The sequence below is a fragment of the Zea mays genome, chromosome 5, assembly GCF_902167145.1.
Source record: "Zea mays cultivar B73 chromosome 5, Zm-B73-REFERENCE-NAM-5.0, whole genome shotgun sequence".
NCBI lineage: Eukaryota > Viridiplantae > Streptophyta > Magnoliopsida > Poales > Poaceae > Zea > Zea mays.
This window is the reverse complement of record NC_050100.1, coordinates 220,537,619-220,607,773: the sequence shown is the minus strand read 5'-3', so window position 1 is coordinate 220,607,773 and position 70,155 is coordinate 220,537,619. Positions and strand designations below refer to the sequence as shown.

At 47.2% G+C, this 70,155-nt stretch overlaps 4 protein-coding genes and 1 long non-coding RNA gene across 9 annotated transcripts; 3 read left to right on the top strand and 2 right to left on the bottom strand.

The window, feature by feature from the left end:
- Nucleotides 1–16,231: 16,231 nt before the first annotated feature.
- LOC103627824 (uncharacterized) lies at nt 16,232–19,839 on the bottom strand. 2 transcript variants are annotated; one of them, XM_008648136.3, is made up of 4 exons: nt 19,251–19,839; nt 17,127–18,540; nt 16,728–16,817; nt 16,232–16,566 (listed from the first exon to the last, which is right to left on the bottom strand). In XM_008648136.3, exons 1-4 carry the CDS (start codon nt 19,635–19,637, stop codon nt 16,517–16,519), a joined length of 1,941 nt encoding a protein of 646 aa, XP_008646358.1. In that variant the 5' UTR covers nt 19,638–19,839; the 3' UTR covers nt 16,232–16,516. The 2 variants fall into 2 exon arrangements, with proteins under 2 accessions (XP_008646358.1, XP_008646359.1); XM_008648137.4 differs by having other exon boundaries at nt 16,728–16,814.
- Nucleotides 19,840–24,298: 4,459 nt separating this feature from the next.
- Nucleotides 24,299–44,528, top strand: LOC103627823 (uncharacterized). The gene is made up of 8 exons (NM_001357003.1): nt 24,299–24,693; nt 42,179–42,326; nt 42,409–42,559; nt 42,869–42,994; nt 43,065–43,145; nt 43,231–43,429; nt 43,525–43,807; nt 43,894–44,528. The coding sequence occupies exons 1-8, from the start codon at nt 24,448–24,450 to the stop codon at nt 44,133–44,135; spliced, it is 1,476 nt and encodes a 491-aa protein (NP_001343932.1). The 5' UTR covers nt 24,299–24,447; the 3' UTR covers nt 44,136–44,528.
- Nucleotides 44,529–44,787: 259 nt separating this feature from the next.
- Nucleotides 44,788–49,242, top strand: LOC103627822 (MADS box interactor-like). Its single transcript, XM_008648134.4, has 6 exons — nt 44,788–45,448; nt 47,073–47,163; nt 47,331–47,503; nt 47,818–47,845; nt 47,933–48,041; nt 48,774–49,242. Exons 1-6 carry the CDS (start codon nt 45,155–45,157, stop codon nt 48,853–48,855), a joined length of 777 nt encoding a protein of 258 aa, XP_008646356.1. The 5' UTR covers nt 44,788–45,154; the 3' UTR covers nt 48,856–49,242.
- A 75-nt stretch (nt 49,243–49,317) lies between these two features.
- On the bottom strand, nt 49,318–59,533 carry LOC103627820 (GPI ethanolamine phosphate transferase 2). 4 transcript variants are annotated; one of them, XM_008648130.3, is made up of 17 exons: nt 58,954–59,533; nt 58,759–58,855; nt 58,483–58,527; nt 58,191–58,358; nt 58,038–58,122; nt 57,779–57,885; nt 57,234–57,314; nt 53,596–53,648; nt 53,427–53,520; nt 52,961–53,104; nt 52,650–52,746; nt 52,216–52,435; nt 52,049–52,142; nt 50,912–51,952; nt 50,687–50,779; nt 50,327–50,610; nt 49,318–49,764 (listed from the first exon to the last, which is right to left on the bottom strand). In XM_008648130.3, the coding sequence occupies exons 1-17, from the start codon at nt 59,064–59,066 to the stop codon at nt 49,638–49,640; spliced, it is 2,943 nt and encodes a 980-aa protein (XP_008646352.1). In that variant the 5' UTR covers nt 59,067–59,533; the 3' UTR covers nt 49,318–49,637. The 4 variants fall into 4 exon arrangements, 3 of the variants coding, with proteins under 3 accessions (XP_008646352.1, XP_008646354.1, XP_008646353.1); XM_008648132.3 differs by having other exon boundaries at nt 49,350–49,764; nt 58,191–58,377; nt 58,954–59,224; XM_008648131.4 differs by having other exon boundaries at nt 49,387–49,764; nt 50,430–50,610; nt 58,954–59,245.
- On the top strand, nt 59,156–61,548 carry LOC103627821 (uncharacterized; the record flags this gene model as incomplete). The annotated part of the gene is made up of 2 exons (XR_004849297.1): nt 59,156–59,495; nt 60,772–61,548. It is a non-coding gene; the product is annotated as an uncharacterized lncRNA (long non-coding RNA).
- Between the last annotated feature and the right edge of the window lie 8,607 nt (nt 61,549–70,155).

The window sequence follows — 70,155 nt, the reverse complement described above, 5'->3', positions numbered from 1 at the left end:
CTAGAGGCCAGCCGCGACATCGCAGGGAAGAGCACGACTGTGTGGCGAGCGGGGCATCTCTCCACGGCCATGGAGATTGGAGGCAAGAAGGGAGGGGGCGACAGAACCGGTAGCGTCACACGGGGGAGAGGGTGTGGCTAGCAGTGGCGCATGAAGGAAGAGGGTTGGCGAGCGGCGAAGGCGCGATGATGCAGACGGTGGTGGACGGGCCGTGCGACAGACATGGGCGTGGAGAGGCCGATACTTGAGTGAGTTAACATGATGGCATCCAACCCAATGATTACTCCTCTATCTGCAAGTGAAAAACTTTTCCAAGTAGAAGGTAAACCATTGAACTTGGAAGATTTCAAAAATATAGAATCATAGTATGGGTCATACAATACCGTACCTCACTTTAACTCGACCGAACATTTTGTTCTCCATTTGTAGAGTTTGTTAGTTTATGTATTGTACTACCGTAAACAATAGCGAAGTGCAAACTAAATTTTGAGATACACAAGATGTAATTTGGATATTTGAATAAAGAGCATCAAACCATTCTTTATGTTTCCTAATGCCTTTCTAGATGTAGATTGGACGTGTTGTGTGGATGATAGAAAAACTATAAAAGGATTTGATAGTTTCTTAAGAGTCAAACCTTATTTCTCGAAGCGCTAAAAAATAATCACCTATCTCTAGATCTGGTACAGAAGCATAATATAAATCATAGTAAATGCATTTGCAGAATTGATGTGGGATTCAAAAGCTACTAGATCAACTCAAGATTCCTCATCCTACAACACCTACACTATGGTGTGACAACGAAGAAAGAAGGTAATTATTGACAAACTTGGTGTTTCATGCTGGTAGAAAACATATTGAGAGTATCACTTTGTGAAAGAATATGTGACACAAAAACTACTTGATATTCGATTTACTCCATTGGATAATCAAGTAGCTGATGGGTTTACTAAAGCTTTGCCCCTGCAAATTAAAACTGAAGCTTTTAAACATAATCTCACTTTAGTGGATAGTTGTGATTAACGAAATGTGATAAGGAATATGTATGATTGTGTATGACCAAACCTATGTAGATTTACTTAATTGTTCTGTTTCATATTATTCTTTCTATTACTAGCTGAGTGCCCGTGCGTTGCAACGGGAATATATAATATCAGTATACTACGATAACTTATATACAAAATGTGTGTTATACTGTTATGAGAAAATGTTTCATAATTCATTTGTGATTCTAGCCATACATAAATTTTGTTATTTTAATCTAGTTGTTTCACCACTACATTGCAACCATCAGTATCATGCAGACTTCGTATATACCACGATTTGTATGGTCTCATCATTGGAGAGCACGTTCCACACATGCCAGAAGAAATTCCCCCGTACATCGTTAGTCACCAGACACGCACCACCATACGCTCTTGCTTAAACAAAAAGACAAGTGTGTGTGTTTGCGAAGAGAATTAAAGGCAGGCCGGCACAAAAGCTACCCTGACGGTGGTGAGGATGACGAACTGGTCACTGCTGTCGATCCTCCTCTGTGTCACCTCCGACGCCAAGATGACGCCACAATACTTGATATAATAGTTGTCGAACGCGCGCGACATGACGAGTACCGATGACTCTTGGTTGGGCTGCCAAACGAAGTGCACCCCGGGCTCATCAGCGAGGTAGTACTCCTGGCCGTTGCACCACGGGATGCGCTACTCCACCACATACATCATGTTCGAGGACACTCACACAACGTCAACAACGTCCATCGTCCCAGCGCACAAGAATTCATGTCCGGTTAGTAGCGACTTACGTGGCAGGTTGGGCTTCAGGTGGGCGATGAGTTGGACGACGTGATGACGTCGTCGTCGGATGCGGTGTCCAGAACAACCCGAGAGTCGTCGACGTCTGCGACAACCATGAGCACCCCTGCTTAATGATGGACAGCGCGGTGCAACTGCTCTAGACCGCGTCCAAGCGGTGGCTTCGCGGGAGTTTGTCGTACACAGCGGCGCATGCGACCACGTAGTACTGCTTTTAGAGATCGAACTGACAGTCGCCAAGCTTCTTCTCGAATCGATGAGCGACGCCAACGTGTGCCTCCTGCTCATGGTGTTTGTTCGGGGTTTCAAGTAAGAAACATGAATTCATGCTTGTCGTTGGTTTATGAAAATGACTTACAAGTCTGATTCATGGAAAAAATATTACGAAGAATAAATGTCACACATGCAAAAAAAGAGAATTTAAGTATAAAACATTATTCAAAAAAGAAATTGCATACAAAACTTTTTTTTAAATAATATTAACTCCATTCAAAAATATAATTCAAGAATCCTGGTGATACTTATCTACTACTACACATTGTGCAGGTGTAGTAAGTGAGCTTGGTGAGAGATATAGTAGATGTGTTTCTTGTCATAAATATAGATATAAATATCTATGTAGTATAGTGGTAGCTACTCTTGTCCTTTGTTTGACAGGTCATGGATTCAAATCCCATTGAGAACATGTATTTTTTTTTAATTTTAGCTAGACGTGTGGCAGAACACGAAATGTATATAAGTAGTAGAGATACCGCCCGTCGCCGCTGCCCCGCGCGCGCATGCTCTGTCCCCGGCCACCGCCTCCGAGGCTCCGACAACCTTGCCCGCCGCCGCGCTGTCCGGCATGCGCTCGCGTGCTCGCCCGCTCCCGCTCCCACATGGATCGGATGCATGCGCCGCCGCGATCTCAGCTGCTAGCTCATCGTCTCCGTCGTCTGAATTGATTCCTACTATGACTATGAAGCAGTATATATATAATCAATTCAGATCTCACTTAGAACATGCGGTGCACTGTGCACAGCGACACACGGGGCCACTGGCGGTAACGACGCGAGGGGCAGACGCGCGTGCCCTCTGTCTCTCATCAGCTGGTTAAATTAGCTACCATTTGCGCCGCCGTCGATCGTCGTGAAATTAAAGAAGCGGACGAGAAGTTTCAAACTTAAAGAATGCAGCTGGGACAGCGACTGCAATCCGGGAGGGAGAGGGGAGATCTATGGAGGGCGCGGATGGACGGAGATCCCAGGTTTCGTTTTCAATTCGTACGGTGGTCTTCCACTGGCCCACTGCGTTTCGTCGTCTGTCGTCTCGAGTCTCAGCAAAGGCATCCGAGGCGGGCGGCGGCAGCCAGCCAGCAGGTCCGGGTCCGAGCCCGGCCTCCATTTCTTCACCCAAAAGCTTGGTGCTTTCGAGCTAGATATCCGCGGGCACACACACCACTACGACCAAGCTTGCTGCCTATATATACACACACTACACGCCTGCGGCCTGCCAGAGACTCGGAGTGCCAGCGCCAGTGCGCCACGCTGCCCTGCCCATGGTCGATCGTCTAGCTCATCGGCCAGGCAGTTCCTTTTTTTGTGTGTGTGTGTGTGTGTGTGACTGTGTGTGCCTCAGCGTCAGCGAGCTTCGCGTGCAGTGGCTCCATCGTGCATGCGGAGGGGGCGAGCAGACCGTGCTGGAGAAGCAGGGCACGTGCTCGTCGACCCGGCCCGTCGGCGTGGCGCCTCAGGCCGCCGCCGGCCGCTGGTCTGGGCCTCTGGGGTCTGCTAGCTGGCTGCATGCGCGCGGTCGATCGTCGCATGCAGCACGTGCGCTCCTTCTCCAGCATGTCTTCTCGCCCCCATCATCGTCGTCAGTTCGCCGGCCGGCCGGCCGTACGTGCAGTGCAGTCGTGCACTACAAGTCTACAACACCGCCTCGTCATGGAAGGGAGTGGAGGAGGGCTCATCGGTAGCGGTAGCCGGTAGGTCACCGACCGGCGGCGTACGTGCGGAGGGTGAGCTGCAGGTAAGAAAGAAATTAAATAAAACACGCTGGCTACCTGTGCTTCCCTCTACCAATTAATTTCTCGGTTAGGCAGGAATTTTATTTCCAGACGATAGCTATAGCAGCTAGCCAGCTGGAAACTGAAGCTTGGTCAGTAGCAGTGTATGTCTACTATACTGTCAAAGGATGGTGCCATGGGCGGACCTAGCCCAAAGGTCGAGTTGGGGGCCTAAACGATGGCCCAATGACTACTAAACCTTTGTAGCTGCAATAACTAAGACAAAATGTCCACTAAAACAAGGAAATTGAGTAGGTCCGCCCCGGGATGGTGCTCGAGTCTTTGACCTATATAATACTAGGTAAACGCCCGTGCGTTGCTACGGAATAAACATATTATGATAAGATATATTAACCTCACTCCACTCCCAGCACCTGCAGATTCAGGCTTTGGCTGGCCCAAAATTCGGCGAACCGGGAGCACAAAACCTTCACCAGCAATTTGCTTGACGCCAGGCGACTTGCAACTGCTATTGCTAGCTAGTAGCCATCCGCTACCACGGCAGTACTCCTACAAGGGTGGCGAAAAGAATAGCAAAAGTTGGACGCAACGCAAGCTCAGCAGCACAACAACTAAGGCCCGCCAGGGAGTGCTCTCTCTTCTCTGTGCTCTTCTCTCTTCTCTGCGCTGGAATGCAGTCGCACCTGTGAGTGCTCAGTGCTCTGGTCTGGTCCCAGCAAGTAGCCCCCGCCGCATCTCACCTTATCACTTTTCCCTCCTCCTACGTCTGTCTCTCTGGCTTTTGTTCGCTTGCCTAGGAGTATTTTTCTTTCTTTTAGATGCCATGTCTGATGTATGCAGCCACGCCACTTCGCAACTACAACTGGCAGAGCTTACACCATTCTACTACGGTTTAGTTTAATCACCTGTATCATCATCACAACAGTGAGAGATCCATCCATGCCACAAACGAGCATAGGAGAGAGCTGGAGTGTGCCTTTTCATCACCTTCTTGACGCTGGCAGCAGCTACTAATAAACGACTACTAATTAACTACTACTACTACTACTATTATTTATGCCTACTACTCACTCACACTTACTATCATATACTTATCATAGGCCTAAGAGCTAAAAAAACAACCTGTACTTGTTTCTTCTCTGTTGTTGTCTTCACTGTCCCCTCCTCCTTCTCCCACTCTGAAGAAGATTACACCTCTCCAAAGGTATTTCTTTTTTCTTTGTCAAAGCTTCTCTACGCTCAGTTGATGGGGTCGGCCATCATGTAGCCATATTAGTAGTTCCCTGCGCAAAACAGCCCGTCAACACACAGATTATGACCATCATGATTCAGGATCTATGCTGGCATATACATGCATCATGGTCATGGGAGCAGCAGCTAGCTTATTATTAATGGTTACAACACTATCAGAAAGACAGGCACAAGGAGGGCTCTTGTTGACACTTACTCCCATATTAGAGGAATGGAGGGCCCCCTCCCCCTTTTTTTGCTCTGTGCACCTCACACATCACAGCCCAATGGCTTCATGCCCAGGAGAAAACCTGGACAAATTCTGAACAGATGTAACAACAAAAAAAACAATAGTCTTAGATTTCTTTTGCTCACCCCACACGAATTGCTTGCAATAAGAGAAACAACACGTAGGAAAGATTTAAGCTAGCTGCTGAGAACGTTTACCTGGGCACCTGAAAGTAGGAGGAGCTGTAGGGGGCAGGTCGAGGGTGGTGGAAGACGTGGGTGCAACGGGACGATTAAGCCACACGACGAGGGCTGCTCCTGCTACCGTTCCGAGCGGCTGCAGCGGTGACAGCATCAGCGTATGAGGCCTCCTCCTTGGTGGGGGACACGAAGGGGCTGTTAGGCAAGACGAGCTCCACCTCCACCACACCATAGTTGCTGCAGTTCAAACGAGCAAAGAAAGAAACACGTCAGCCAATCCTGGACCGAAAAAAGATCAAGGAGATGGCAACTTGCACCAAGATACTGCTTAACAATGGCCAAGTATCTTTTCTCTGTTCCCCTACCAAATTCCCTTTGACAGTGCACTCCTTTTCCCACCCCTTTTGTTGCTTTCAATCAGCACCGCCTATGATATGATCGGCGCAGCCTATACACCTCCCTTTTTACAAATTGCTTTTTAGAGGCATATTAGCTCGTGTGGCAGAGAATAAATAGAGCATGTAGGCAAAAGGTGTGCTTTCATTCCAATCACAGATTGGCACCCCTCTTTGTCAAACAAACTATATATATAGGCCGCCTGTTTGGTTTCCTGAGTAACTTGTCATATTTTGTCTAACTTTTTAGTTATTCAATTCGAGAGACTAAGCAAAGTGTGGCACAGTTAGAGGGCAATAACAGCCTAGGTAAAGCAGCAATTTGTTCTATACTAATACTCGCAGAAGCATCTCTCATCTCTAAGCAAGAAACCGTGGCATGCCAAAGAAAACGGAAGCCAAGGCAGCACTCTGCTTTGTTCCTCCATGCTGCCTCTTTTTTCCCCATTCCTTTCCCCAAAAGAAAGAAATAGCCTAGTGCCCCCATTCTGTAAATATTTTAGTACTCCGCAACAACAACAACGATCCTACCTTTCTTGGAATCCACAAGCAGCATTGGGCGTCGCTGTCACAGGACCAGATTCCACCACCTCCTCTTCCCCAGGGTTGACTGCCTGCTTGGGGCTGCTGCTGCTGCCATCACAGCCACCACCGCCCTCTCCCAGCTGCTCCTCGTGCTCGCCTTCAGCATCAGCAGCAGGAGGAGGAGCACTCATTGCAAGGCTGCTCGTCATCCTCTTATCTGCAATCAGAGAGGATGGATGACGGTTGGATCCAAAAGTCACGACCATGGGGACTTGTCAGGGTCGAGGAGTGCAGACCTTGGATGATGTTGATGGCATCCTCCAAATGGGACACGTTGTCGTTCCCGTTGCTGCCGCTGCCTTTGCCATCGGTGGCTTGCCGCAGAGGCATGGGCGCGCCTGAACCGAGATGGTGGCGGCCCCTGCTCTTGAGGTTGAGGAGCTGCAGCCCCATGAAGCGGCACCCCTCCAGCTCTATGGCTTGCTGCAGCTCGGCTGCCTGCTCCTCCTCCAGCTTCCTCCTCAGGAACGCCTCGTGCTGGTTAGCCATGTTCCCGTACATCATCCTTGGTCCTAATTTAAACAACCCCAAAACCCAGCATGTTAATTCTTAAATCAGGCAAACGGTTAATACTAAGACAGCTATAAACATACTCCACTCGATAACATAACATCATACTTGACAGCAGGCAACCTTGAGCACAGTTAGGATAGAATAAAGGTCTAGAACACGCTTCTCCACATCAAGTAGAAGCACACGACCAATTTTTAAAATATGATGTTTAAGACAGGTAATTAGTTCCTTTGTTAACTATTTAACCTGTCCAGATGTCATACATTTAAAAAAACAAAAACATAGGGAGTATTTAATAGATAAAGAAACAGACAATAGAAAAGGATACATAAGCATGCCTCACTGGTGAATGGAAGATAATTTTATCTCCTCCATTCAAGGTAACCTTGGCAGCCTTGTCCAAAGATTTCCCATTGACATAGACAACTTTGGATTCAAAGACTTCAAGGAGTGCACCTCGCTAGAACAAAATGTCAGAATAAAAGGGGAATAGACCTTGAGCACAGTTAGGATAGAATAAAGGTGTAGAACACGATTCTCCACATCAAGTAGAAGCACACGACCAATTTTTAAAATATGATGTTTAAGACAGGTAATTAGTTCCTTTGTTAACTATTTAACCTGTCCAGATGTCATACATTTAAAAAAACAAAAACATAGGGAGTATTTAATAGATAAAGAAATAGACAATAGAAAAGGATACATAAGCATGCCTCACTGGTGAACGGAAGATAATTTTATCTCCTCCATTCAAGGTAACCTTGGCAACCTTGTCCAAAGATTTCCCATTGACACAGACAACTTTGGATTCAAAGACTTCAAGGAGTGCACCTCGCTAAAACAAAATGGCAGAATAAAAGGGGAACAGATGCAGGGAAAAAACAAAAAATAAATTCATAGTACCTTAGCCTGCTTCAGTCTACAAACATGTGAGACAGTGGATGATACGCCCAGTCTGAAATCATGATGTGCTCCATGACCGATAATGAAAAGCGCACCGTAAATAGAAAGGGTAGGGTGCTGTTGAAAAAAAATACAGCAGATGACAATCCATTGGTATATGATAAAAAGTTCAATCATTTTAGTTGCTCCAAAGAGCAATAATGAAGTTCGTTAACTCATTGAAAGGCACCTTAAATCCTAAATCTTATACAATATCATATGCACACAAGCACTAACAATGGGACATTGAAGTTTCTCAATAAATGCAGCCAAATGTCACATCACATACAGCCTATCCAATAAAGCAAAAATGAAGCACAAAACATCTTAATAACCTTGGCACTGAGATAGAACTATGTATGAAATAATTTTTCCACAAACAGAAAGTAAACAGAAAGCGTATCTGTGTATATTGCAACTGAATGGGGTTGGATGGTGCTTTCTTTAAAGTTACAACTTACAAGACTCGGAGCAGAGAGAGAACAGGTAAGGTTCAAGGTAGTATTGCATATTCCTAAGTTCTGATATGAGGTTTTATATGGTATTTCTATAGCAATTACAAAGAACGATTAACATGTGCCATGTAGTTCTTGGTAATTAAGGTCTCATCCAAAGCACGAGAGATCATGGGTGAGTTCTACTAATTGAAAGAGAAGTGAAAAGACAGAAGAGAAGTCGCACCATGGTATATTGTGAAATTAGTCTGCACCAGGGCTCCTGACGCCTGCTGGTGGCTACCGCTTGTGGCTTATTCAATATTCCAGCCACATTATCCTTTGTTTTCTTTATATGTGCCGATAAATCCTCCGATAAATCCATGGCTCTCTTTATCTTCGCTGTTATATCTTTGTCATTAGTGCCCCGCTTATGCCCTACACAAACAGGGGAACTCATCAAACCCTAAGGCCTGAAGCCAAAAACCGAAAGAACGTCGTAGGCACATCGTAGGGACAAGGCTCATACCGACCGGATTGGACTGACCCTCCTTGGGCCTCAAGAGGGCCTCCAGCTTGTCCATGGCGCCGGTCAGCGCCTCCAGACCAACCGTGTTGGGCAGTGGGCCCGCAACGATGCCGACTTCTGCCGGAGCCATCGACGGCTTCGCGATGTCTGCCTCCATGCACCCAACCTACCACCAGCGAGATCGCAATAACAACAAAATCACCCTGCATGCATCAACTTTTTGTTTGCCAATTAAAAGCTTAACAAAAGACCAAACTTTGGTAAATGAAAGGGAAATGCTAATGTCGTAGTAGCAACAAAGGCTATAGTATCCCATATATTTTAGCTATTACAACTTGCTAAGATAGTGTACTCATGTAACTTGAACATATGATATATGATAACAAAAAAATATCATTGATTCCTTCACCTTGAGCAGATTGTTGAACAATACCCTCCTACAAAGATAATCAAACTGAAAATTCAGAGCACATATATGAAATGTTCAAATGCAAAATATGTGCTCTAATTACCATTGTTCTTTAACCAAATTCATAGCATAGTTGTCCTCCATTAAACTGTGGCCAGCGCACTGCATCTCATCTGACTGTATTAAGGCCCTTGATTGTCTATCCCTGGTAGGCCCCGGGGGGCACTTATTTCTTTGGGCCTGTGTGCATGTTGATTAAGGCGCTTTTTGGTAGCCAAGCTACAGCTCATGACGGAAGAAGCGATACCACGACAGCACTCCCTTGAGGTACAATATTCTCCTCACATACAACCATATAGATCAGATGATCCGAAGGAGTATCTTGCAGTTATAGAATGGAATCCATAAATAAACAAACAAATTACCAGAGGATCAACAATAGCAGTGGTACAAACTAAGATAACGATCTGTGTGATCTGATGAAACCAGACCAGACAAAGCGTCATGTTGAAGTCATGCAGACAGTTACGGTAGCAATAATCAGAGACTTCAGAAACTATAACAGTGGGTCAATGGTACAGATCCTTGGACTCACAAATTAACAAAACTAAATTAAATAGTATGCACACGAAAGTGATACTTGTGGCGAAAGAAATTATGTAGCTCAATTCATTCTCTGTTTTTTGTGGGTACAGTACAATAACATGTTGTTCTTCTCATATTTGAATTCCTAAACTTTGAAGATCCTACAAATGGGACATAGCACCTGAGAATATAGGAGCAACTTGACAACACCAAACCTCTTAGACTCTCCCGCAGGCAACCTAATCGAATAAGGAAAGAAGATTTTCAGTTCTCAAGCAACCGAATCAAATCGCCAAAAACGTTCATTTCAACAAATCATCCATTGGTTTCAATTGATCATCAACATACAATTCTTAATTTCTTATCAAACAAAACATTAGGGGAACAGAGGGATCACGATTCACCAAACCCGCCATCTCACCTCGCTTCTTGTGTGGGCGCTCCCTATCAGAGTCGTACCCTTCCTCCCTGCCACTGCTACCCTCCGTGGCGAGGTGAGCGATGTTTCCCATGCTATGCGCACGTTTAAGGGCTAGGGTTGGTGGTGGCGAGAAGAATTTCTTTGTGAGTAGAGGATGGACGATGGAGGAGGATGCTAGAGGGGGAGGCGCACCTGAGAGAGGGGAGGAGGCAGGGGTCTCTTTGTCACCGCGCCGCCGCCGTCGGCCTGTAGCGACATCGACGGCCATCACATGCCTCCCAGCCCAGATCTAGCGCATCGTGGGCGCGGCGACTGTCTCGGGAGCAGGGGTAGGAGCAATAGAAGCTTCCCAATCACACTATTTGGTGGGATTGCGAGGTACGCGGGGGCGAGGACGCACCTTGCGTGGGTTGCGGACAGCCGGTGACCAGAATCCACGGACGCGGCCTTCCATGGAGAGAGCCAAAGAGTGGTCTGGAATCCACGCGCGAGGATTGTGCCGGCGAGGAGCACGCGCGGGATGTAGGGGCGGGAGGATTGTGCTGTAGTGGCGTCGCGAGGCGGGATTCGCGGTGGGCTGCGGCGCGGCGCGGGTGGGCGGGCGTGCGCGTGATCTGCGCGCGGAGGGGAATCGCGGCGGGGTGGGGGTGGGCGGGCGGGCGCGTCATCCGCGGGAGGTAGGGGAACATGATCCACGAGAGGTAGGGGATCCGCGGCGTGGGCAGTTTGCAGGGGAGCGCGTGATCCGCGGGAGGTAGGGGATCCGGGGCGGGGGCAGTCTACAGATGACTCTTAATATTTGTAGAGATATCAGACATATGTCACGGAAAGTCACGGAAGTCCATAGAAACTTGCATGAATTCTTTACGTCTTGTGTCCTCATATGGTCATAAACTCATAATCCTTTTGCTGCACTTTGTCTCTCGGTCCAAGGTAACACGCGCGCTAAGACGACGACGCCATCGATTTGAACTCTTATTTCTTTCCTGTCAAAGTTGAACCCATCACCATTTCTCCAACCTTCCTTTGTTTTCCATGGAAAAATTAGAAGCAATGTTTATTATGCGCCTTCTTGGGAACCACGTCTAGCTAATTTCTCGGGTGCACGAGGCCAGCTCACTCGATGGCTTGGTGCACTAGCGGACACTTCTTTGGCACTCACTCGCCAAACTATCAAATATACTTGGCGAACTATTTGTCAAGTATCACTTAGCAAAGATCTTTCAGTGAACCTGTCGTTGAAAAAAGCCTCATTGCCGAGTATTTTTTATCGGACACTCGACAAAATAAAGTCGACGTGACGACGACAAGCCGACAAAGTAAAGTCATCGTGACCGCGGCAAACGACGGTGATAGCGTCTTTGTCGAGTGCTCGACTCAGAGGTTGTCGGCGTTCCGAGACCGGGGGGTCCCTGAGCCGACGAGTGAATGTCGCCGCGTGCCCCAGCCCAGATGGGTCGAGCGCGAGGGCGAGCGCGAAGGGGGGAAAAGCGAGGCGGCCGGAGACTGGCGTGAGAGAGGTGGGAATCCCGCGGCCTTCGTGTTCGTCCCGCGCCCAGGTCGGATGCGCTTGCAGTATGGGGGTTACAAGCGTCCACGCGGGAGAGGGAGCGAGCGGCTTCGAGCGAGCGCCTGTCTCGTCCTCGTCCCCGCGCGGCCAACCTCCTCTAAGAGGGCCCTGGTCCTTCCTATTATAGGCGTAATGAGAGGATCCAAGTGTACAATGGGGGGTGTAGCAGAGTGCTACGTGTCTAGCGGAGGAGAGCTAGCGCCCTAAGTACATGCCGTTGTGGCAGCCGGAGAGATTTTGGCACCCAGCTGGTGTGATGTCGTGGCCATCGGAGGAGCGATGGAGCCTGGCGGAGGGACAGCTGTCGGAGCGGTTGAGTCCTTGCTGACGTCCTCTTGCTTCCGTAAGGGGGCTGAGAGCCGCCGTCGTCACAGAGTATGCGGGGCACCATCATTGCCTGTCTGGTGGAGCGAGCCAGATGGGACGCCGGTCTTGTTCCCTGCGGCCCGAGTCAGCTCGGGGTAGGGTGATGATGGCGCCTCCTGTTGACGTGGCCGGTCTGCGTCCTAGGTTGGGCGATGTGGAAGCTACTCCGAAGCCGAGGTCGAGTCTGTCTTCCGTGGCTGAGGTCGAGTCCGAGCCCCTGGGTCGGGCGAGGCGGAGGCCGCCGGCTGAGGCCAGGGCGGAGTCCGAGCCCTGGGGTCGGGCGGAGCGGAGTTCGCCGTCTTCTGGGGCTTAGCCCAAGTCCGAGCCCTGGGTCGGGCGGAGCGGAGTTCGCCGTCTTCCGGGACTTAGTCCGAGTCCGAGCCCTGGGTCGGGCGGAGCGGAGTTCGCCGTCTTCCGGGACTTAGCCCGAGTCCGAGCCCTGGGTCGGGCGGAGCGGAGTTCGCCGTCTTCCGGGACTTAGCCCGAGTCCGAGCCCTGGGTCGGGCGGAGCGGAGTTCGCCGTCTTCCGGGACTTAGCCCGTGTCCGAGCCCTGGGTCGGGCGGAGCGGAGTTCGCCGTCTTCCGGGACTTAGCCCGTGTCCGAGCCCTGGGTCGGGCGAAGCGGAGTTTCCTATGGTGCCTTCGGCAGGACCTGACTGCCTGTCAGTCTCACTCTGTCAAGTGGCACCGCAGTCGGAGTGGCGCAGGCGGCGCTGTCCTTCTGTCAGGCCGGTCAGTGGAGCGGCGAAGTGACGGCGGTCACTTCGGCTCTGCCGGCTGGGGGGCGCGCGTCAGGATAAAGGTGTCAGACCACCTTTGCATTAAATGCTCCTGCGGTTTGGTCGGTCGGTGCGGCGATTTGGTCAGGGTTGCTTCTTGGCGAAGACAGGGCCTCGGGCGAGCCGAAAATATGTTCGCCGCTGGAGGGGGGCCTCGGGCGAGACGAAAATCCTCCGGGGTCGGCTGCCCTTGTCCGAGGCTAGGCTCGGGCGAGGCGTCGACGGTCCACCGAAGGCAGGAGGAGAGCGGGAATCGCACACGCAGAGTCGCTGGCCGATGTGCACAGTTCCAGATGCGAGGGCACGAGGCGATTGGTGGGATAGGGAGCCACTGCCGTCGCCGCCAAGTCGGCGGCGCGGGAGGGGGGACACGACGGCAGTCTCGGGAAGGAGGGGCGGCGACCGCGACGGCGGTTCGAGTGCGGATGTGAGAGAGATAGACAGGGGCGGGGCATGGCGTCACCATGTGCACGCCCTTCTTTGCCTCTTAATAGGTAGTACAGATAAGTATCTCGTCGTTGAGGTAATCCCGAACCCCTCTTCCTCTCTTCATGTTTACCAGATCTGCTCTGGTCCGATCTCGTTTGAATTCTCGTTGTGAATTGATTGTTTGGGCAGGTGCTCCAGCAGGCTGGCAACGCTGCTCGAGACAACAAGAAGAAACAGATCATGTCGCGCCACATTCAGCTAGCGGTGTGGAACGATGAGGAGCTGAGCAAGCTGCTAGGAACTATGGCAGATCGTGGGCGGCGGCGTGATGCCAACATCCACCGGACTCTACAACCCGAGAAAGCTAATCAGAAAAGGGACATTGGCTCTATTATCTCTTATGAGTTCTGACCGCTTCGGCTGAACGAGGAGAGATAACCCCTCCTGCTTCTGTGCCTCATCTTCTTCTGGGTCTCCGCTCCCCACGAGCCTCTTCCTAGCGAGCACCCACTGTCTGTATCTCTCCTCTCCCAACCCTCTCTCTATCTCCATGTAGGTCTGGTCTAATGAGGCAGACAATTCCTAGGGGTAGGGGGTAGTTAAAGATGAGGAGATCCTAGCCAAGCCAGTACCATTTCAACTACACTACTACTGTACTACAGATCGAAGCAGAACTCCTCTTTCAACGGAGCGATGGCCCTTCTTAAAGGTTATCTGCATTTCATTTGCTTAATGGATACTGCACATTTTAGGCCTAGCTTGAAATCACTATAGATCAATTCGTTTATCCTTAATTCCTTATCCACCATCCAAAGAAGTCCCGACGACTAGAGGTCTTGGAGTTCTTTATCCTTTACTTTTACGTTAGTATTCAAATGATTACAATTAAAATATGTTTTTTATCTTCATGATTAGTATTATTCCAAATGTTTGAAACATGTTTGAACAAATATCTTATCTAAACAGAGTGTATTTATATGATATATAGAAATCGTATATCAACGCACGGACACCTAACTATAACCTTCTATATTTAACACTCTCTTAATTTAAAGGGTATGTAATTAAGTTTAGATTGTTACAAGTCTTTCCAATTTATGGGTCATTCAAAGTCTTAGTCATGATATATGGTCACATGTTGGAGCGAGCCTCAAACACAACCCGATGTGCGAACACATCGTCAAGGGAGAGTAATTCAATATTGATCGTCATGGAGGTGAACAATGGGCCATAATCGACCAAGAGCCCTGCTAGCGGATAGGCAAGGACCTCCTCATTGCGCATAGGAGCCACGACAACAACGAGCTTGGTGGCGAGCCCCATGATCTTGCGAAAGAAGTCGACGATAGACGGATCATGTTTATTCGATGTAGCAAGTTCCACACAGATTTGCACCATGTGCGCCTTCGTGGTCGAGACGAATTTCATCTAGAGGTATTCCTAGACCTCTTTAGACAACGTGGTACTGACAACATCATAAAAGATTTCCTCGATCATCAACGAGAGAAGACCACTCAACAATTGTCGGTGTTGATCGTACCAATGAGCATACATTTTTATGGAAACTTCAACGACACGTGCGACCATCTATGTGGTGATCTATTTCTTAGGCGAGACATTAGAATTAGTCAATCAAATTGTGATGTATGAGGATCGACGCCATGGTGCTTAAAGCAGTAGTGTCTGATACTCCGATATGAGAGAAGGATGTGTGACGGGAAATTAGAAATACTACCTCCATTTTTAAATAGTTGACGCTGACTAGTGCGTTTTTAAACTAGAAAGCGTCAAATAAAAAACGGAGGGAGTATTTCCTTGGCTCAGGTCTCATGTTAAAGTGGCATGAGGCAATGCTATTTTGGTTTGTACTAATGTATATATAGAGATGATTTACATGACAAGTAAAAACATTGTATAGATTTAGGGACAGCCCAGACCTTTTTATATGTTAAATAACAAGACTGCCAAGATAAATATTATGATTCTTTTCTACAATATATAATCTTCTATCCACATCACATATAACCTTCTGTTGACGCCGATCCGGGTGCCAATCACTGCGATGAGAACTGTCAGCGGTGCTCTCTGCGGAGGCGCGAATGGTCTACGGCCAGAGGCCGGACGGTCCGCGACCTAGCGCAGGGGCTAAGGTTCCTGCCTGACAATCCGAATGGTCCGTGTATGGTGGTCGGACGGTCCGCACGTGCGCAGGGGCGACGGAGTTCGCCGACAGCGTCTGAATCTCGCTCCCGAAAGGGACCCCGTCGGGAAGGAGAGTTTCTAGGCTTGTCTTGGGATCGACAGGCCACCCAAGACGCTCTAATCGACGTAGAGCTGGAGAGAGGTCAAGATTTAGAGAGAGAAATCTAATTTACTGTCTACTCCTAAGGCAAAAGGTAAAGTACTAGATGTATATTGATTATTTGATCAATTGTTGGTGTTCCAATCGGTCGTAGTCCTCCATATATATAGAAGGGGAAGTCTGGACCCGTTACAAACCGTCTCTGGAGCTAATTCCGCGGATTTAGCTAACAAATCCCGCAAAAACTCATAATCCTAAATGGCTCTGCGCCACAACGACGTATCGTCCGAACCGTAGACTGTCCAGCCTCATGGCAGGACCGTCCGCCAGCCAATTTGGTGCTCAACACCTTCTAAATATTTAACAAAGACAACATATTGCATAACAACGTGTTTTATCTTCACTTTGAAACGAATGGGTATACGAAGTGTTTTCTTCTCTGTCACGGTGCTGCCGTTTGTCAAACATATGACAAATATGATTACGACAATCCATGAATTGAATGAGCTACGATGGGAGCACTAGAATTAACTGAATGAAGAAGGAAAACACTTCACGCATGATATGGATCTGTAGTACACAGGCACAGTAAACCTACAGCTACAGTGCTACTGATGTATATGCCAGGCCAGATGACAGACGACTACACCAATCATACAGACATCGTCAGACACAACTATACAAGGCGGCATAACACATCAAGCACAAAGTTTCTTCTCTCTAAAATTTACAGCAACTACATTCCCAATGCATTGTATGGTATGATGGTATCAGCAGGGTCAGCCCCTGCCGCAGTTGAGTGACCGGAACGAGAAGAACGATCGATGAACTGCAATAGACAAAAGAAAAAAAATCAGAAGGCATTGGTTGAATGGAAGCTATGGAACAGCAAAATCAGAACGGAACACGTGCGTGCTGAGCCACATTCATTGAAAAAGGAACCGAGGAGAAATGGCAAGAAGGGTGATGACCTGGAAAATGAAGCATTACCTTTTGGTGATTTCTCTTGTGGGACTATCTTAGCAAGTTCATACTTTGCAGGAGAGGCAGCTACAAGGCTTTGCAAAGAGCACGCCGCTGCTGAAAGTATATGAAGCCGCTCAGCGAGTGCCATAGGTTAAAGAGCACAAACTGTCCATTCTAAATTACAAGCTATCCAATTTCCTTGAGAAGTGAGAGCATCTCAACTCCGACTAAAATTATAGAGAAAATTATAAAGATTAATGTATAAAAGAATACCAAACATGTAAATAGATTTTGAAAACACGGAAGAAGAGCTCTAAAAAAGAATCAAAACATACAAGTGCGCCTCTTTGTATTAAGCATGTGAACCATGGTCTAAAAAAAAGAATGTCAAATGACACGAAGAATTTTAGAAGAAAGGAGTACCTTGTGGAGACACCGGATAGCCATGTTTTGTATCATCAGAGGCAGCATCAGAGGAGCCCATCCTGCGCTTGACTGACCCATCAGCGGGCTGCCACCGGCCGCTGGCGTCGTGGACCGGCGAGGGCACGGGCGGCGACGTGCAGTCGATGACAGTGACCTCCCTCCCCCTGTGCTTCCTCCCGAAGCTCAGGAACCTCTTGAACCCCCTCACCGTCGCCTGTCTCGGGGACCTCGCCGCGCCGGAGGACCTGCTGCCCGGCGGCGTACTCGGCGCCGGCGCGCTCTTCTCGGCGCGCTTCTTCCGCGCGAGGGCGGCGTCCGCCTCTAGCAGCCGCTCGGCGGACTGGTCCCGCGAGCTGCACGACGCCCGCGCGCTCGGCACCGACGACCTGGCCGACAGATAGGACTCGTCGGAGCTCTCCCTCGCCGGCGCTTCTTCGGCGTTCGTCGTCGCGACCTCTGCTGCGGCCGCGGTAGTAGCTTCGGCTGGTGGTGCTAGTGCCGCCGGCGTCTCTCCGCTTGACTTGACGTCCGGACCAACCGCAGCGGCCGAACCGGCCAGTGTCCAAGGCTCAGAGAGCGCCGCCACGGCTCGCTCCTCGGCGGCGTCCTTGTTGTTGACGTAGACGTAGCTCGGCTCGGGTTCCGACTCACTAGTGACCTCCCCGTCGGCGTCGACCTTCTCTTCTCCGCCGTGTTCGTTGGCACCAGCGTCGTGCGTCGCGTCAGGTTCGCCGTGTGACACGGCTTCGTCCACCGCTCCGCGATCTGGCTCCGGCGAGGTAGCTCGTGTGTTCGCCGCACCGTTGCCGCCGCTGCCGTCGTCGTCCCTGCCAGCGAGCGACATCTTCGTCGGAGAAGCCCCGGGGGTCCCGCCGCCAGTGGCAGCATACTCGGCCGAACGACTCGGCACAGGTGGCGCAACCGTCTCGGCGCTTGGCTGAGCCACCGCCAGCGCCACATCCCTGCCGAGATCCTCGGGTCCGCCGGAGCTGTCATCTCGTCGGGGCAGAGGCCGCGGGAGCTTCCGCCCCGCCGCCGTCTTCGCGGGCCCGTGCCCTTCCACGGAGGTGCTCCTGCGCCGCAGAGACGTCTTGGGTCTGGGTCTCATCGTGTCTGCAGTCGCTGCCGCCGCGCGGCCGGCCGGCCACGCTCGGCTTTTCCTGTCGGCTTCCCCGCAGGATGCGTCCGGCTCCGACGGCGGCGGTTCGTGCGACAGCGCCCGCCGCCTCCCGACGTCGGTGCGGTTCCTGCTCATGGTTGACGACGAGAAGCTCCTGGTCCGCACGTGCCTCTTGCCGGTGACCCTCCTCGGGGCAAGAGCCGCGCCCGATGAGCTTCTCCTCCTGTCGTCGTCGGCGTCGTTCCGTTCAGTCTTCCTCTGCACGATTGCACAGTGGCATGCTTCCCGTGTCTATCGATCGACCAAACAGAGAAACAGCAGACCTCCAATCAAATTCCAAAAATGGCTATAAAAATGCCATTTTTTCTATGGGCAATGACATTTGAGAAAAAAAAACCCGATGAACTGATGATGATCTTGAAGGTTAAATTTTGCATCAAGAGGCCCCCCTGCGCGAGGGACAACGACGGGAATGACACGCGGGCACTATAACAACACGATTACACGAAGGAGAACGTGACGGTTCTGCCCGTGCGGTTCTGCATGCCAGGTGGATGCGGTGTCCCAAGCTTTGGCGCCGGAAAACACAACTTTTTTTTTGGCGTGATGAGGTGCAAACTCTTGGACGTTTGATGCTTTGCTTTCCCCTTCCTTCCTTCTCCCTCTCGATTGCATATAGTTATGCTCGTATATGTCGCCGGCTCGCCGCAGGCAATACGCACGCGGCGTGGTTGCAGCACTGTCAGTGACCAAGGACAAGGAGGGACAAGGAAAACAAAAGAAAAAGGTGTGAACTGGAGCATCATCCGATTCCGATCTCTGCCAAGCAAGGAAGCGTGCTTTTGCCGGACGTTTTGAACGCACGAACGGCAATGGCAGTTATCCCAGACTCTTCCAAAAACGAGACGAAACCGTTGACCAAAAAAAAGAAGAAAAGAAACGTGCAGCTAGCTCGCGGTCGCAGTAGCTTCCGCGTGGCACGCGTAACGGAATTTACCGACCCCGTCGTCTCCGTCCTCCGTCGCGGTCGTCGTCGGGTCACCGGGTCCGGCGCGGCCGGCGGCGAGCTCGAGCTGCGCCCAGAGCGCCTTGACCTCGGCCTCCTTGCGCTCCATGCGCGCGCGCCACCCGTCGCGCAGCCGCTCGTCCCTCCGCCGCGCGTACGCCTCGTACTTCCTGCCCCGCACGTCGCCGCCGCCGCCTCCCGCCTCGTCATCATCACCCGCCTCCTCCGCGCCGTCCCCGGCGTCGTGGCGCTCGCGTGCGGTGGCGGTGGCCCCGGTGGTCGTCCGCTCCGCCAGGCGCTGCTTGTACCCCGCGAACTGGCGCTCCAGCTCGGCGGCCATCGCCCAGAGGTCAGCCGCGCCGGGGCCCGAGCCGCACGGCATGGTCGGTCAACCCGCCGTCGTACCGTACGCCGTATAGCCAGGCGGGCTCCGGTTTGTCCCGTCCCGTCGATCGGCCGGCCACCTCCTGCGCGTCGCGCCGCGCGGCGCACGCGTGGGACGGGAAGGAAGATAAAATGGGACGTATGTGCGCGCCCGGAACGTCTCGCGTCCGGGTTTTTTCCTTTTTGACTTTGTGGTGGTGAGGGCCTCCGGGACAGCGAGGTCGTATTTCTGTGGTGGCGTCGTGGGGCGCACGCGCGGCGCGGGTTGCCTGCTGCCTCGGAGTCTCCGGGGCTGGGACGGCTGGGGGCGGGCCGGCGCGCGCAGACTTGGGCGTGCGTGGGCCAGGAGGACCAGCCGAGGAGACGGGTGATGCCAATGCTTGCGCGGTGGCGTCGGCGCGCGGTTAACTACTGCCGGCTGTGGACAGGTTGACATGCATGTCATTTGCCCCGGTGGCGAGCGAGCGAACGTGCCTCTCCTTCTGCTGCCGCCGCCTAAAACGAAGCGAAAACATACGACATGACGCGGTGCCCGGCCAAATGGACGAGAGCAGCGGCCGGACACACGCCACACGGTAGCGTACGTGCGCGGCGCAGGGACCCGCCGGGCGGCGCGTCGTCGTGCCAGGAAAGTAGAAACTCATCAGACAAGGATCCGGTTCTTTTGGCCCTTGTAGTACGCGACGGCGCTGCAGCGCCGCTCTGGCCGTCTGTCCGTCCGAGGCCGAGAGAATGGGCATCCGAAGGCCTGGGCGCCTGGCGCAGAACGCCGGCGTCCGTTGCGTGCGCAGGCCGCTGCCCGTCCTGGCATTGATCTCATTTACGCCGCCCCGGGATCGGGATGGATCGTGTCAGTGGCACCCGATGCAGCAGTAGGGCTACACGCATGTACGTGACGCATTTATGTTCGGTGCAGCCGCGCAAGCTGCATGCGTACAGTACAGCGACGACGCCGGCGCCTGGGCGGTGGCACCCCCGGCCCAGCCGTACCTCTACGCCTCCGTGACTGGAGAGCCGATCATTCGTTTGTAGCCTGAGCGTGCTCTTGTCTGTGGGGGTGTGCACGGCCTGGGGCCATCTCTTTGATGCTGCTGCACTGCATGCTAATCTTCGTTACTAGCGTCACGGGGATCTAGTGGTACGGGTACGGCTGTGGAAGCCGCAGGCCGGCACAGACTAGTGTCAGCGCAGTTAATTAAGGGTCTGTTTGGTTGGGCTGTGGCTGTGAAAAAAGTTGCTGTGGGCTGTGAGATGTGGAAAAAACTGCTGTAGGCTGTAAGTTGTTGCAAAGCTAAAAACCGTTTGGTAGAAACCACTAAAAGTAGTTAAAAATTCTTCGATATATGTTTTCACAGTTTTATCCGAAAAGCCACTAAAAGCAGGTCCAGTGGTGCTTTCAGATTTGCACTACGAGAAAGTTGGCTTTTCAAAAAAGCTGTTTCCTAGATCCAGCCCTTTGGTTGGCTTTTGGCTTTTAGGGGGGCAAAAGCCAAAGCCAAAAGTCAAACCAAACACACCTAAGCTACCTAGTGGAGCGACCACTGCGACCGTACGTCCCATCTTCCCGTTCCATTCCATTCTATTCCATTGCATCGCATCTCGGACGCGCGTGACCTCTAGCTCGCTCTCGGGTTACCCGGAGGGACGCAGACGCAGCTGCAACTGCAGCCTGTCGCTTCGGGGGGTGCAGTGCAGCGATGGCGCCTTAATTCCTCCTGAGCGTCGTCCAAGTGGAACACAAGTGTCGAACTATACTGCTCGCCGCCGGAATGGTACCGGAGGAAGTTGCCGGCGAGTTCAGCCTCCTCCTCCCTCACTTCTCCCATGACGCTGACGCACGAAGCAAGATCATCACACCACGCCATTCAGGCCCAATCACACGTACCTCAGCCTTGGAGGCCCGATTCAATTTTACTCTGCAACAGAGCTGCTCCAACCGTTCCTTAAGCAAATTTCTAAATTTTAAAAGTTCTTATGTAAATCTATTTCCACCCTACATGTAGCAACAGAGCTGAAATTCCCGAAAAAACCTGCGGCCATTTTTTAGCCTAAACAAACATGTAGCAACAGAGAGCTGGAACTCCCGGAAACAATCTGCCCGCCAATTTTTAGCCTAAACAAACTGCGGGTCATTGTTTCACACCCTCAATTTCTATCGCCGCCACAACCCGACGGCCTTTTATCGCTGCCACAATCCGACGCAGACACCCTGCTGCTTCGTCAACCCGCGCTGCAACAAGCAACGAGCACAGCAATTTCCCGACAACGCTTCCGGCGGGGTGGCGAGGGCAAGCCCTTTCGGTGCACGAACTTTGAGATCGTGGAGCTGGTGTCCCTCAGCGAGCAGGCATAGGTCGAGTGCACACCACCGGTGATGGGCTCGTATGCGCCACAACAAAGGGCTACAGGTGTGTCACTCTCCTCCTTTGAAACTGCTAGTTCTTGTTGGTGTCGGAGGTGAAATTCTAAGGTGGCTTCGAAACTGGCCTCAATTGCTCAATGCACGCGAAGGAACTACTCATTGTGCAGTGTGGAATACAGATCGATTTTAGATCAGTTGTAGCCTTGTAGGTTCTTCATCCGTAGGTTAGAAAAAACTAGTTTTTGTTCTTGAATGTTGGCTTCAAATTTGATAGAGCGAACGTAGTAGCACACCGGCGGAGAAGTAGCAACCACAAGGATCATGGTGGTGCTAGCACCCAACGTCCCCTGCCGCCGTGGCTGCCTATGCCGATCTTCTCCAATATTCCAATAGAGCGAGTTACACGCGCCGCCGCTAAAGAAGTATAGTTGGAACAGAAAAATACGAGACAAAAACGCTGACATGGCACAATTTAAAAGTATTTAACAAGATAAATATCGGGAACCGGTGGAGAGCAAGATTGTTCTTTATTTCCTATATGTATTTAACAACTTACTAAATCTAAGTTTAGAGAGTTTTTTAGTAACTAGTGGAGATGCTCTTAAGGTAGGTTAAATATAAATTTATAAGGAGACTATTCCCTCCGTCCAAATTATAATTTATTTTAGACTAAACATATATTTATTAAATAACCTATTGCACTGCAGGTTCGTTTGGAAAAAAATAATTTGTGCACTTTACAAACTGTACATTGTAGCTCTAAATTTCTCCTGCAAAATAATTTCAAAGACACCATGATTATATTTTTTCTAGACTAAAGGAGTAGTTTCATTTTGGTTTGTTGAGGATGTGTTTAGTTCTGCTTTTTGAACCTGCTTCTACTTTGAAAAAGCAAAGGATGAACAAAGGGGTTCAACTTTTTTTGTAAACATTTTAGAAAATTAACTTTTATGTAGTATAAATTTGAAAGCAGTTTAGACTCTGCTTTTGCTGTTTATCCACACTCACCATGTTAACAAACATATGTGGTAAATAGAAAGTAAAATAAGATTGAAAATAACTAAGTGTTATAATAAATAAATTTTAAAATAAATTTAAGGAAAAAATAAAACTAGTAATAAAAAAATATTTTAATAAGAAATTATAAAAAATCAGATACATGATTAAAACATATAGTCAAATAAAGTGTATATCAACAATATGTAGTTTATTTATAATAGACAATTCATTGAAGTTTGAACCAAACGAATTTTCGCCTTTTCACAGCGAACAATTCATAATAACCTTTTCAGATTAGATAGTAGAAAACAACTTTTCAGAGTAGACAACATAGTCAAACGCACCCTAAATTTAGCAGGTGCCAAACGATTTTTAAGAGAATCAGTGTTGACTCCGTTGGATTCTCTTGAATCAACCAATAAGTTGGGCGTTAGAAAATAGGAATAAATTGTGCTACCTATCCTTAAAACTTATTTAGGTGTGTTAAACGGGTCCTTAAAATTTCAGAACAGCCAATTAGATACATAAAGTTCGTTCCATTATTATTTTAGTCCAATAAGATGTGAATAAGACCTGATTAGCCGACGTGGCCTTGCCACTGTGTCGTCCACGTGGTATGACATCGTCGGAGCAGGACACGCAAGGCTGCCACGTGGATGACAAGGTGGAAAGGCCACGTCAGCTAACCGGTTCATATTCACAACCGATTGAAATAAAATGACACTGAAACAAAATTTAGTGATCCAATCGGCTATTTTGAGAGTTTAGGATATGTTTGGTTTAGGGTCAAAATAGGATGAGGCAAGGGCGACACCGTCCCTCGATTTTTTAGGATCACGTCGTCACTAAAAAATACTCCAAGGTTTACTTCGCCCTACGTGACTCTCATTCAAACACTATTTAAACTGTGACCGCTTCTTCCATCACTCCATGTACATCTAACCAAACACACTCTTATAGTCGGGTTTAACGCACTTGAACAAGTTTAGAGACCGCCACTGGTATATAAAAAATAGCGTATCTAATTCTATTATGCGTTGAGTTTGTACTTAAAAAATAAAAAATATTTTAACCATAAAATCACTTCTACCAGACAATAAGATCTCATAGAAAATCAAAACGTGATAGAAACCTAGCAGAGCCAGGCAAGTAGACATTTGACCGGCGATATCTGTGTCTGTGGGTCAAACGAAGCATGTCGTCGACTCGTCGTACACTGTGAGCTGCCCCTGTCGATTTTCTGTGCTTGCCGTCGGTAAGCCCCCTATCGGCCATCGTTCTCATCACACTCTTCTGCAGTTCTGCTTCCCACACCTCCCATGGCGCGTCCTCTCCCAAAGCCCTAGCGCTCTAGCCCCCGAATCCTGCCCTCCCCTCCCGCCAGAAGCCCGCCCGCCTACCAGCCGCCACTGCTCCCACCTCGCCCGGAGAGAGTCAGTGCGAGGCCATGGAACACCACCACAAGCCAGGCCTGCGTGTGCGCCTCCGCATCACCGCCGCGCGGCGCCGCGCGTGGCTCTCCGCCTGTCTGCGCCCCCCCTGCCGCAAGCCGCCGCGCCGCGACCACTCGGACTCCGTCCACAAGGTCGCGCGCCGCGAGATCGGCGGCGGCCACCGACGCCCGCCGCGGCCCGCGGCGCCCTCATCCTCCTCATTCTCGTGCCCTGAGAAATTCCGCAACTTCCAGCTCCAGGTTTGTCCTCGGCGCCCCCCCTCCCCCCTCGTAGCTGTAGCAGGCTGTCCGAGACTCTAGTCGCTACGCCGGCTGAGACAGGAAACTGGTAGTTCCGTAACCCTTACAGTCTGTTAGGCATGTCTTGCTCGATTTGATCCTTGTTATGAAATGGCGATACTCGTGAAAATGTTAGCATAATGTTTTTAACTGAATAGCTGATAGTTCTGTGAACTGAAGTTGCTTGTGGCAAGGTGTGGGTGTTGCTTGAGACAAGGTGTTCCGAGAGGGTATAGCTCTGGCTAGATCTGGGAGTCCCAACTGTGAGGAACATTGATTCCTAATGTCGTACCCTAGTACTGTAATGTTAGGATTGCATGTTTTTTTCTTCTGAATTCTACTTGCAGTTTTTACTATGTACTCTCTCCGTTTTTTTATTTGTCACGTTTTAGTGTAAAGATAAACTAGTGAACGACAAATATTCGAGGCAGTATGTATGCTTCTGGGTTTCCTTGACATGGATTCCGCATAACATACCTGGTATGACAAAGTTTGCAATGACTGGACGCATAGTTGTCAATAGTAATTGGTAGGGCCACAAATAACTTGATGCACGAATTCCAAATCACAGTCTGCCATTACATGCTATCGTCAGTTTGCATGGCAACACTTTCTGAAAATGAACATACCTTAAAATTTTGAAATCTACGTTGCTCATTTTTTTACTTTTCCTGTTTTCTCGGATTCAGAACACTGGGACGTTCCTAACTTTGTGTACATTTATCCATGCAATGTATGAAGACTGTTGTTTGTCAGGAATCTGGAAGGCTATTAGATGTTAGTTTAACAGCAACCTGCCGGCTTTCATCCTGGCCTAGGTGAATATTTTTCTCCGAAAACCAATTTAGTCCATTGTTAGTAATGTTGAAATTTTTATATCGTCTTAAAGGGGAAAAAATCATCAAAGAGGGCATTTAGAAAGAACAAGATGATACAAACAATACGAAAGAGAAGATAGCAACCTGCATTCGAAAGGTGGTCTCATAGGTGCGTGGAGGCAAAGCTAAAAATATTTGTTTGTTGAATGAGGAAGTTCAAAGGGCTATTAAGGAAAATAAAGAATGGTACATATGTTTGTATCATGACAGGAGTGTGGACAACATAGAGAAGTACAAGATAGAAAAGAAGACTACAAGACGAGTTGTAAGTGTGGCAAAGGGTAGGCCGCATGAGGGTCTTTACGAACGTTTGAGTGCGAAGGAAGGAAAGAATGACATATATGGGATGACTAGGGTTCGTGAGAGGAAGACAAGGGACTTCACCAAGTTAAGTGCACTAAAGATGAAATAAAGCACCTCTTGGTGAAGGAGGATGAGTGTTGGGGGCCTTCGTCCTCCGAAGGTCCTCAAAAACATGATTTGACAATGTTTTCCAAGTGGATTATGTGAACAGGTACCTTCGGACTCAGAATTACGAACATGAAGTGCGGTCAGGACGAAGCCTGAACCAGACGAAGGACGGGCTGATTACCAAGCTCCACGAAGGATGGTACACAGCCGAAGCTGTGCGCAGGGAAGCTTCGTCGCGATAGCAGAGAGGGGAACCGACTTAAAGATGAAAAGACTACGTGGACCTTGTCAGATTTCCATAAGTTATTGACAAATGTAATGGACATAAATGTAATTTTACGTGGGCTGCGTCCCGCGTCTATAAATAGATGAACAGTACTCCCGTACTGTTCACGCTGACTTGGCATTTGCTTTTGCGTCACGCTTGTACTTTTTATCTTCTCTCAGGACCGAAGGTACATTTGTAATTTGAAATCATTTCTATTTTTCCATGTTAATAAAATAGAAATGATTCTATGATGATGCTTATATTATATTTCATGCTTTATATGAATCCTTCGTCATTACTTGTTATGTTTACGAAGGTATGTCTCTTATGACCTTCGTCCGAAACTCATTATTTCCCGAAGGGACATAATGCTTCGAAGGACGAAGGACTTTAACACTTAACACTTTTTATGTTGCCTTGTTCTTAACTCTTAGCATTTGAGAACAAGTCCCCAACATTGGCGCCCACCTCCGGTGAACTCACTTCCATTTCTTGAGCTTTGAATACCTTCGGCGAGCGTCACCTTCGTCATGCCGCCGAAGAAGGCTTCAACAACAGGAGCTGGCACACTGCAGTCGCTGGATCCCAATCAGGATGTTATTTCTCTTAGAGAAGCCCGAAGCCAGAAAAGGAAGGCTGTCAGTCCAACACCTCCGGATGATGATCTTGATCAGGAAATTCAAAATTTGGAGATCCTTCAGCAACAAGTTCAGCGCAGGAAGGAAAAGATGGCTCGTCTAGCTGATCTTCAGAGACAGATAGATGAAGCTTCGGAAGAGGTCCGTCATTTCGTTCAAGGCGATCAAACCCGAAGGCCTCCACGCAGAGAGCTTCATCAGGAAGATTTCCGCAATGAAGACGACTGGTATGAAGATCTCCATCATGGAAACTTTGCTTTTGATGATGCTTCTCCTCTTTCAACAGAATTGCAGGCTACACCTTGGCCACAGACTTACAAGCCACCCCAGCTTCCCATATATGACGGTCACTCAGACCCGAAGCAATTCCTAATGAGCTACGAGGCAACAATATCTTCATACGGTGGCAATACGGCAGTCATGGCAAAATCCTTCGTCATGGCCGTCAGAAGTGTTGCTCAGACCTGGTACTCTTCTCTTCGGCAGGGACAATCACTTCTTGGCAGAAACTGAAGGATATGCTCATAACTAGTTTCCAAGGGTTTCAAACAAAGCCGGTCACTGCTCAGGCCCTTTTCCAGTGCACCCAGGACCACGAAGAATACCTTCAGGCATATGTCCGAAGGTTTCTGCGTCTAAGGGCACAGGCGCCGACAGTGCCCAATGAGATTGTCATTGAGGCCATGATCAAGGGGCTTCGGCCAGGGCCATCAGCGCAGTATTTTGCCAGGAAGCCACCACAAACGCTGGAGAAGCTGCTCCAGAAGATGGATGAATATATTCGAGCTGACAATGATTTTCGCCAAAGAAGGGAGGAGGCCTTCAGATTTTCTGAGATGACCAGGGGCTTCGGAGGAAGATTCTATCCGAGGCATGTCAGATCAATTCATAATTCCAATCAAAATGATGATAAGGGGAGCCAGCAGCAAAGGCCACAGTACTCCTCACAGGCTTCGGGGCAACAGCAAAGCTCCTTCCGACCACCAGCTCCAAGAGGCAGAGGCGCCAGGGGCTTCGGCGGAAGATTCGGGGATCAACCCAGAAGAATATTTTGCTTATTCTGTGGTGAAAACAAAGGTCATACTACCAGGATGTGTCATGTTACCATTCAGAAGCAAAAAGAGATAGCCGAAGCTGCCGCGCAACAGGCTCAGCCGAAGCAGGTCATGCACACTGCTTCGTATCATTCGCCCTACATCCCAGAATATGTGGGCAACCATCCTGCAGTCTCTGCTGCTTCGGCAAGTCAGCCTTCAGCTTCCTGGCAACAGCCCCCGCCTCCACCTCCGTTGCAACAAGGCCAGCAGCCAGAAGGGAGCCAATATGCTCCACATCAAAGGGACTTCAGAGAACAGTCCGAAGCTCGCACGGTCAACAGCACCGTGCCAGAGTCAAAACACATCTATTGACAAATATCCTACCTTAATAGCAATCTTTTTCATTCAGTTTTATTTTTTGTAATAAAGGACATTGTTTAGGTTTCATGTAATTAGTTTCGTTGATTCCTACAAGAAAAATATGTTTTCTTCACAGGTTTGTGATAATAAAAAGGACCTTCGGACTATCGAAAATCCTTCGAAGCAACAAAAAGTCGTTCTAAGGAACGCAGAGTAAGTCTGACGAAGTCACAAAAAGTCGTTCCGAAGGGAGCGCAGTGTAAGTTTTCTGCTCCAAAGTCGTTCCAAAAGGAATGCAGAGCATACAGCGAAAAGTCAACGCTGATACCGCCTAAGTAAAAGGCGAAGAAGCTCCAAAGACGTTCCTAAGGGAATGCAGAGCTTATACCGCCTAAGTAAAAGGCGAAGAAGTTCCAAAGACGTTCCTAAGGGGATGCAGAACTTACAGCGAAAAATAAACGCTGATTCCGCTGAAGTAAAAGGCGAAGAAGCTCCTAAGGGAGGCTTATAATGAAAAAGTCAGTATTGATACAAAAGATTGTGCCCCATTGCAGGAATGTGCGTATCTTCGGCACAAAATATCATTTTGCATAACATAACATCATCACATCATTTTGCATAGCATAATCATCATACATCATGGTGCATGTGGCACAAGAAGGGGGCATGTTATCGATCTTCGGAAAATGCTTTGAAAAAGGGCAAATCATGCCAAGTTACAGGGAGAAACAATATTGATTTTCGAGGTATAGCTTCGGAGATTATTTTTACGAAGCTTGGATATTTCTTATCAGAACACTATGGATATTGTCGTGATAAATGATAAATTCTTCTTCACGAAACATGAAAAGAAGGGAAGGTGTTTTTTCGTCGAAGACTCAAAAATGGTACGTGTTTAAAGTTTCATGCATCGTAAAGAATTGAATCATAAAACAAGTATATTACATACAGGATTACAAAATATTACACAAATCATATATCAAATGTTTTTTGCAATAGCACTTAGTCTTCCCTAAGTACTATCTCTGCAGCTTCGTTCAGCAGTCGATCGACAACCTGATCCATGATAGCTTCGGCCATCTTTTTAATTTCGTCGTCATCTTTAGGCTGAGGGCCCGAAGATGCTTTAGTAGGATCTGAGTGAGGACGGGATACTATTACATCATTATTACAGATCGCGAACGAACTATAAAATTAAAAGTTATAATGCAATGAAAACTATTCGTTAGTACCTATTTGCCCTTCGGGCTCTGCGTTTTTCTCAGCAGCCTCGGCTACTTTTCTAGCCTCATGAATCCCTTTCTCGCTTTTCTGAATGATTTCTTGGGCCATTTCTCTACCACCGTTGTCCCAGATGTCGGTGAAAAATTTTCCCCCAACCGCGCTAGCTTCGGCTGAAGGATCTTTTATATCTTCAGTGGACAAGGTGGCTTCGGACTGCGATAAAATCTTTACATGTTCACATCCTTTCCCCTCCAAAATAGTGGCAATCCCTCTGGCACCAGAAAAAGCGCAGATGTCTCCGCGACTATTTAAAATTTCTTCAAAGGCCTCCGCCTCATGATTGATCCATTCCAGGGGACCTTCGGGGTTACCTCTTATAAAGTTTTCTTCTTGCGAAAATGCGCCAACGCTGGCGAAGCTAGTTTTTATTTTCTTGACACACTCTATAGATTTGTCGAAGCATTTCTTCTTGGCTGACCGAAGCTCTTTAACAGTTTCTTCTAAATGATTTGCCCATTGGTCGCTGAGTTCTCGCCTTGTTTCTTCAAGTATGCATTCCTCTTTAGCTCTGGCTAATTGTTTACGAAGGTTTTCAATTTCACACTTCTGAGCTTCGGCCTGACCTTTGAAAATAGCTTCGTCTTCTTTTATTTTATTTATTAAGGAATGCAATATTTTGTCTTTTTCGAGACCTTCGTTCCTCAGTTCAATTACTTCGGAACGAAGGTTGCTCAGGGCTATAGTACATCCTTCGTCCTCAGCATCTTTCTGTGCTCTGAGGGCATTGCTGAGTATCAGGCCCTGCAGACAGGAATATGTCTGTGTTAATAGTTTTAAACAAACGAAAAATCTTGAACTCAACAAAAATATAAGAATTCCATTTGTCGCACCTTTAAACTGTTGTAAGCTAGGCTGTCAGCCAGATCGTTCTTTGACAGCACCGAAAGTCCGTCTTCTAAAGTTGGGAATCCGAAGCTTCTGCTTATCTCCCGACAGACAGAAATTTCCTTGCTGTCGGGGAGGCAATACAAGAAATCTTCTTCTCCACTGCCATTAAATATCAACGCCCCCTTTGGATATTTCAACTTTTGGGCATAGTGTTGGGCCTCTTGTTCTTCTTTTTCTGATAATTTTTTCCCCGAAGCATGACGAAAAATATAATCACGAATTTTGGGGGATGCTTCGGGGGTAACAACACCAGTTCCTTCAGCAAAAGTTGGCTTTGTTATTTTTTCTGCCTCACTTTCCAAGGTTTTTGCCTTTGTGGACTCTGAGGGCCCAGCTTCGGCTTCAATTTCTTGCTCTGGAGCTGCAGAACCAGAAATTTCAGCTGTTGTTTCAAAAGTAACAGCAGCCTTCTTCGGAGGTGTGCTTGAAGTCTTAATTGTTTCTAGTACATCTAGCACATTCGCCATTCTTCTTCTTTTTGGAGTCATTGCTGGCGCTTTTTGATTTTTTGTTGTCTCAACATTTGCTGCAGGACTCACAATTTCTGGTACTTTTTCTTCAGTTGGTTTTTCCACTTCTGCAATTTTTTCTGTGGATAGTGCTTCGGCCATTTCTTTGGTTTCTGGCAGCGAAACCTTTGGTTCTTCTAGTTCTATCTTTTTCGCCGTTTCGGTCATCCCTGCAGCTGCAGGTGGCGTGACTGGTCTGATTGGCTTTTCAGCTTCGGTGACCGAAGAAGATTTTTCGGTAAACTCCGGCACCGAAGCTGGTTCGATATAACGCGGCCGGTGAGTGAGGATTTTTATTTTCTTTCTTTCAGGCTCTGGCTCGCTAGGAGCAGTTCCAGCTTCTTCTTTTGCAGAGGTTATGTTCTTTCTTTTCTGCCTTCGGATGGGGTAGCAATAGTCAGGGTAAACAAACCCAATTGCATCAAATACCCGATTCAGCCTCTTCTTTTTTCGGCCTCCGAAGGCTGCTGACATCGCGGTATCTTCGGCCTTCGAATAAGCACCAAGTAATTCGTCACTTAAATTTTCAATACTCTTTAGCCAGTCGTCATCTGGCTCAGTAAATTTATCTCCAAACTTGAAGGTGTACTTCAGTCTCACAAGCCCACCTTCGTCGGTCTCTTTTGTGGTTTCTTGAGGCATTTCCCATTTCTCCGCAAGCGGCCACACCCGGAAGGCAATATGTTCTTGTACTAAATCTCTTGTTCCAATAAAAGAGCAGATGACGCCGAAGGCCCTCTGGCATTCTTCGGCAGCTTCATTCATTTCCACCTTCGGCCTCCGAAGGCCGAAGCTTTGCCAAATAGGACGCATAATTATACCTTTGATGTCTTCTCGTGCTGATAGGTCATTCTTCACATAAAACCATTCTGTCATCCAATCCCCGGGCCATCTCTTCCGAAAGGTTGGTACGGGACAGCTTGCCCCGGAGCGAGAGACGAAACTGTAGCAGCCAAAGTTATTGTGGTACTGTTCTTTGCCCCAAGGCTTTGTTTCATATAATAATTCATGTATATTACAGAAGCTTCTTGCGTCAGGCTTCAGACCTTGGCTTCTCGTGGCCCACACGAAGATATTTAGCCTTATAATAGCCTCTGGAGTAAGTTGATGAAGATAGACTTCGAAGATTTTCAACACCTCCACGACGAAGCTGCTCAAGGGGAATCGCAATCCGGCTTTCAAAAAGCTTCGGTACACCACAACTTCATTTTCTTCAGGGTGTGGACAAGTCTTTTCCCCTTCGTCCGCCCTCACAATGGACAGATCCCGGAAATACCTTCCTCTCATATTAACAAGATGATTCTCTTTGATAATTGATTTACCATAAACTGAATGGCTTGGTCGCCAGGGGCGATCTTCGGAGTCTTCGCCACCGCTGTCCACATCATAACTTTCACTGTCACCAGTATCTTCAGACAGCCCTTCCAGAATTTCCCTGGTGATCTTTTCTGTGTTGGTCTTCGACATTGCTATAAGAAACCCTAAGTTCTTCTCTTCATCAAGACTCAGCTTCATTTCAGCAGCAGCCTTCTTAGCAGCTTCAGACATCTTCGGAAACACTAAAAAACTGTTTTCAAAGCCGAAGCTTCAAAGCTAAAAGCTTAGCAGATCACAGTGCACAAGAGCTAAAAAATGAGTGAGCAAGAGTGGTTGGCCAGAAAGCGTGCAAAATAAGTTTGCGGTATGGCCGTATTTATACGCTTGATGCGTTGAAAGTTGAAAGACCCCACTTGTCATTGAATGTTGCTATTCTAGCAAAGGGAAGGTGTTTTTTCGGACCTTCGGCATAAAGCCTTCGTTCATATCGCAATCTGAATTTATTATTTCAAACAAATTAATATTGCGAGGGGCTACTGTTGGGGGCCTTCGTCCTCCGAAGGTCCTCAAAAACATGATTTGACAATGTTTTCCAAGTGGATTATGTGAACAGGTACCTTCGGACTCAGAATTACGAACATGAAGTGCGGTCAGGACGAAGCCTGAACCAGACGAAGGACGGGCTGATTACCAAGCTCCACGAAGGATGGTGCACAGCCGAAGCTGTGCGCAGGGAAGCTTCGTCGCGATAGCAGAGAGGGGAACCGACTTAAAGATGAAAAGACTACGTGGACCTTGTCAGATTTCCATAAGTCATTGACAAATGTAATGGACATAAATGTAATTTTACGTGGGCTGCGTCCCGCGTCTATAAATAGATGAACAGTACTCCCGTACTGTTCACGCTGACTTGGCATTTGCTTTTGCGTCACGCTTGTACTTTTTATCTTCTCTCAGGACCGAAGGTACATTTGTAATTTGAAATCATTTCTATTTTTCCATGTTAATAAAATAGAAATGATTCTATGATGATGCTTATATTATATTTCATGCTTTATATGAATCCTTCGTCATTACTTGTTATGTTTACGAAGGTATGTCTCTTATGACCTTCGTCCGAAACTCATTATTTCCTGAAGGGACATAATGCTTCGAAGGACGAAGGACTTTAACACTTAACACTTTTTATGTTGCCTTGTTCTTAACTCTTAGCATTTGAGAACAAGTCCCCAACAATGAGATTAGGCACAAATCATGAGAGTATTTTGACAAATTGTTCAATGGGTAGAATGGGACACAACCTTTCAACTGGATGACTCTTTTGATGACATCAATAGGCACTTTGTACGTAGGATCCAAGAATACGAGGTTAGGGACTAGGGAGGCATTGAGAAGGGTGAAAGGGGTAAGGCGATGGGCCCTGATGCTATCCCAATTGAGGTGTGGAGATACCTCAGGGACATAGCTATAGTATGGCTAACCAAGTTGTTCAACCATGTCTTTCGATCAAACAAAATATCTGACGAGTAGAGAAGTATATTGGTACCGATATATAAAAATAAGCGAGAGATTGAAAGTTATACTAATTATTGAGGAGTTAAGTTGATGAGACATACTATGAAGCTTTTTTTTCTCGAACACGCAGGAGAGCTATGTATTATTATATTAAGAAGATAAGAGGGACAGAGGGTCCAAAATAGACCAAAACATGGAGGGAAAAGACCACCTTACGGTGGCCAAAAAACGAAAATACATAAAGGTATCCATAACTGAAACCAAACCACCCTAAACCTACAGTCCAGGAATGAGGGTCGTAAGGAGAGAGAGACTCTTAGCCCTTGCCATCACCCATAGCTCTCTTTCTTTATCAACTCTTATGATGACAAAATCCACACTCGGAGTGGTCTTATCGAAGACACAACCATTCCTGTGGTTCTAAAGCATCCAGAATCTAAGGATGATTAAGGAATTTAAGCCCTTTGCAGCTAAAGATGTCCAATAAGCACGAGGCCTGCGAGCCCGGCACGAAGCCCGCGGTTTGGGCCCGATCCGAGCCTGGCACGACCCGGTTTTATGCGGGCCCGAGCCAGCCCGACACGAATAAGCGGGCCGGGCTCGGACAGAAAACTAAGCACGGTGGGTTAGCCCGGCACGACCCGTTTACCTCTAAGCTCGTTTTTTTGCACTAAATCATGCTTACCGGCTCGCTTAGCCCGTTTTTTCGGCCCGCTTTTTCTGCGCTTACCGGCCCGGCATGTTTAGGCCCGCTGCGGGCCGGGCTCGGACGAGCATGCGGGCTTAGATGGCTCGGCTCGGTTTTATAACCGTGCCTGGCGGGCCGGGCCTAAAACGGGCCGGGCCGGGCGGCCCGTTTGGCCATCTCTATTTGCAGCGATACCTTGCACCTGATGATTAACCTTCCTCCGCCAGCTCATATATTTTGATTCTTCCAGCTAGGGGGTGAGGCCGGTTGACCTACCCAAGAAATCAGAACCATAATTGTCTTGTAAAAACGCAATCTGCCAGCATATGGTCAATTGTTTCCGGTTCCTGGTCACAAAGAGGGCAACAACCAGAATGCTAAAACCCTCGTTTTTGTAGCTGGCCTGTTGTCCTCCAGCACCTTTGGAGGGCAACATGTCACAAGAAAATTTTACATTTTGGTGGAGCCCAAGACTGCCATATTTTCTCACAAGGTTCAAAATGAGTTGAGCCAGTAAATACTCTCATAAGCTGCTTGGTCGAGTAATTATCATTATTCGTGAACCTAAAGATGTGTTTATCCTCCATTAGCTGCTGCAACTCAACCACCCTCAAAGCTTCCCGAAGGGTAAGGAAATCAGCAATGACGCCAACTGTTAAAGCTCCTTGGATATCATGTATCCAACTTCTATCCACGAGGGCCTGTTGCACCTTTCTGTTATTGACAATACGTCTAGGAACAACAACAAACAATCTTGGAGCTAGGTCCTGTATACACTTTCTATGCAACCATTGATCCTTCCAGAAAAGGCTGAAGCACTATTGCCAATCTTTGTGACCATATCTATATAGAAGAAAGCCTTGACCTTATCAAAAATCTTTATAGGAAGGGAGGACCACAACCTCTCGGGATCAGTCCTGGCTAACCACAACCATCTCATGCGGCCGTACTATGAAGCTATGGAGAGAGTTATCGAGCATAGTCTGAGAGGAATAACGATGAACTCTTTGAACCAATTTGGTTTCATGCCTAAAAGGTCAATTGTAGAGGCAAGTGATGAAGCAGTATAGGGAACAAAAGAAGGATCTACACATGATTTTCATCGACTTGGAGAAGGCTTATCACAGAGGAATGTTATGTGCTGGGCTTTGGACAAACATAAAGATCTAACAAAGTACGTTGGACTCAACAACGACATGTACAACAATTTTTAGACTAGTGTTTGAACAAGTGTTGGGAACACAAATGACTTCCCAACTAGAATATGACTACATCAAGGATCAACTTTGACCCTTAACTTTTTGCCTTGGAGATGGATAAGGTCACAAGGGACGCACAAGAGGATATCCTTTGGTGTATGTTTTTACAGACGATGTAATGCTAGTTGATGAAAGTTGAGCAGGAGTAAATAGGAAACTAGAAGTTGTGACGGGAGACTCTAGAATCCAAAAGTTTTTAGACTCAGTAGAACTAAAACAATATGATATGTGATTTTGGCAGTACACACGAGGAAGGAGATGCTATTTTGGCAAGTCAAGTAGTGCCTAGGAAGGACACCTTTAGGTATTTAGGATTAATGAGAGAGAGAGGGAGGGAGGGAGGGAGAGAGAGATTTATGAAGATGTTAGCCATATAATTACAGCTGAGTGGATGAAGTGGCATTAAACATCTCACGTTCTATATGACAAGAGGTGCCATAGAAGCTAAAAGGAAAATTTTCGAAGTTGACATGGGAAGAGGCAGTAAAAGGAGATCTAGAAGGATGTTATATACCCAACGATTTTAGTTTTGAATAGGAATGCATGGAAAACAACTATCCATGTGCCCGAACCTTGACTTGTGGGTTCTGTTGGGGTTTTAACTCTTACCCTACCCCAACTTGCTTTGGATAAAATGCTTTGCCGTTGTTGTAGGTGGAGTGGTCGGCAAAGACGTCGAGGTGGGGGTGCCTGAAGCTGAAGGACGGAGATGCAGAAGTTGGTGGGTGCGACGCGATGGGGATGGGCGTGGATGGCGTGGGAAGGGAGACAAGTGATGACAGAGGAAGGTGCAAGTGCGTCGGTGCTCGGAGAGGTTAAGGCGGACGCGACCACAACCGTGACGGCCCACACTTGTATTGTTGTGCGACCCATGGGGAGAGGGTTCCGCCGAGTGTAGGGAGGGAGCCAGTCACGGGTGTCGGGGTGCTGTTGGCACCGTCCAGAGGGGCGCAGTGGAGGCTGGAGCGATGGGCCGACGCGGTCCGCTGGTGGTGGAGTGCCGAGGCCGCAGCGACATGGAGGGTAGTCATAGGGGGTGCGAAGGTTGTGGTAGGGGAAGGGGCCCTCAATGGTGGGAATGGCGCAAATGGTGGGGGTGGGGGATCCTAGCAACATAGGTGCGACAGTCGGGTGGACTAGCTTCAACGACCCAACGACAGAGGTGAAGAGGGTATTGGGCTCGACGACGTGGCGCCAGGGGAGGGTAGGCGCTCGGCGGTGGTGGCATTGTGCCGGGGGACGTGCCCGGCAATGTTTACAAGTCGGGCGTCCAGCTGGTCGAGTGAGAGGGGCGACCAGGCGACTAATCGCGATTAGGGCGACGATTAGTCGACCTAATCGGTCCTGGTCGACCTCTGGTCGTCCGTTAGTCGTCCTATAGATTTAAGGACATATGTATATGTATATAACTATATATTAACTATATAAACATTGTATTTCTGCAATAATATAGGCATAATTAGTAGCAGACTAGCAGTAATTCAGTAAAAGTGTAAAACAGAATCCATCCAAAGTCCAAAGTCCAAACTGAAAGTAATATTGGCATAATTACTTGCAGTAATTCAGTAAAAAGTACAGCAGGAACCTGCTGGCTGCTACCTAGAGCAGATCAACATCCAAACAAATCGCGCTAGAGCATCCAAACTGCATTACCTGCTGGCTGGAGCACTTGGAGGTTGGAGCAGAGACGTCGGCAGAAACCAGAGAGGACAGAGGAGAGGAGTAGGGTTTCTGGCGGCTGGGAGGGGTCCTGGTGGTTGGGAGGGTTTTTGGAGGGGCGGGCTACTGTAGATGGGCCAAAAACCAGAGTGAAGCCCAGTACCAAAACTGCAACGACCAAAAACGACCAGGAAGTGTTCGACCAGACGACTAATCGCCCAGGTCGACGACTAGTCGGACGACTAGGACGACTAGAAACCCTAATCACGTCGTCCTCCTAATCGCCCTCTTCCAGGCGACCAGCCCGACTAATCGCGATTAATCGCGATTAGTCGGACGACTTGTAAACACTGGTGCCCGGTGAGAAGGGGAGAGCCGAGGACGTGATGCCGACCACCATGACCGACCACTGGCGAGGGGAGAAGTCATCGGCCATGAGCAGGGTGCTGGTGGCGGAGGGAGGGAAAGGGAAGACATATTTTGTGGCTAGATACCGTGTTAGGAGAGGGAAAACCTTAACCCTAATTGGACAAGGGATATATTAATATATAGGCAGGTACATGGGCCAAGGCCCATTGCATGAGACAATATGCTAACACTTACCAACACCAACATGTGAGCAACAATATTTCAGACATATGTTGCATTTCTTTGGTTATACCATCTTGGAGTATTATTGGTCTGTTTGGTTCGCTATCTAACGTGCCATATTTTGCCACGTCTAAGGTTAGGCAGGTTTCACCGGCTTAGGTGTGTGTTTGGTTTGTAGCCACATTTGTGGCAATATTTTTGTCCTGCTGCGTAGCCCCCCCTCGTCAATTACTTTTAAAAGTGTGGCAACAGATTCCCTTAGGCATGCTACGATGTGGCGAACAATTTGAGCGCCTAACCTTAGGCAAGTGTGGCAGAAAATGTGTGGTAATTTTTGGCAACTTAGGTATACAACCAAACATGCCCTAAATTATTGTACGATATGGATTTTATTTGCCGACCATATGGCGTTGTCGATTGAGTTGGAGGACCATGGTGAGAAAACTGAGTGCACTGTTGAGCACCAGATTTGGCACCTAGATGGCCGGACGGTCCGACCATGTGCCTCGGACAGTTCGCTCCACAGACGGTCTGCGGGATAGCCCGGACGGCCCGGGTTAGATTAATTCAGGCTAGAATCCTCATCCCTTGCATGATTATCCCAACAAATCTCGCGAGGAAACTATTGGAAACCGCCTAGGAACGGGTCCAGACCTCTCCTATATATATATATAAGGGTACGACCGATTGAGACACACAAACAATCGATCTATCAATCCAAATCTAACTTATGCACTAGGAAGGAGTAATTTAGCCCTAGTTTTAGTATTCCTCGACCTAGATCTTCACCTCTCTTCTTCTCGCTGTTGTCTAAAGGCGTCTTGGATGGCCTGCCGATCCCAAGAGAACGCTAGGATCTTTCATCCCCGATAGTGTCCCTCCCGGGAGGCGAGACCTATGTTCTGCAGGAGATTCACGAAGCCCTCTGCACCCTCGCGGACGGTCCGCCTCCTCCACGCGGACGGTCCGCGCGCCTGCAGAGAAGAGTGGTGCTCCTTGCGCAGAGTCGCGGACGGTCCGCGCTCTCGCATAGAGAATCCCCAAGGTCTCGTTCAGCGAGAGCGGGATCTATGGATGCTTGCTTTTTTCCTCTCCCATTTCAAAATTTGAGTTTATGTTGTGTGCTACTATAGATAGAAGAAACCCAAAAGGAACACAATTTTCAGTATGTGATCTTTCAGATATGGGTGTACTTTCAAGTGTGGAGTACATGTGTCAGGGCCTAAGGAGGCCCACGGAGGGGCTGCGGCAGCAGAAGCCACAGGTCTTCCAAGGGGGATTAGGTAAGGATAGTTAGAGATAAGATTAGAAGATTAGTTGAGATTATTTAGGAGATTAGTTGAGATTATCTAGGAAGGTTATCAGTTAGTAGTTTGTTGAGAGTTTTTAGGAGAGTTTTAAGGAGATAAGGATGTCTAGCTAGGCAGGGGCGACCAATCGACCTATTTATGTAATCAATGGATGAGAAATAAAGCAGACAAGAATTAGAAGGGAGAAACCCTCCTCTTGCTCGGCCGTGGGCAGAGGCCCCCGACCGACGTTTCTGCCCATCGATACCCCTCTCCAATCCCTCACCGATCTAGCGACCATAACACCTGGTATCGGCTAGCTTGGGTTTTGATCTGATCCCATGGCTTCTGCTGCCAATTTTGCGGCGTCATTCTGGCAACTGGCGTCCCCATCTCCATGGACTGCGCTGCATGTCACCTTCGTCACGCCGTCTTGGCAACCAATGTCCCCATCTCCATGGGCTGCGCCACATGCCACCTTCGTCACGTCATCCTAGCAACCAACGTCCCCATCTCCATGGGCAGCATAGCCTGCCAATTTTGTCACCACATCCTGGACGCCGCCGTGCCCATCTCCAGGGACAAGGCCAAATTTCGTCACATCATCTTCGTTGATGGCGTCTTCGTCCCCATGGGCGACGCCACTAGGGGCAACCACGGCTCAACAATCACTAGCTCCATCGATGGGGGACTTGTGGACCAACATAAGGGTTGATCTCGCAAAGATGCAAACCACGCTCCAGAAGGTTGAGCAAGGGCTGCTGCAAATCAAGGCAACAGTGCAACATGAGCAGCACCAACTGGCGTTGTCCGCACGGCTCCAGACGTCGGCGACTGTGGGCATACAAGCTGCTGCTCGTGGCTTCCTTGCACGACTGAGAGTGCGGGAGATGCGCCAGCAGATGGTCGAGGCAGCCTTGGTGACGGTTGACCTCGACACACGGGGGCGCGACCTTGCCTGTCGGACGCCATCAGCAGCGACACCGGGCTGCTATCTCCAACTGCGAGCATGGTACGTGTCTCGCGGGCGACGAACTTCAACTCTATGACAACAAAGGCAGGGAAGGCACTCCCCTCGTCATAGGCAAGGGCGCACTATTTAGCGCCACCACATTCCGCTACCGGCCGCCACGAGGGCGCCTTTGCTGGTTATTGTTGCGACCTATTCCAGGTGCTCGTCCATGTGCTCCCCTTTCGTCCAGATGGCGTTCATGGGATCCAGATGGCTGCACACGTGCAAGTCCAATGCGCGAAGGGTGTCCGCCTTATCTTATGGGGTAAAAAAAATCAGATTCAGAATAATAAGATAAGCCGAGATGTAAAAGGCTTGTCTTCTAGGTGTTTGGTTTGGGTCAAGTAGACTCGATCTTTGAGCACCAGTCATGCTGCAGCTCGAGGACGAGCTGCTTGTCCAGGAGGGGTGTAGTGTCAGGGCCTAAGGAGGCCCACGGAGGGGCAGCGACAGCAGAAGCCACGAGTCCTCCGAGGGGGATTAGATAAGGATAGTTAGAGATAAGATTAGAAGATTAGTTGAGATTATTTAGGATATTAGTTGAGATGATCTAGGAAGGTTATCAGTTAGTAGTTTGTTGAGAGTTTTTAGGAGAGTTTTAAAGAGATAAGGATCTCTAGCTAGGCAGGGGCGACCAGCCGGCCTATTTATGTAATCAATGGATGAGAAATAAAACAAACAAGAATTAGAAGGGAGAAACCCTCCTATTGCTCGGTCGTGGGCATAGGCCCCCGGCCGACGTTCCTGCCCATCGATACCCCTCTCCAATCCCTCACCGATCTAGCGACCATAACAACATGTGCACAAGGACACAAGCCAATGTTAAGTACTATTGCAATATATGTTTTCTGGTCGCTCGACCAGCTAGTCGAACTGGGGGAACGACCAGGCGACTAATCTCGATTAGTCGTCGACTAGGTCGACTAATCGACCTCTCGTCGACCTGGTCGTTTACTAGTCGCCGTGTTCATCCAAGACCTATGTATATACTATTATACTATATAATATATAATTATATAACTATATATGAAGGATAGGGTAAACATGACATGAATTCAACAATACTGAATACTGATTTAAGAAATTGAGAGAAGATATTTGTTCATCCAATCCAAGTATCCAACTGAAAACAGCAAAGAAAAACTTACTAGTTACTAATACTACCAGTCCCAGATACCACACAGCACACATTACCACCCAGTTACCTAAAGAAGATCTTCATCCAGCTGAAATTCATCACCTGCAGCTCCCTTCCACCTGATTCTTGTTCGCCTTCATCATTCATTTGTCTTGTTGTCTCTTATTCTTGTTCATCTACAGGAGAATTGTCATCTTCTTCACGTATGTCTTGAGCTGTCACCCAGTCACGAGAAGTCTAGAAGGAGCCGCTAGGAAAATAGAGAAGAGAAGAAAAGGAAAGAGATTGAGATGCCAGGAAATTAGGAGATGTGAACCGTCGGGTAAGGGTTTATAGAGACGACGCTGGCGTTTCATCTCCCTATAGCCGGGCCGCCCGCCAAAAAAACCCACGAAATAAAAAATTCAGGATCCTAAACCCTAGTCGCGCAGACTCGGCTGATCGAGCGACTAATCGCCCCTAGTCGTCGACTAGTCGGACAACCAAGCCGATTAGGTGCTCTGATCGGGTCGGATGTGCTAATCGAGCACCCTAAACCGACCAGCCCGACTAACCGCGATTAGTCGGACGACTTGAAAACAGAGATTGCAATATATATAAATGAAAAGGACTTCATTGTGTACTACTATTATCTTTTGTGTTGCAATGCATGGTTTAGATATTCTATATTTACACATATCACATATGGTGAAATTGGCTGTGCAGGAAGAATATGACACCTATGATGATGAAGTCCATTTTCTTGTCAAGTTGCCATTTTTGTGCACCAGAACAAAAATTATTGAAATTGTTGCAGCAAAGGATGTTATATTTGCACTTGCCCAATCAGGTCTATGTGCTGCATTTAATCGAAGTAAGTCTCATGCTTTGCAAAAAAAAATCTTATGATTCCCCTCCCTTTATGTTCCTGATAAGCCTTCTTATTGTGTTGGCAGCAACAAACAAACGCATATGCTACTTGAATATAAGTCCTGATGAAGTTATTAGGAGCTTGTTTTACAACAAGAACAACGAGTCCCTTATCACCGTTTCAGTTTATGAATCAGATCGTTTCAGTTCATTAAAGTGCAGAACAACTCCTATAGAGTAAGATACCCCTTCTATTTCTTCTTGAACTACTCAAAAGTATTTTGAATTTATTATTGCTAAGCTGTTGATCTTCTCGGCGTCTTCAAAACTATGTGCACTAGTATTTCTATGCTTTTCTTCATAATTGGCGTGTCCTGAAAAATATTAGTAGGCTATCATGGATTTATATGCTGGTATAATTTTAGTTAGTTGATGTTTATTTTTTCTGTAAGACATGATCGTTTGGTACTAATTTTAAAATGGGCAGTTTCTTTAATTCATTTATTTGGACTAATTTGTCTTCACTGGTTGCAATTGGTTTTTTAGGTACATCAGAAGAGGTCAACTGAAGGATGGATTTCCTTTATTTGAAACTGAATCATTAAAATATCCTGGCTTTGTTGAGTTTGATGATGTTAATGGCAAAGTATTGACCTTTTCGGCCAAGGGTTGGTAAGTGACATTTTTTGCTCAACGGTATGACAGCAAGCATGTGCATTGTTTGATTGCTTCTTCTTTGCAGTACTTACAAAGTTTTTGATCTAAAAAACTACAACTTTCTCTATTCCATATGCGACGAGAACATCCAGGAGATTAAAATAAGGTTTGCTGTCACTGATCACTGATAAATCCATTTTTTATTTAGGTACCTCATATCGTCTTTCTTACCCATGCTCTTGTTCCATCAGTCCTGGAATCATGCTCGTGATTTACAATTACAAGAAGACGAACTGTCATGTTCCGCTGACTATACTGTCAATTGAGGATGGAACTCCACTGAAAACCTTCAATCAGTTGCTGCATCGAAATAGAAAGGTTGATTTCATCGAGCAGTTTAATGAAAAGCTTCTCGTGAAACAAGACAAGGAAAATCTCCAGATCATTGATGTAGGCCACCATTAGTTTTTCCTGTTGATTCTTTCTTTCATTTTGGGAGCAACAATTTACATCTCGTTTTCGAACTGACTCGAGTTCCTGTCCAGGTTAGGAACTCCGACCTGATCGAAGTGAACAAAACCGAGTTCATGACTCCCTCAGCGTTCATCTTTCTCTACGAAAATAACCTATTCCTGACATTCTGCAATAGGACGGTTGCAGCCTGGAATTTCCGTGGAGAGCTAGTTACATCGTTTGAGGACCACGAGTTGTGGCATCCTAACTGCAATACGAATAACATATACATCACTGCTGGCCACGACTTGATCATCTCATATTGCAAGGTCTCAAAGCAGAGGGCAGATTGTGTTGACAGTGAGGCTGGGGAAGGTACAGTTAAATTCCACTCTAAAATTTGTGATTTCTTGGTGATACTTCCTATAGCCATCAAAATAAAACCTGCCGTACCTTTTCAGTTCTGTCCATGGGATCAATTAACATGAGCGACATCTTTACTGGAAAGTGCGTCGCCAAGATCTCCCCCGCTGACCCTACTCTCACAATTGCTCCTCGGAGGAGAGGCGACGATAGCAGATCTACCATCCGCAGTACTGTCCCGGAAGCTCTTGAGGACATCACTGCTCTCTTCTACGACGAGGACCGCAATGAAATCTACACCGGAAACAGCAAGGGCCTGGTGCATGTCTGGTCAAATTAACCTTGACATCCACCCCCTACCTTGTACATACCTCCTGTACCTGCACTCGTATTTCCCCTCGTAGGCGGCTAGGCGGCTTTGTTTCCGTCTCAATGTATGTTGATTGAGGCCAATACTAGAGTACCCAAACCCCTAGGGCTGATTTAATAACCAAGGAATTGGAGGGGATTGTACGGGAGGAATCCACTCGCTATTTAAAATTGAATAGCGAGGGGATTCTTCTCCATGGATCTTCTCCAATTCACTGGTAAACAAATCAGACCTTGTAGAACAGAGATGTAATTTCATGTCTGATTATAGCGGGAGTGTAACTTCCTAGACATTATATCATTGGTAAAAGAATCTGATGTAGAGTATTGTTTTTGGTGTAAAATGTTTTCACATAAGGTGGTTTATTCCAAAATCTGTTCAAAGTTTTCGAGCATTTGGAAGTTTCTTCCTATAGCGCCAGTTCTGATGTGAATTTCCCCTGTTGCTGTGTGATTCACATTTAAAGTAGTTGGCCATCTTAGAAAAAGAGAATCTGGGCCCACAAGTCATCTCATTTTAGTATTGGACATGCATTATCTGTTCCTATCCAATGATTGTTACCATTAGCGTGCCTCTCACACTCATTACTGAACTACCCAACCATTTGCCAGCAGTAATAATTTAACTACGAGTAAGTTTTTCCACCGACGATGGCACAGCAAACCCCAACGAGCCCATGACACGTGGACCCCCACTCATCTTGTCCCCACCACTCAGTAGCACGCAGCGTGCGGGCAACACCACACCACCACCCACGGCCACCAGGCAGCAGCCCACCGCCGTGTCCTAGCTTCGTAACGACACAACCGGCCGGGTTATCCCTATCGCCAGCAAGCCGCCACCAAAAACAACACGCCCGGACGGAAAGGTCCGCCACGGACACAGCGACACGCACGTCTCCCTCCCCTAGTCCCCTCTTCGCCGTCCGGGTCGGGTGTTTGCGAAGCGAGACAAGCCACCGGTCGCCGCGCGACTAGGGTTTGGTTGCGATGGAGCCGGCCTCCTCGTCCGCGCTTCCTTCTCCTCCTCCGGCCGAGGCGAGGCGGACGCCGCCGGAGGAGCTGAAGCTGCGGCGGAGGACGCTTGAGACGGTGCTGGAGCAGTGCCAGCGCGCGCTCGAGATGATGCATGAGGACGGTCTGGGGACGGCTGCGGAGGGGGCAAGCTTCAAGGAGGTGGAGGTGGAGGAGGAGGAGGAGGAGGAGGAGGGCAGCGGCGACAGCGGCGGGGTCGAGAGGGCGCCGCCCCCACCGCCCTCGGAGGCCGACTACGAGGCGGACGAGGTGAGGGGAGGAGATCTCGCTGTGCATCTCGTACTTTGTTGTTGCCTGAGGGTTCGTAGCAATTTGGGTTCGGGTATTCGTGCTGGTGGCTCGATTGACGCCTGACGGGGTTAGTTTGCGGCAGTTAGGCGTTTCCTGATATGTGGATGAGAGTAGCTTAAGTGATTAAGCTGAACCGGAGGTTGCTGCGCCCGGGACTAGCTCAGATCTACATGAAATTGCTACAAATGGAGTGGTCGCGCCTCAATGATTGTCTTGCTGTTTTGTGGTATTACGTGCTGAGTCAGCAGATGAGTATGGCGTTTGGATACAGATTGGATTGGGGATAGGGATACATACTGGTATATATAAGGCTTGGTTAGGAATACATGTATCAGTATGATAGTATGTAATACATTTTCCATGTTTGTTTACCACTGGGTTAAGGATTGAGAAATATTCTTTGAAAAGTCAAAATACCCAAAGAAAAAGAGAATAAAAATCAAAAGCAACAACATGCATCAGTGGCATGTTACCTTCTCGGTGTTGCTTACTTGCTTGACGGAAAGCCCGCTGGCTAGTGGTTGGCTTTTGCAAGCACCACTGCCTCTCGCTGTCCACCACGACGGCCTCACCGCTACCGAAGCCCCCCTCGGTGCGGGCACTTAAGCGATGGCGAACTGCACGGACCCCTTGCGAAGAGCATCCATGGGACGAACCCACAAACCTGGTGAAGATATTGTGACCCAAGATCTACTAGAGTCCAGAGAACCTTCTGGACGGAGCAATGCTTTGGCCTCACCGCGGAGACGGTAGTCGGCAACGCCATGGAGCTCGACCACACTGGCGCATAGAGACTGCTGGCGGGGACTGAGAGCTAGGGAGGGATATGGGTCAACTTGCTGATGAACGCCGTCGTCGGAGCTCCGTCCATCCACGATCCACGCACGGGGCGTTGTGCGATGTCAGCAGCAGTGGCTGGCTGAATCGATCTCCACTTTGCATGGACCCTTATCATGTTCATAACCCACCCTCTCTGTTGGGATGTATTCTCTGGGTTACGACACCTTGGTATCCCAAACCTGAACCAGTGTGTTTTTCCAAACCCACAAACCAAACATGGGTTGAAGGGCTGTTGGGTTGTTATATCCCTATCCCAGCCTTCATATCCCAACAACCAAACGCCACCTGAAGCTCAAACTTGGCAGCGAAGCAGTTGCTATATGTAGTGGGAAGATTTAAATGAGATTGCATAGCAGATGACGCCATGAACTTGGTAGTTGCTACGAATTTTGGTAACTGATTTGTAATTCCAGAGTTTTTCACTTCATGGATTTAGCAAATAAATAAATAGCAGACAATTCATAGACTTTGGAGTAGTTTGATGGGTTACAATGAATTCCTTGTGCAACATGGATCCAGACTATTCTTGGTGTGAAGCTTATACCAATTAAATTCTGTTTTCCTGGTCATCAGTTTGAGCTAAACTGTTTTCTCTGGCACTTCAACTGTGGTCTAAACAGATTTGTGGCAGCCATGTATGTTACATATTGATGATAGCATAAGTAAGTTTAGGCTTTCACTGTGCTCATCGTTTTATTTTTTCAAGTTGCCCTAAGTTTTTTGCATCTTCATTAACTTGCAGCTATGCAATCTTCTGAAATCAAGGGTTCAATCGCCTGAATTTCTCGAGAAGCTAGATACTCTTCAGAAGTCAGTATATCAACATGGTGCAGGTGCATTTGCTGTGCATGATTACCCTTTGCTGGATTCAGAATTTAACCGTGATTATTTTTGTAATGCATGCATGCACTGTCTTGCCCACAATTTAGAAACCCCCATTTGTATACACAGTCCAATCAAACCTACCAACTGAACAGTTCTAAAATTGCTCTTGTAACAGTGGATGAAACAGTATCATGGGATATTATAAGTGCGGCAGATATATGGGATGATAAGAGTATGAACGTTAGTGATGATTCAGAGGACGGATATGTTCTTGTTAAGCAAGAGGACATAGTCGATGGTATTGCATGCTTCATGGCTGCATACTTGCTGTCGCTGAAACAAACTAAGGTATATAAAGCGCAGTTCACTTTCTATGTGCTCATGTACATAAGTACATTTTATTTGTCTATATGTTCTTTGTGTTAGATGAATTGTATGACTGCTGATAGTTCTCAAGCCAGCATAATCTCCATTCTGTGTTTTCTCCCTGCTAGTTTTACTGTAGTTTGTTCTGCTGTCATAATAATTTGGGAAGGCATGTCTCTACTTTTCTCGTTTCCATTCATCGATTGCGATTATCATCACTGAAAGGGTTTTATATCACCTGTTGATTTTTGGGAATCTTCATAGTATTGATGGCACAAAAAATTCATGTTATGCAGGACCTGACACCCAACCAACTTCAACAAGGTTAACAGTGTTCCATTATTTGAGATGAGTTTGATTATTACTTATTACATGAAATCCTGATGAAGACTCCCCAATTAATTTTGTCAGCTCTTAGCAAGACATTTTCAGCTAAAAAGAGGAAAAGCAAACTGCAGAAGGCATGGGATGGAACGAAAGTTGTTTATAATATAGCATCATGGAGCGCGACGGCTATTGGGTAAGTTACCCACGCTAATAAGTAATAAGCAATTGTGGATACAACTCCTGTGACATAATCCTAGTAAAGTATTGCATAGATCATGCCAAGGAATGTTGAATTCCTCTGGTCATTGCCTTATCTTTTATTTCTGTAGAATAGCAGAAGCATTCTGACAGAACTCGATGATGATTTCAATATAAGTATGCAAAATAGCGTCTTCAGACTAGGTTACAGATAATCTTAAAGTCAATTCGATATAGTGTGGGCAAGCTTCACTATTCACTAGGCTGCTTGGCAAATGGCAATATAATATAAAGATCCTTCAGCTGATTCAGCCTTTCTTCCCAGTGAGAGAGGGACATCAGGGCAGCTGGGCATTATCACTCTGCAGTGCTGTGACCCTTTTAGTTTCTGAATTGGTAGAGATTAGATTCGAATAACTTAGATTGCTAGCGTCAGCTTGATTATAGAATTGTATTTTAGTACCTCCGCCTATTCAGGAACTTAGACTGTAACAGTTTCTGAATTTAGGGAGATTTGATTCCCAGAAACTTAGATTGTAATGGTATTTACATCGTGAGCATCTCCCCCACATTTCAATTTGCAAGCACTTGAATTATTGTATCATCGTCTAGGGAGATATAGTCATGTAGCGATAAGTTTCCAAATTCCATTAAACCTGCAGGTGTTAAATAGTATTGCTGTAGTCGTGTAACTTGCGCATACTAATTCCCTGTTGTCCATGCACAGTATCTACCAGAATCCTGCGATTGTGCAAGCAGCAACTGCAGCCTTCTGGACATCCTGTCGTGTAATATCCAAGTTTCTGTGACTAGTCATGGCTGGACCTGGACGGTGCAAATATGCAAACATTGTGTGGCTGTGGCCTCTCCGTTTCTAAAGATCAACCGAAGATGAAAAAAGTTGCCAAACTCCGTGGCGTGCTTAGATTATGATGTAAATAGGCTGCAAGTTCGTTGATTGATTTAACAGCGACATCAGTTACTGGTGATGAGCAATATGGGGCTGTTCGACAGTATCTCACCCATATAATCTAAAGGTATGAATGGACACACCACCATCTATTTGCCAATACCAGCTGTATCCGACAATCAAGAACCGATGTACATAAGCCCTCCCGCGCAACATTGGTATATCAGTGTGATTGTAAATATTTCGATTCATTTGAATAAATTCGCTCGCATGTGTTTCACCCCTTCGCAGGAATATACAATGCTCTAATTGCTATCAGAAATTCCTAGCATTGTTCTTAACAGATGATACACGGCATACGTATTTAGGGCTTAATGCCCAGATCCATATGCGGAAATGGTTAACATGGATCTCTCAATCGAAACAGGACTCAGGCTACAATGTACTCCATACCCCCTGTTCATCTTGAACGTGCTTACGTCATGTGTCCAGGACAAACTTAATCCAATACGATTAGCAAAGAGAACGAGAAATGTGTATAGACCCTTGCAGGGATTGCATGGTGGTCTGGAAACATGTGAGTACGATGTTGTTGTACAACGAGAGAATAGGCCAAGATACCCTCCCTTTCTGAATTCTTACAAATGTCCATTAAATCAGAACAGCTAATCATTAGTCTGATTACAGGGATTTATCCCTGTAGCTTCTCGCCCTGAACTTGAAAACAGCACAACTGTATAATGCAGTCATAGCTATGATGGATACTCCGACATATGTGCACACTGTTGCTGCGCAGGCATAGAGGTACCTGTTGGCATTTTGGAATTTGAGTGGGTCAGCTAACAGTGAAATTGTACGTTTAGCATATAAAACAGAACATGCATATCCGATCCTGTACGAAATCTATTACGGGTTAACGGTTCTACAAGCGGGAACATCCTGGCCACTTCTATTGCTTATGCGCTTTTAGAAGATGACAGGGGAATCAAGGACTAGGATGCCATTTTCGCATCAAAATTTATCTTCCAGCATACGATGCTTACAGAGAAACCATATCGTACATTTATATAATATACAAAACATTGTACTCCATTTCAAAAAAAAAGTTGTCATTCTAGCACTGTCCCAAGTCAAGTATTTCTTCTATCTTCGACAATAAATTTCTACAAATTCATATAGTTCAACATATGTGAATTCTATACTAATGTACTGGGAAATACTTTTTATGGTGAACCAAACAACATAAATAAATCTCACAATTATACGGATTTCTAGGAACTGATGGTCAATATGTTTTCGAAACAGAGTACTCTATGTAAAACAGAAAAGTGACCAGAGTTTTATTCGTAAGACATTTATTCGATACTTACTTTGGTGAGAATACGCTCCAAACAAATAAGTGATTCCTCATGGCTAGCAAAACAATGGTGTATGAAGTCAACGCAAGAGAATTGATGAGCAAAGGAAACAAACATGGCAATGTGACAATTTTGTCTAGAATATAGCTCCATTTCAGCTGCCGTAGATTGGAGGCATCATCGACATCTTTCACCGATGCATGAAGGACCAACCCAAGGTATAACATGAGAGGTGATGCATATGTTATCATAAACATCAGTATACCAGAAAGAACTGTGGAGTAACTTGAAATGCCCTGTCAAAATTCATCAGTCAAGTCAGAAGGAAACGGAGAAAAGGAACCTTGAGGCATTCTTGGTTAAAAAACTTACAATGAAAGCTCCCGCAACATCAATGCTGGCAAGGCTATTTGTATTCCCAAGACCGAAGTGACCAGCCATTCCCAAGAAATGCATTGCCACAACCTACACGGTTTATTGCCAACAGTAAGCCAATAAAAAACAACAATTTCCCTGCTGCCACAAGTTTCAAAAATGAAAACATCATACTGATCCAGCAAAGAGCCAAAGAGTATCAAGAATATTCAAAATATTTACCTGTACCCATTGTTTATGTAATGTTTTGTCCAGAGAAAAATGAACTGCACTCGAGACTGTTTGCAATAAAATGAGGAAAAGAGGAATTGCATTGATTGGTTGTTGAAGAAGCAATTGCAGAAGGCCCCAGAACGCTGTGTATGTCATTCCAGTGAGAACAAGTGATTTTCTGATGCCATGTATTGCCTTTACAGGACTAGAACCAGAGGACGGTGATTTTGCTTCCCTAGAAAATATTGGAAATACCCAAGGTGAAGCAAGAACAGTGACAGATACTGAAACACTAGCAATGACATAAAATTGTCGAGCTACCGATGCTGTGGTATGGTTAATTGGTAATGAAGTACCAATATGATTTCCCCAAACATGCAGTAGGACCAAAAATCCACAAGAAATGTGGGTCAACCATACTCCTATAACAAACTCTGGTCTTGCTCTGAGTAAAGTGAGTGAAATTGAAAACAATACCACAACTGCAAGAACTGAGATAATCTGAAGAGACTTTACAACAGAAGGGTCAGCTTGCGCCAGTAACTTGGAAATATCAGGAAAGTGAACCCAGTTGATTCCACCTTGATGCCAAGCTCTTATAACTCTTCCAGCAACAAGAACAACAAGGATAGTACATAACTTGTAACCATTTCTCTTGCCTGGTGTTAATTCATAGCTTGTAGCATAGAAAAAGCTACTTCTGTCAAAGCTATTTCCTTCTGCTTTATGACCAAGTGTTGGATTTGATCCTTTTAGCATTGACTGAACTGCCTTGGCCAGAAATATTAGATACAGAGTAGAAGTGAGGAAGTGCCATGTATACTGCTCTTCTTCCACAAAAGAACTTGAGCCAAGACTGATGACATAGAGAAACATCCCAGCAAGAACGAGAACCTCATCAAGGTGCCAGCGTTGATCCAAATATGACTCTGAATGGTGATCAGCTTGACTCAGAGATCGTCCCTTAAATAGGTAAGACACAGTACCCATGAGGAAAAGGCATGACATTGTCATCAACATGATTGCAGAGACAAGTAAATATAATGGTTTCTGTAATAAAAGAAAACAAGTCATTCTTAAGAAAGGAAAACCTAGCAGAAAGCTACTTGAAACTGCGGTACAAATCTGCAAAGATAGTAAAATTACATCGGTTGCTCTGTGAGACAACCACTCACTCGCATTTCTTAAGAAGGTGTGGTAGTTATCTGCAGCAGTCCCATAGTACCCGGCTTCAACAGACCTGAAACAAATTCTTTTTAAGCAATGATGAACAAAGATATAACAGCTTAAGGAGATTGTCTGCAGAGGCTCACTTGAAATCAGAACCTCGATGAAGACGTGAAGACTGATGAGAAGAAATGGCTTTAGAAAGTAAAAAACATAACTTTTGCTCAATAGATTCAGGAAGGATGTCAAGTTCAATACTGCTCTCCACATTAATACAATCTTCAAGGCAGAAAGCAGACACTTGTGCTTGCAGCAATCTTAAGATTTGCCATGAGTTAAGCTCTAACATCCTTAGTTTCTGGTCATCTGAAACAAGATGCACTCATCATCTCCGAACAGTGAAAGCTAAGAGTATTTAATCATATAATTGGTAACTAATTCAATATTATGATGCCACCAAGAATTATCCCTGGAAAAAACTTATTAAAATAATTTCAAGTTCACGACCATAAACTATCTATTCCTTCTGATTCATGATGAACCTTAATGCACCTAAAATAGAATGTAAAAATAAAATCACCTGTCAACGAATTTAAAAGCTTTGGAAGCACGACACCAAAACTATTCTTCGGAATTGGTACACCAAATAGAAGAGCAAGAGTTGGGGCAAGATCCACCTGACAAAGGAGGTCAGAGTTGTATATTGATCTCTTGGGAGTCAGGACTATCTTTAAGATTACTGTAGTTATCTATCCAGCATGAATGGGGAGAACATAAAGCCTACTGACTGGAAAACATATCACATACAGCAACAATGATTTCTTGGCTGAAAGAATATGCAAAAATTGAGCAACACAAACATCCAAAGGTGAACTAGAAGGTAGACTTTACTTGAAGTGCTTCATTCTGGTCATAGGGTGAACAATATGGGCTCTCAACGCTGTGTCCTATAAAAAAGGCAAGTGAATCAGTTTCTTCATATGAAGATCCTCCATGATTACCCCCATCAGTCATGCCATGATCGCTAACCACAACCTGAAATAATGAAAGACACCAAAATGACCATCAGAAATTTTCTTGGGTGCATGTTTTGAGAAAAAAAAATCCACACATATATAATTCAACCCAGAAGATAGAATACATAAAAGTTTTGCTTGCTAACCTTACATGTGTCAATTCAGTAAAGATCAATAGAAAATTAGAGCAACATAGAGATAAACTTCGTCAAACATGCACACATGAATTGACAATACATCATTTGCTGGTGGGCCCACAGATGTTGAAACATGTCGTCAATTGTCATATAGCATGCACGTGACTAGAAAAAGAAGATTATTTGTCAGAAAGAATCACAGACCAAAAGTGTTCTGTCCAGATTATCCTGAAGACTCGCAGCATGCACCCGTCTAATGACATCATCCATCTCCTTCATCTTTTGGGTCATCAAAACACTATCATTTCAAAGTTTTAACTCAAAATTATAATGTCAAACCCCCCAAAATCCTGAAAGTTAATGAGATGTTTACCTCCGGCGGCCACCTATATGACCAACATGATCTAAGCCTAGATAGTGAAGAACCTGGAATTATCCAAAGAAACAAAAAGCGAATGGTTTACTAATCTTCAAAAAGACACTGCAAAACAGCCTTATGGATAACCACTAGACAATGAATGATATATAAAGAGGCTAAGTTATTATATATATATATATATAAACACTAGTCCTACATTGTATAGTTGTAATTCAAGCAATTAGACATTGCATAATCCAACTCAGTTTCTAGTTCCCTTCTTAGGTGATTGTTAGTATCCTTTCCTAACTAATTGATAGCTGAGTTGGTTACTTTCCTTTCTTAGCTAATTGATAGCTGATTAAATAGTTTCTTTTCTTAGCTAATTGATTGTTGATTGGTGCCTGATTTGTGGCTACGAGCTTTTGTAACTGTGTATATAAACAGATCAATAGACTACACTTAAATAGCGGTGTAGTTTGGCAGCGCCAAAAACTCACTGTGTCCTTTTAGTATTCGTGTTGAGTTTTGTGATCGTTAGAGTGATCCAGGGATCATCTTCTTCGTGTCAGGCAAGGCACGCCGGTGAGTAGAAGCCTACAACTGGTACTAGAGCTGCTAACGTTGTTGGCGTCGTGCTTGCAGTCATGCAGCATCATCGTGTCGCCGTCAGGCGATAGGGAACGACTCTGGCAATGGCGGCCAATACTTGGTGATTCAACGAGTCGTGAGGGAGAGTGGCTGCAGCGAACAGTACTCATTGCTGACTAAGACCAATTGCTACTCATGGGCGACACACATGAAGTTGAAGCTGCAGATGAGAGGCCAGTGGATGGCGGTGAACGCCAACACCACCGACTACATCGACGACCACAGTGCTCTGGAGGCCATCGCCCCAAGGGTACCTCCGAAGATGCAAGGAGCGATCGCAAGCAAGGCAACCACCAAGATCGCATGGAACACACTCAAGAAAACGCACCTCGATGTGGAATGAATGCGCCAAGCAAAGGCGAACACGCTACAATGTGAGTTCGATTTGCTTTGGTTCAAAGACGGTGAATCCATTGATGACTTAGGCATGCACATCACTGACCTGATCAATTAGCTGGAGGTCCTCGACGCCGGGTACCTGGAGCTAAAGATCGAGCGCAGATTCCTACAAGCCACTCCACCAAGGTATTTGCAAATCTAGATGAGGATCGAAACCTTTCTTGATCTCAATACACTATTTGTAGAGGAGTTGACCGGGAGGCTCAAGGGGGCAAAAGACCGGTATGATCTTAGTTGTAGAAGTGTTAGCTGAGCCTTAGCTGGCTTGAACATGACTGAGGATGAGTTGGTGTCACGTGTTGTGTCGTGGCTCCAACTCTCCAACAGTGGAAGCTCCGGCAACAATCGAACATCGTCGGACACAAGTCGTGGGCATGGTGCCCGACACAACACATACAATGGCAGCTTGATGTCACCACAGAACACCGACGGCAACCGAAAGGGAAAGCGGATTGCTGCCGACAAATGTAAATATTGTAGCAAAACGAGCCATTGAGCTCGTAGATGTCGCAAGAAGAGGGGTGAGCAGGCCCATGCTAGGGGTAGCCCACTAAAGGGACGTTGATGCTAGGTCTTGCCTCCATTATGGCCTAAATTGAAGAAGAGGCGGGCAAAGGGACACCGATGCAACTGTCTTCCCACCGTTGCTCGATATTGCTAGGCCAGGAGATGGAGATGGACTCGTCGTCTAGATCGAGGGTTGAGGTAGCACACGTTGGGCATTCGTCGAGAAGCCAGAGCCTGTGGCACTCATGAGGCTGGCATCCGCCAGTGACAACATGATGCCTCCCATGAAGGCGACACCCATCCCAACGTCGGAGATCCACCTCAACGAGGAACAACTCGTCGTCCAGCTCGAGAAGGGCGGTGGTGGGAGCACACAAGGGATCCTCAACACCGGCACGACAAACCACATGATGGGGGAGCGCATGGCCTTCTCCGAGCTCGACACCGTTGTCTGTGAGACTGTTCGGTTTGGTGAGGGCTCCATGGTTTCCATCAAGGGTCATGACATTGTCCTCTCCAAGTGCAAGAGCGGCAAGCACCAAGTGTTGGTTGGCGTCTACTTCATCCCCAGATGACAACAAACATCATCAACTTGGGTTAGCTCGACGAGGACGACCACAAGGTCCTAATCGAGGACAACATTCTCGAGATCTAGGACCATTGTCGATGATTGCTGGTCAAGGTGCGATGTTCAATGAACTGCCTCTACGTCCTTGATATCGGCGTCGCTTAGCCCGTGTGCTTCGTATCCTAGAGCTCGAAGGTGGCCTGACAATTGCATGCCAGGTTCGGACATCTCGGGCTCCAGAGGCGTAAGGAAATGTTGAAGGGTGGCCTGGTGTGCGGACTGTCGCCATCTACCAATTTGATCAAGTCTACGAGTGTTGTTTGGTTGGGAAGCAACGATGATGTCCATTTCCTACGAGCAACAAATATCGCGTGCCTCATCTATTCGACCTAGTACACATGGACTTGTGTGGTCCAATCACCCTAGAGACGCCTAGAGAGTATAAACTGATCCTCCTTGTCGTCGACGACAAGAGTCGTTTCATGTAGCTTGTGCTGCTATTGTCGAAAGATCAGGATAAGGCGGCCATCACCGAACTCCAAGCACGTGCCAAGGCAGAGGCGGGGCAAAAGGTGGGCATGCTCCATACCAACCATGTTGGCGAGTTCACGACACGCACATTCAGCGACGCCAAGCATGGCATCTAGTGCCATCTCACTATGTTGTACACACCCTAGCAAAACGATGTGGTGAGGAGGCGGAACCAGACGATACATGGCATGGCCAGAAGTAGGGATGGATCCGAATACTTATTTTGATGTTATTTTTTTGGTCTTCTTTCTTCGATTGCGAATAAATAAGATATAGAATCTGCTATGCAAATATGTATTCTTGTTTTTAGCATTGAGCTTGTTAAGATTCAAAAAAGTTGAGTAACGCGGATTCTATATCTTGTTAAGCCCTTTCGCTACGCTTAACTTCGGAGTGCCTATGCCATGCTCGCCAGGACTCATGAGTAATGCAGCATCAACGCCAAGCTCACCAAGGACACCAACAACATGCGACACATCTGCACCAGCGCTCGATACACCTCAAGCAGCGGGCGTCGATGACCTAGAGCAAGGTCGGCAGATATCGATGCGTTCAAGGAGCAGATGTGTCGTCTATTCCGGATGAGCGACCTTGGTCTCTTGTCCTTCTATCTCGGGTTGGAGGTCAAGCAAGGGTGTGACTCCATCGCGTTGGGGCAAGCTGCGTACACCCGTATGCTGTTGGAGAAGGGCGGCATGGGGACCTGTAACCCATGCCACACGCTAATGGAGGTCCAACTTAAGCTCTCGCTGAAGAGCTCAACATCAGAGGTCGATGTGACGATGTACAAAAGTTTGGTGGGGAGTCAGCGCTATCTGGTTCATACTAGGCCAGACATTACATTTGCGGTGGGTTTTGTGTGTGTTTGAGTGATCTAGGGATCATCTTCAGCGTCTTTGGCAAGGCACGTCGATGAGTATAAGTCTACAGACATAACATTATCAGTCCACAAGGAATAAGAAATGAAACAGCCACCAATTTAAGAGCAAAAGCGTACCAAGACACTCCAGTCTTTTGCAGCAAGCTCAAATTCTAAGTGGCGTGAAACGTTGAAATCAACCTCAACTGTATCTTTCACCTGACAGATAGTTACAAACATTTGAACAAAATTTTATTGATAAAACACTTAAACTGCTAAGAATAACTAAAACGTTGTCACTGGCCAGCATCAAGAGTTCAAGACAAGCTTAAGTACCGCATATGCATATATTTGCAAGTACAGCCCAAAGTAGCTGATGCTCTCATTAGAGAATGTTGTATCATCATCAGGAGAATAATGAGGTTTTGGTATATAGTGGATAAAAGTATGCCGAACAAATGGTATGGAACGGCCAATTACAAGCAAAATCTAAAATACATGCCCATGTTTGGTCTACTGGCTTTTTGGCTAGTGGTTCCAGTAATGTTGGCAGATTCCTACAAAATAAAACAGGGAAGCAATAATGCAATCTCTAAAGTAACTGGTAGGCTCAGGTGACAGACATTATCATATTATCCTTCAACCATATGTATGAAAAACATGCAACAGATAAAAAGACTTACATAAAAACTGCTCACTCCATCTTGTCTAGTGAATAGGGTTGGGAACAATTTGATCCATGTCTCATCTCCCAGCATCACTAACTTCAAACCAATCATATGAAGCTGATCTGCACATTTGTGAAGTATGATGCATACATTGAAACATATACCAACAGGGAATACAAAACACAAAAGGACATACACGAACTATAGGCAGTAACACTGTAACAGAAGTTGCAATTAGTACGAAATGAGTAGGGAGGTACAGAGAGGTTCTAACCAAGAAGATTGTCCTCTAAGAAGGCTTGAGTATTGAAATTAAATGCTACATCTAGAAAACCTCCAATTGCACCAGACACCATAGCCTAAGAAAAAATTACAGTTAGTATTGTGGAACACTTGAATAAAAGTGTGTCTCTACAAAAAGTCTTACTTTTAGTCGAGGCATTGTGACGGTGGGAGGTGCAGCCTTGGCATGGTAACCTGCTGCTTTGCAGCCAGCTAACAAAGATTGAGTGTATGGCATAGACTCCATCATTTTTTTGCTTGGAGGTTTCCTGCCTCTCCCAAGTACAAATTCAGCAGGTAGTCCATCAATCACCTAAATTGACATTCATAAACTCAAAAGGCAAAAATTTAAAAAGGGGGTAAGATAAAATATCGCCAAAACATATTTGAACTGTGCTGCTGAACCAAATGAACATCCATATCAATTCAGGACATACCATCAACACTAAGCGATCGTACACAGGAGGGATCCCAGAGAGTTCCTGACGTACAGAAAATAACAAGGGTGAACATCATAATTCATAACTGATAACGCGACCTGTTCAGAATTTTCAAATTTCAGGGGAAAATGCATAGTATCCACTAATAATGCTGTGGGCACAGTTATCCACTGGCTCAACATTCCCAAGCTTCGTCCTAGCAGCATAACAATGCAACACATAGCTGCACGAGGAGGACCAACACGAGGAACGGGAACAGTAGCAACGACTTACCCTGTACAGAGATCTGAGCTGATCCGGGGGAAGCGCCGGCTCCTGCTCCCCAGCACTAACGGAACCGCAGGAAGGCACCCGGTAGCTCTCCGCTCCACTGCTCACAACGATACGTGAGCAAACACCGTAAATTTCACAGGCAGAGAGTCAATCAGTACTCAAGAGAAACCAAAGCAGAGGCACAGAGGCGCGGACCTGAAGCCACGCAGTGTGGGCTTCACGGGGAAGAATCCGTAGAGGAAGAGGGAGAGGCCGGCGACCTGAAGCAGCACTGCCGCCACGGTCCACCCTGCGACGGCGGCGCCCATGGCTTCCCTCCGCCGCGGAACGGCGGAAGCCGGCGGCCCAGCGCGACGAGGAAACTAAACTAACAGGCAGAGGTCCAGTCCCAGTGAGACGACTGCCTCCTCAGCCCAGAGTTTCATGGGCTGGTACGAAGCCCATCCAGGATAAAGAGGGCTACTACACCGCGGGCCCGCTTCCGCGTCCGGCTGCGCTACGAGCCTACGGCTTCCGCAGCTCGCTTCCGCTGTGCTGTCCTCTGTGCTATCCACTAGGGTTCATCTGCTCGAGGAATGGCATCGCTGGTTCGCTGCAGGTCTCTGGCGCGGGGGTCGGTGCCGCAGCCTTCGCTGCGAAGGGGAAGGCCTCCATCGGTGCGCACTTGCTTCTCTCGACGGTGACCGTCGGCGAGGTCCAGCCTCGTCGCCAGGGCCGCCACCGTCGTTGCCCCCAAGGTGCGTGCCCAGGCAATGTAGCTCGGTGGTGGTGTTTTCAGGGGGAACGGGAGTAGTGGGATCGGTTATTATTGGCTTTTGCCTTATTGAGCGCTGCTGCATATGCCGAGCAGCGGCGGACGCAGGACGAGAATTCACCGGGGGCTAAAAAGACCCTACCATAAAATTAAGCAAGCTTGTAAATAGTAGTACTACATAAAATTTAAATTTCATGTCAATATATGATATAAGTTCAAAAAGGAAACTATATTAATAAAAGAAGTGAACATACTGCTAACTTTTTGCTGGCCGAATCCAAACTATGTGTACTTTTTCGAATATTGATCTGTCGATCTTCTCGAAGTGTGGGTCCATCGGGGAGGAGGCAGGGTCAGACGCATTGTTATTAAAACGTCGCTTAAATGACGTTTAAGCGTCGTTTAAGCGAGAAAACATGATTAGAAGCTGGAACGTCCGAACGTTTTAGAAAACTGGCGTAGAACGTCCATTTTGGACGTTTAAACGTCGTTTAAGCATCCTAAACACGTTTTAGGGTGTTTTACGCGTTCTGGGGACGTTTTACCCATCTGTGGGCCTTTCCTGGGCCTTTAGGGTTTAGGTCCAGCCAGCGCGTACTCGTGGAGGCTTCCTCTCCAGCGCGGAGCACTCCTTAGTTGGCCGCCCTCCTCTCCTCCGCCGCCACAGCAGTCAGCAGACATCAGCAGACCGCCGGCCGACCGCCCCACAGGTATGCCGCTGCCCTCCACTGACCTCGGCTCCCCCTCCTCCCTCCTCCCACAGGCGGACAAGCCCACAGCAGACCGCTGCGCGCCTGCGCCACCGCCGGCCGACTGGCGACCGCAAGACCAGCAACCAGCGCCCTCCTCCTCCCTCCGCAAGACCAGCAGCCAGCAGCCAGCAGCCAGCGCCCTCCTCCTCCCTCCGCAAGACCAGCAGCCAGCGCCCAAGATCATAGTACCAGCCAGCGCCCATTGTTTTAGGCCCTATTTGTTGATTTTGCTTATAGTGAATCAATCTCTATTTGCTCACAGTAAATTTCAATGGCAACAAATAGTGAGGCATTGTGTGGTTGAACTTGTGTTGTTGAACTTGATCTGTTTCTTTTTATGCTATTTGGTTTGTGAACTCAAGTACTCAACTTATGTATGAACATATTTTATATTTGAACTTCTATGTCAAATCTGAAAAGACGTTTCAACGTTCGTTTAAACGTTTAAATGTTAAAAAGTTGGTTCATAACGTTTTAACGTTTTACCGCTTTAATAACCATGGTCAGGCGACCTTTCCGGCAGAGAATCAACGCTCGCTGGTTTGCTAAACTCATTGTCTGTCAGAGATGGGACGTCCGGAAGGGGTCACGATCGGATGACAACACACGTCGAGAAGATGACAACGACGAGCAGCGTCAGGAACGGGACATCAGAGTAGATTGGTTCAAGTGATGTTGGAAAGAATGGGATCAGATAGATAGATGTAAGACTGGAATGAGAAGAAGGATGACAATTAGGAGAATTGAACTGATCCAACTAAGAGACCTAGGATAGAACTAGTTTGATCTATCTAAAACATTTTTTTTCTATACTTACATATAAGAGATACTAAAAATTGAGGGGGGGCCACGGCCCCCTTTGCCCCCCACGTGGATCCGCCACTGTTGCCGAGGAAGAAGACTGACGAGGCGAAGTCACTGATTAGAGTGTTGGTGGCCCTTGGCTTTGATTGTGATCAAATAGAGGCAAATGGTTGAGGTTTGGAGATGCTGGTTTGTTAGGTTATGGTTAGCTTCTTAAACTTCCAACCTCTGGTGTATGTGTGATGTGAACTGAATCACAATAATGTCTGGTTGTGGTTTCATTAATGCTTACATGTGGTGAATTGGACCTGACTCCATGGTCTGTGACTCTGTGTTGCAGTGAAGTCTGCTATGGAGAACATTTGTAAATGTGGGGTCAATCAGTATGTTCAAAAAGTCTGTAAAGAAATTATGTTTAATCTGTAACTGGTTACCATTTTAGTTCAATACAATATTATAATCCCCATGTGTAGTACTTAACATTTTGTTGGTTGCCGTCGTTGGGCTAAATCTTGCAGCCTCCTCACTTGGCACAGATGTCCGCATTTGCTTTCCAGAAAGTATTTTTGTACTCGTTGCAGGAATGAAACACCATGACTTGTTATTCATTGCAGTATACAACACTTAAGCGGTTAAGCCCTTGTCTGATAGAGTGCTTGTAAAGATAAACTGTTCTGAGGAGAAGAGAGAAGACAACTGGTGGAATTTTGCATCCTACGACTGCTCAGTCCATACCTCAGGGCAGTGAGGTAGTTGCTGTTGCAGAAGGAAGGGTAAGTGGAGATAAGATAGTTGATGTCAGCATTCAGGTATGTTCTTTGCGAACATGTCAGATCTTAGGTGCCTGTTGTTTTCAATACAGCTTTATCATATATGGGTACATATTCCCATGTGAGCAGGCGTAGCTATTCACTGATTCCATTAGTATTTTGTATCCCTTGTCCCACTTTAGAATTGGCCGCGCCAGAAAAAGAAAAGGTTTTACTTGAAAGCCATGTGCGGTCATTTTATCTCAGTTTATGAGTAAGAAAATCACATCTTAAACAAACAGAGTGAGCTTTATACCTTACCTATTTGTAATATAACCAGTCTAGTCTAGTTATAGCCATACTGGTACTGCAAGATGTAGCTGTCAAAGCACTTGTACTGCCTATTTGACCCACAAACCTACACGTTTACTTCTGTTCCCATCTGAATTATTTGTATATGTGTTGTGGTGTCATAGTTCTTAATACAAGCAAACTTTGCCTTTTTGTTGGGAAGAAAAGAGAACCCGCGTGCTGACATGCGCATTTGCTACTACTTCAGGTTGGAGTTCAAGCTGTATATTCAAAAGTACGCTGGAACTGAGGTCGGCGTTGAATGATTCCAGACATCTGGTTCTCAAAGAGGATGTCAGGATGGCACTATATTCATCTTAGAAACCGATGGTGTGAATGAAAGACATGAAGCCTTTGAATGATCATGTTCTAATCAAGGTATTTATCTTGTTTCATTCAATCTTGGCATCTGGTTACACAGTCGCATATCTGTCCTTATTTGAATACAGTATGCTCTGCCATTCATTCAGGTCGAGGTTCAACTGTAGGCCCGCCATCTTGTTTGTGTGGGTGGGAAAGGGGTTCCCTTGCGGCCTACCAATACTGTAGGGTCGTACGTCTTGTCTGACTGTCCTCTGAGAAGCAACAGTAGGCATTCAAAAATTCGGTCGCAGGATGAAAAAGGCTCCATTTGTACTAGGCACTGTGGCAGATGCGTATGGGCCGCCCCGTTGCCGTTCATACACCCTGCTCGTCGTCTACGGTCTACAGCCGCGGCCGGCCCAACCGGATAAGACGTGTCAAAGCCTCCAGCTGCGTAGGCAGGCAACACAGGCTTCTCCTGGCGCCGCCACGCACACGCACACGCGACGCAGCCGGCCACCACTGGGCCCGAGCGTTCCGTGTCACAATCCACAGCGTTCAAGCCGCCCTTCGACCGCCCTTGACTGTCGCATCCCGTCGCCTCACCTCTCCTCGACTCCTCCAGCCGTTCACTCCACTCGACCAGCCTCGCTCTGGCCAGTCCATACCGACCTGCTCCCACAATCCACAGTGCCACGACAGGGAAAAGTCTTGACCCGGCTACTGATACTGATCTGATCATCTGACTCACAGCAGCAGCAGCAGATCTCTCACTGCCTTGAGTTGACGTCGCCGATTCTGATGCGCCCAATGGCGAATCGCCGCTGCAGCGCAGCGTGGGAAAGTGCAAGCAACAGCGGCTCCTCCGACCTGCCGTGCTTTTCTCCTGCGGGCTGCTTTCCCGGTCACCCGCGACGCCGACGGACGCAGCGCTGAATACTCTGACCGCGCCGGCGCCGCTACCCTCCCTCCCATCCTGCCTTCGGCCTTCCCCTGTGCTCTCTCCAGGCGGCACCAGCGCTGCCTCATCGCTCCGGCCGCCCAGAGCATCCTCGCCACAGAACGACACATACATACCATCCTCTCCATGGGTCAAAATGGGAATAGATACCGATATAATTCAAATATCTATTAGTAGAGTATTGAGTTTTTGTTGCGATAAGGATTTGAATGTTCTCAAATACAAATATGAAACGGACAGATCATATTCGAATTCACGTTTAGATATCTACTCGATTTATTTAGGAGTTTCTATCTTTTTATCGATAGTTTTGGGAGAACAATCTCATTATACAAGTAGCTATTAAAGTAAGAGTATATTAAATTTGCTCATAGGGGGCATATGAATATGCTCCCATCCCATGCCAGTGGTGTCGCTAGGATCTGTTGCTAAAGTGGTCCGTTGTTTGAATTTTCTTTAACCACTCGTTATATGAATTATAGATTTTATACATGTAAAAAAAATTCTTCTTCTTACTGAGTATGTATGTATGTACATACTTCATCTAGATTTGTAAGGTGTGCGTGTGTTTCAGCATTCAATTTTTTGCAACAAAGACATCTCGAGTGTGATGGTAACAAAAGCAAACTGACAAGGAAGATGTGAGGGTAATACTACCTCAAATATAATCACATATTGTTGTTTTGGACAGGGAACGTATCTGGTGCTCAAAGGGGTACGATGCTCATGTGCACATTTTAAATCTGGTGCATCCATTTTACATCTAACAGCGGCACCAATTTTGTGAAGCACCCCTTCCACCTTCCTCCCCTGGTGGAAGGGGTTTTTCGTAAAATTAGCTGGTGTCGTTGAATCCAAGATGGATGCACTAGATTTAAAATGTGCATATGAGCACCGTACCCTTTTGAGCACCAGATACGTTCCCTTTTGGACATCAGCAACGATTATGAAGTTCGAAAAGGAAAATATGCTATCTGAACTAACAGTTTTAGGGTCCGTTTGGTAGAGCTTGGCTAGGCTAAATAAAGGCATAGTGAAATTGAGTAGGGCCTGTGCCCCGTTCCCCATAACGTAGGTCCGTCCTTGTTTGGCTTGCCCATAAGCAGCTCTAACTCTAGTTTTTCATGAAAATAACTTTTTTAGTGGTGTTTAAACCATTTCGTAAATTATTTGGTAGAAACGGTTTATCCAAGAGTCAGAGTCGTTTCCCATTATTAAAATGCCAGTGTTCAAGCCATAGCTGATGAAGCTACCATTTGTGGCTTTTTCTCCGTGGTACAGAAATAGCTCTGGCTTTTAGGTGTTTTTCGCCTCAAGACGTTTTAAAAAAGGTGTTTGTTAGGGCTCTAACTTGTATTCATAGAAAAGTCAGAGCCGAAACAATGCTAAACGGGATCGGGCTCTTAGTATGAAACATTGTATTTATTTGAATGAAAAAAGGATTACATACCTGCTTTCCACGGTGACCTATTAAGTACACCTGTTTGGCAAAGACTAGATTTTGTTTTTCATAGAAACAAAAGAAGTCCTAGCAGGTGGTCTTTCTATTAAAATATACCTGAGGTCTTTAAACGTCTCCCGGGGCGTCGTTCACGTCTCTGTATTTCAAAGTTTTACGTCCTTGAATTTATCCTAGGGTGAAACTGCCATTTTTAGATCCTCGCAAATTATTCGAAGATACCATACATGTCTCAAAGCTTATCACAGAGTATCGCAAGTCCAAGCAGGCGTTTACCCACTATTTAGCCCAGCGTTGCACGGCCTCCAACTGATACTGGATGTTTGGTTAGTTATTCAAATCATAAACCAGAGAAACATACCTTCTTTTTACAACATGATGTTGGATCAGTAAAGAAAATGTTGTTTCTCTGATTTACTTCCTTCACGTTTGAACTATCATCCTCCCTAGGGGTGGAAATGAAATGGATATACATAGAATTTCAGGCGGAAATAAAATAGATACAGATAGAATTTCAGGTAGAAATGAAATGAATATAGGTAGAATTCGTGGAATAGAACTGATGCCCTATCCCAAATGACCTTAGTTAGAGATGGTCATTGGAAATCATTTGTGAGAAACCGAGCTCTAACACTAACCTTATATGTTATCGATATAACCTTATTCACTAGGTATTGATGCCGATGGTCATTTTTTTTCTTATTAAAAAAGGCTTGTCAAGAAGAAATGAGAAAAAAAAATTACTTACATATGCTGTGTGGTAATGATTTGATGCGTGTAAATAAATATCAGCAACCAGACAAGGAGAGGACATCGACGCGATCAATCATGCGCAGTTATTAAGAGCATAAAACAAACAAACTAGAAAGTTGGGGAAATTGGCAGATAGCAGAAGAGACCGCCGTAGTAGTGTAGTACCGTACCCATCGTCGTCATCCATCCCCCCAACACCACCAACGGGAGTGGCCCCACCGGGGCTCGCCCAGGCCCAGCTAGCGGACGCGCTCCCAACTCGGCCTGGCCCTGGTGTGCAGGACCGCCTGCCATGTGGCTGGCATCAACAGCACGTCGCCGTCCGACGCGCCATTCTCGAGTTGAACCTCGGGTCAACGCGCAGCGCTCGACCTCGCTCGGCGTGGCGTATAAGTATCCGAGCCCACCGAGATTCATCATGCCCGCCGTGATCGACGTAGGACGACTAGGAGGCGTCGGCAGCAGAACTAAGCAGCAGCTTAACTATTCGGCTCGCTTCGGCCATTGCGCCGCAGCAGCGTCCGGCTCGGCGGCATGACGTCGTCGTCGTGGCCGGAGACGGAGGCCGGGAGCAGCAGGAAGAAGTTCAAGGGCGTGCGCAAGCGCAAGTGGGGCAAGTGGGTGTCGGAGATCCGGCTGCCCAACAGCCGCGAGCGCATCTGGCTGGGCTCCTACGACGCCCCCGACAAGGCCGCGCGCGCCTTCGACGCCGCCTTCGTGTGCCTCCGCGGGCGGGGCGCCGCCGGCGCGGACCTCAACTTCCCGGACTCGCCGCCGCCGGGCCGGGCCGGGGGACGCAGCAGCGACCCGCGGGAGGTGCAGGCGGCCGCGCTCTCCCACGCCAACCGCGCCGCCGTCACGGCCCAGCAGGCGGCCGCGGCGCTCATCATGGACGGCGCCGACGGCGGAGGCTGCTCGGGGCCGCCGTGGGACGACTACTATTACTCCGTGGCGCACGACGCGGGCGGCGGCGTCCTTGGTGGTACTAGCAGCGGCGCGGCGGCGTGTTACCAGCAGGGCGCCACAAGCTGCTGAACCTGAAGGCGCGGGAGTTAAACTGGACAATGTGGGCCGTTCAAAGGAGAAAGAGGAGCCAGCTGGGCCAAGGAGAGGTACACGTGAGCGTAAGTTGAACCAGAGGCTGTTGGGCCCGGAGTGGGTGAACTCCATGTAACGTGTGCGTGGCCTATGGGAGATGAGATGCCGGCGTGTTGCCTGGCTGCATAAAGGCGTGAGTGCATGAGAGAGAGGGTTATGAAAGGTAACAGAATTATATTCCTCTAGCTACTCTCTGATCAACGTGTTCTTCACGTTGCCGCCTATCCTCTGTTCCCTTCTATCTCTACTACTTCCTGGAATTCCCGCTGTCGTGGTTGGAGATCTCACATTTGGTATCAGAGCTACCGATTCTGGGCATCATCCGCGCTGGATCCTGATCATACCTATTTCACTCGGTTGCAACGCCGTCAAGGTGCAATGGATCCGAATACCAAGTTGATTCTAGAAGAGATGGAGAAAAAGTTTGCTGCCATGGATCTGAAGTGGGAGCGCAAGTTATCTGAAATTGCCGCTGGAAAGGAGACTCGTCTGTGCGAGTTGGAATCGGCAGGGGCCGAGTTGGCGACCTGGCGTCCCAAGGTCGACGCCGCCATGGAAGACGTCAAGCTCGAACTGCGTAAGTTCAACAAACTTTGGGATCGGACTTCTAGAGAGGGTTCCGTCGAACCGGGTTTGCTGCAGAAACCAGGAGGGATTCCGGTGAAGCAGATGGGCGGATCGGAGACCGATGGTTTGCTGGGCCATCAGGAGGAGTTCAAGTTCAAGGAACACGGCTTCGGCTCTGTGCTCACTTACCTGCCAGATCCAACCAAGGGTTCCCCCCGTTTGGCCTTCTCCCAGGTACCACAGCACACTCGTTCGCCTACAGATTACATGGATATGGGGCACCAGCGACCGAGGGGTGCTGATTCTGGGCTGCGATCGCTCGGCAAATTGCCTGAGCTCCCGTTCCCGAAGTTTGAAGGTGAGAACCCTCGTTTGTGGATCTCTCGATGTCAATCATACTTTGATATGTATTCTGTGGATCCGGATGAGTGGGTGAGGGTGGCGTCCATGCATATGACTTCCCCTGTGGCTTGTTGGTTTCAAGCAGTACAACATCGTTATGTAGAAGTTCCTTGGTCCTTTTTCTGTAAACTGCTATTGGACAGGTTTGGTAAAAATCAGCATCAGATGCTTTTGCGTCACCTGTTTCGCATCCGGCAAACGGGGTCTGTAGCTGATTATATTGATCGGTTTTGTACATTGATGGATCAGTTAGCTGCTTATGAATCTGTGCATGATCCGTTGTATTTCACAACGCGATTTGTGGATGGATTGCGTGATGAGGTCCGTGCTGTGGTGATGATGCAACGACCTGGTGATTTGGACACAGCGTGTACGCTGGCCCTGTTGCAGGAAGAGGTAACAGATTCTGTTCGTCACCAGGATTACCGCAAGTGCAGTACACCTCCTTGGTACAAGTCGGAACCAAAGGGGCCTCATCCATTACCTTCACCGTTGGCTGTGGGTCGACCCAGTTTGGGCAAAGAAAATCAGCGTCCTGTCCAACCATCTAAATCAGTTGAAGATCGCATGAAAGCATTAAGAGCTTATCGGCGTGCTAAGGGGTTATGTGATAAGTGTGCTGAAAAGTGGCATCGGGGACATACTTGTGCAGCTTCAGTTCAGCTCCATGCGATGCAGGAGGTTTGGGAGCTATTTTCCTTTGAGGAGGTACCAGTCCCTGACGAAGTTGGATCGGTTCAGGAGGAACAATTGTTCTCTGTCTGGTTATCTGAAGCTGTTGTGGGTGGTGCTGCCAAAGGAACTCTACAGTTTCTGGGGACGATGCAAAATTTTGAAGTCTCTATCCTTATTGATTCAGGCAGTACCCATTCATTCATCAATCAATTATTGTTGGACAAGCTTCAGACTACTGCTGTGGTAGATACTCGAGTGCAGGTTAAAGTGGCTAATGGAGGTGTCATGCAGTGTTCTTCCTTGTTACCTCACGCAGAATGGAGTATTCAGGGGTATCTGTTTAAACAAGAGTTGAAGGTTTTGCAATTACAGACTTATGATATAATTTTGGGTATGGATTGGCTGGAGAATCATAGTCCTATGCATATTCATTGGCGCCATAAATGGCTATCTATTACTTATCACAACTCTCCTGTTGTCTTGCTGGGATCAGACCATACACAGTTTGAGGAAGTCTTGATTCACATATCTCAGGTGTCTCATCCAGTGATAACTTCTGCAGCTCCTGCCTTGTTGCCTGAAATATCAGCCTTGTTACACAAGTTTGCTGTGGTTTTTTCTGCCCCAGTGGAATTACCACCTGTTAGATCATGTGATCATTCGATTCCGTTGGTAGCAGGAGCTCAGCCGGTCAACATTAGACCCTATCGCTATCCTCCATCTTTGAAAGACGAAATTGAGAAACAAGTGAGTGATATGATGCAGCAAGGACTCATCAGGCCTAGTTCATCCTCATTTAGCTCACCGGTGCTGTTAGTCCGAAAAAAGGATGGAACGTATCGATTTTGTGTGGACTACCGCTACCTCAATGCCTTAACTGTGAAGAGCAAATTCCCTATACCGGTGTTCGATCAACTGATGGATGAGTTGGCCGGGGCCAGTTGGTTTTCAACCTTGGACTTGATATCGGGTTACCATCAGGTGAGGTTGAGGCAAGGTGAAGAATTTAAAACGGCATTTCAAACGCACAGTGGGCACTTTGAATTTGTCGTGATGCCTTTTGGGCTTTCTGGAGCTCCAGATGCCTGTAGAAATGGTGTGGGAGCTGTCTTGTTACAACAAGGTCACCCTTTGGCCTTCATTAGCAAAGCCTTAGGACCTAAAACACAAGGTCTATCAACTTATGAAAAGGAGTATTTGGCCATCCTTATTGCTGTGGACCACTGGAGACCGTATCTACTCCATGATGAGTTTGTTATATTCACTGACCAAAAGAGTTTGACACACTTGAATGACCAAAGGCTACACACACCCTGGCAGCAGAAAGTTTTTACCAAGCTACTCGGATTACAATACAGAGTGGTGTACAAACCGGGGACTCAGAATCGGGTGGCCGATGCCCTTTCTAGGCGACCCCATGAAGAAATATTGTGCCATTCTATGTCTGTCCTGCAGCCGACATGGTGTCATGATGTCAGTGAGGGATATTGGAAGGATGAAGCAGCTAAAGTTTTGATTGCTAAACTAACTCTTGATCCTGATGCTGCTCCCAATTTTGAGTTTCGAGAGGGACTACTTCGCTACAAGGGCAAGATTTGGCTTGGTAACAACACTGAGTTGCATGCACAAGTTTTAGCAGCAATGCATAGTTCACCTATTGGTGGCCATTCAGGTTTTCCGGTGACTTATCACAGAGTGAAGCAGTTGTTCGCCTGGCCTGGTCTCAAGAAAACAGTAAAAGATTTTGTGACCACTTGTTCCATTTGCCA

Bases quoted from the DNA above. Each gene is read 5' to 3' on its own strand.
- LOC103627824 (XM_008648136.3), bottom strand. From the start codon at position 19,637: ATGCCGTGCGGCTCGGGCCCCGGCGCGGCTGACCTCTGGGCGATGGCC. The intron at 18,541-19,250 runs GTCGGTAAATTC...GTCGATCGATAG, and splicing joins CGGAGGACGGAGACGACGGG to ACACGGGAAGCATGCCACTG. The intron at 16,818-17,126 runs GTACTCCTTTCT...ATATACTTTCAG, and splicing joins CTATCCGGTGTCTCCACAAG to CAGCGGCGTGCTCTTTGCAA.
- LOC103627823 (NM_001357003.1), top strand. From the start codon at position 24,448: ATGGAACACCACCACAAGCCAGGCCTGCGTGTGCGCCTCCGCATCACC. The intron at 24,694-42,178 runs GTTTGTCCTCGG...TTGGCTGTGCAG, and splicing joins TCCGCAACTTCCAGCTCCAG to GAAGAATATGACACCTATGA. The intron at 43,808-43,893 runs GTACAGTTAAAT...GTACCTTTTCAG, and splicing joins TGACAGTGAGGCTGGGGAAG to TTCTGTCCATGGGATCAATT.
- LOC103627822 (XM_008648134.4), top strand. From the start codon at position 45,155: ATGGAGCCGGCCTCCTCGTCCGCGCTTCCTTCTCCTCCTCCGGCCGAG. The intron at 45,449-47,072 runs GTGAGGGGAGGA...ATTAACTTGCAG, and splicing joins CCGACTACGAGGCGGACGAG to CTATGCAATCTTCTGAAATC. The intron at 47,164-47,330 runs GTGCATTTGCTG...CTCTTGTAACAG, and splicing joins AGTATATCAACATGGTGCAG to TGGATGAAACAGTATCATGG.
- LOC103627820 (XM_008648130.3), bottom strand. From the start codon at position 59,066: ATGGGCGCCGCCGTCGCAGGGTGGACCGTGGCGGCAGTGCTGCTTCAG. The intron at 58,528-58,758 runs GTAAGTCGTTGC...TCTGTACGTCAG, and splicing joins AGCTCAGATCTCTGTACAGG to GAACTCTCTGGGATCCCTCC. The intron at 50,780-50,911 runs GTAAATATTTTG...TAAACCGTGTAG, and splicing joins TACATAAACAATGGGTACAG to GTTGTGGCAATGCATTTCTT.